General features: G+C 47.2%; 1 protein-coding gene across 2 annotated transcripts; it reads left to right on the top strand.

The window, feature by feature from the left end:
- The first annotated feature begins 24,349 nt into the window (after positions 1-24,349).
- On the top strand, positions 24,350-51,102 carry Rxrg (retinoid X receptor gamma). 2 transcript variants are annotated; one of them, XM_059280482.1, is made up of 9 exons: positions 24,350-24,589; positions 34,392-34,536; positions 36,969-37,148; positions 40,565-40,725; positions 40,837-40,966; positions 42,524-42,656; positions 44,066-44,157; positions 45,419-45,524; positions 50,617-51,102. In XM_059280482.1, exons 1-9 carry the CDS (start codon positions 24,371-24,373, stop codon positions 50,762-50,764), a joined length of 1,314 nt encoding a protein of 437 aa, XP_059136465.1. In that variant the 5' UTR covers positions 24,350-24,370; the 3' UTR covers positions 50,765-51,102. The 2 variants fall into 2 exon arrangements, with proteins under 2 accessions (XP_059136465.1, XP_059136463.1); XM_059280480.1 differs by lacking the exon at positions 24,350-24,589 and adding an exon at positions 27,769-27,995.
- The last annotated feature ends 20,641 nt before the right edge of the window (positions 51,103-71,743 follow it).

Below are 71,743 nucleotides of genomic sequence, written 5' to 3'. Positions count from 1 at the left end.
CACATATATGTACAGAAACACTCAAACACACATACACACACACACACACACACACACACACCTACACACACATACACACACACACACCTAATAATAATAATCCTCACCATCACCTTACCACCATACATGCTACAGTTATTTAGCAATCTCTAATGCAAAATGGTAGATTCTTTGGTAATGTAAATATGAGATTGTCCGTGTGTGCAAGAAGACTACAGTTTAACAACTAATTATGGTTCAAGTGTAAAGTTAGAGCTGTAAGACATTTAGCTTTTTTTTTTAAAGCAGCAGAAACATTAAGTACTTTAAGGGAAGATCTGACAGAGGAACCGGCCTTTAATGAGTCAGATTTTGACAGTAGCAGGAGTAAGATGGGACCATGCCAGGTTGGGGTCACAGTGCTGACAAATCGTAGGTTAGAACCTACTAAGTCTACCCACTCAGTGGGTACAACCAACCACATCTCTGGATCAGCAGGAGCTTCTTGGGTTCTTCAGGTCCCCCACTATGCATTGGATAGGCAAAAAGGATCTTAGTGATTTCCCAGGAGTATCCAGAATGATCTTTGCCATTTCTGCTGATAGGTTCTTCTGAGTAGTTCTCAAAACTCCGCTCAGTAGAGTCCCCTGGGTTCTTGAACAGCTCCAAAACCCAGGCCTTCACCCCATACCAACCATATCATCTCTGGTAGTGCACATATGCACTAGGGTGAGTCCAATGTAAGACAAGTGCCAATAACATCTTTATATGGGGACAACTCAGTCAGCTCATTTTACTGGTGACGGGGACAATTGGCTGTAGTACAAACTAATAGCTGGTTTCTAAGCCACTAAAGACACTGTAGCTATAATTCTCACCCTGGACATATTTAGGCCATTTGCATCTTTTATGATAACTGAGATAGTTCTTCTAACTTAAAGCTAATCAACACTGTGCTGTAGGTGCTTAGTATCTGTCTTCTGATGGTCTCAATTACTGGGACTGCTGTGCTGTAATACTGTCTTTAGAAGCCTATAATTCCAGGACAATGAAACCTGGGCTCTAAAATCCAGCGGAGGGCTGGTGAAAAGGCTCAGTTGGGAAAGTTCTTACAGTGAAAGGAGGAGGACCTGAGTTCGGATCCTCAGCTCCGAGGTAAAAAGCTGGGTGAGGTGGTGCATTGGTTTGTACTGCTCACACTGGAAGAGTGCAGACAGGTGGATTGCTAGAGCTTGCTGCCCAGCCAGCAGAGACAAATTGGTGAGCTTTGTGTTCAGTGAGAGACTCTATCTCTAAAAATAAAGGTGCAAAGAGATAAAGATACAAGCTATCGATGACTGGCCCCCCATGAGCATGCACAAGCATATATGTGCTAACAAACATGTACATGTCCATTAAAAAAAATTGAACTGTGGACTCTGGGCGCAGCCACACTCAGTTCCTCATGCTCAGCATCCTGGAGTTGACATCAGGAGATCTTGCTGTACTCAGCATATGGTTCCATTTATCATATAGCTACTAGGTTTCTGCTATATGTAAGATTCTGTCGTGGGGGTTTAGGGAGCTGCAGAAATAACTTAGACTTAGGTGCCAGTCATCTAGGGTTTACCATTCATTAAGGGTTTTCAGAGACATTTATGATAACACAAGGAGAAGCATGTCGATGCAACGGTGGTGCCAGACACAGCTATGGCAGTCTAGAAGGGGGAGGGAGGGAGAGAGGGAGGGAAAGAGGGAAGGCGGGAGGGAGGGGGGACTCACAGGACCACCTAAAGGACTCGTGTGAAGTTTTTGAACAGAGAGCAAAACTGGGGGACTGCTCTGAACTGAGGAGCAGAAGGAACACATGCATGAGGGATTAGGGGGTGTCATGGGGAAATGGCAATTCATCCATCTGACCAGCAGTGGAGAGAGACAAAGGCAGGGAAAGAGATTCTGCACAGCATCCAACATGGGGTGGTCCATCCAGCCCAGAACCACGGGTGAGACAGCCGGAAAATGGAGCTCTAGAATGCTGGCCATTCAACATGAGGGAAAGAATATGTTAGCCCCAGCCCCTGGATCCTGTGTGTTCACTCCCCCCTCGGTCATCAGACCTGCTGTTCTCTCTGCCTAGCACACTCCTCCCCACCTTCCTGCTCTTTGTTCTGTTGAATCCTACCGATTGTTCCGATCTGACATAGTTTCCTTTGCCTCAGAAGTTTGCTATGACCTTTCAATTTAGAGTCTTCTGCTAGAGTCACTCATCTCATCCAATTTGTTTTCCTTCCTAGCACTTATCATGGTTTATAATGATACACATGCCTGCATGGGTTTGTACTGCTAACACTGGAGGAGTGGAGACAGGTGGATTGCTATTTGTTTAATATGTATCTCCTCCATCAAACTGCTTAAGCTCCAGGATGACAGGGACTACATCTATCTTTTCTATTCATATATCTTTCCTGATCATTGGAGGCCAATGAGTGTTGAATGAGTAATGAAAAAGAGCTAAAACAGTATGTAGGAACCTCCACTTTTGGACCACACGTGTGTAATAGAAACATACTGTGATGGTTCACACTGATGGTCGGCTTGGCAGAATCTAGAATAACCCAAGAGACTAACCTCTGGGCATTTCTGTGGGAGACAATCTCCACTAGATTAATTCAGATAAGAGACAGAACTTGACAGTGAGTGGTACCATTCTATGGACTGGGTTTCTGAATTGACTAAAAGACAGAAAGTGAGCTGAGCACTAGGCATTGATCACCTTCTGCCCCCTGACTGTGGCTGCAATGACTAGCAGGGCAAACTCCTGCCTCCAGGACTTTCCACCATGTTGGAACTACACCCTTGAATTGTAAGCCTAAGTAAACTACTTTCCCCTGAAATCCCCTCTGCCAGGGTATTTAATCACAGCACCAGGAAACTCAGAATGTATCAGTGGTGAGAGGAAGACCATGGTCTGGAAGGGTCACTCTGGCTAGGAGTCAGAGTTGGGGATATGGATTTAAAAAGAAAAAAAAAAGATTTACTTAGTTTTATTTTATGTTGATGGGTGTTTTATCTGCATGAATGTTTTTGCACCTTGTGTGTTTAGTGGCCTAAGAGGCCAGAAAAGGCATCAGATCCTCTGGAACTGGGGTTACAGACAGTTGTGAGCTGTCATGTGGGTCTAGGAACTCAACCTGGGTTTCCTGCAAGAGCAACAAATATCCTTAACCCTTAGCCATCTCTCCAGCCCCAGGAACCTGATGTCATATCCACTCTGTGATGAGACCACATTCAAAATGTGTGTGTGTGTGTGTGTGTGTGTGTGTGTGTGTGTGTAATATATATATTTGAGCAATTGTCTTTTCTTCTCTCATTTCACAAACTTGATATCAATTTGTTCATTTATAAAATTGAGAAAATAAAGCTCATTGTACTGAATTCTAGTACTTTGGGGACACAAATTGGAATTTAGTATACTGTTATATAGGTAGAGTTCTAGAAAATATAAAAACACCAACCTATCACATCAGTATGAAATCAGCACATCTGGTTTCTGTACCTAATGTTGATTGGTAATCATCAAGTGAATGACTTTAGGTTTTCTTTTTTTTTTTTTTTTGGTTTTTCGAGACAGGGTTTCTCTGTGTAGCTTTGCGCCTTTCCTGGAACTCACTTGGTAGCCCAGGCTGGCCTCGAACTCACAGAGATCCGCCTGGCTCTGCCTCTCAAGTGCTGGGACTAAAGATGTGCGCCACCACCGCCCGGCGACTTTAGGTTTTCATCTGTGTTTGCTGCAGAGTATTATTTTAGCTCACCATCGGTCAAAAGAAAAACAAAACTACCCGGAGATAAAGCTGTACCCTTTGATTATCAGGCTTTGAAATATAAGATTTGTTGACTGAGTTCTCGTTTAATGTTATAGTGCAAATACATGTCCTCATTTAATCAAACGCTCTACTCAGAGCTCGTCAATACAAGTTCAATGCATCATTTAAAAGGACATCTAACCTTGGCAAGAATTAAGCTCAGAATTTTTAAGGAATAAATTAGCTAGTTCCTCACCAGACAAGGAGCCTTTGGTCATTCATTTAACATCATGATAAGAATCCACTGACACATGGAAACACTGGGCTGCTGAGGTCCATGTAGCTCTCTGGGGGAGGGCTTGTGTTAGACTACTGGACAGTCAGGATGCTGTTATGACATCACTAATGGTCTTACCCCAAACCACACTTCTTTTAACTTTGCAGGAAGTTTTAGGTGCATGGTAAGCCTCTTGGAAGGGATCACAGGGGAAGAGCGTTTATGTATTAGTGGTACACTGGGTCTATTGCAACATGGCAACCACTTTTTGATGCAGCGTATTTATTGGGTATCTCTGAGCATTTATGTCGGAATCACTCACAAAATCCACTGTTACTGTCTTTGCAGAGTTAACAGTTAGGCAGTGAACACAAGGCACTCAGCTCCACTGTGCTGGGTGTGGTGAGCTCACACCTCAGAAATGTCACCTGAACGCCAGTTTTGTCAGACATGGGCTGGGGGGAGATTGTCCTATAAAGGTGTGAGACTGAGCTGGAACTTGAGTGATGGGTAAGAATTTGGCAGATGGGAAAAACTAAATGAAAATGAATAATGAACCCTACTGAAGGACCCCACCAAAAAAAAGGGATAGGAATGAGAAACACACACACACACACACACACACACACACACACACACACACACTAAAGCTTTAATTCTTGGAATTTACTTTACAGTATAAAAACGAACACATGCCCAGTTCTTATCATACGTGATCCACAAAACAAAAAACAAGTTCAGAGGCTTCAATGAGATGGACAACTTGTGTATTTTTTTTCTCCTGGAGTCCAGCTTGCCCCAGGCCAGAAAGGACCAAAGTGGCAGAGCTGTATGGACCCAGTGCTTTGTGACAACTGTTCCTTAGCATTCCCCTCTACCTACAGTTCAAAGGTTCTGCTGAGATACAATGGTGAGGCCTCCGTGCTGGGTTAAGAAACATGCTTATTCTGGGGATAAAGAAATAGTTTAGTGGTTAAAAGCACTGGCTGCTCTTCCAGAGAACCTGGATTCAATCCCCAGCACCCACATGGTGGTTCACAACCATCTGTATCTCCAGTTCCATGGGGTGCTATGTCCTCTTCTGATCTCTACAGGTACTAGACACATGGCACACAGACATAACATGCAATAAAAACGCCCACACACATAAAATAATAAAAATATTTTTAAAAGGAACTTGCTCATTCTGTGAGGAAAAGAAGTTGAAAAGATACCTAACAGTGGCAAGAGAAGTAAACCACCAACAGATCGTTTCGACATTAACGCTGGGCTAGGCTCTCGAGGGAGCATTTTAAAGGATGGTTTCTGAGTGTCTGAATACTTAAAAGAGTCCTTGCAAGCATGGAATCATCCAACAGCCAATTGAGACAACATGTTTCCTTTCTGACAGGCGTATCATAGAAAACGTGGTTTGTTCTTGATTGAGACACTTGCTTCAGACACCACGGCGGAGAAGACAGACAATTGGGAACAGGTGGCAGTTGGACTGCATTCCTGTTTCTCGTTGAAGGGGATAGCTAGCGGGTGGAGCTTATTTAAGGAAAGTGAACTAAAGTGCCTCACCGAGATTGTCATGCCATCTTCATGGCCATCATCAGATTAGCTTGTACATGTGGAACATGCATCATGCCTCTGTCATAGTTTAAGTGGTGGGCACTTGTGGGTTCGCTGAATATTCACAGCCCAGGGAGATTCAGTAATTGACAGATATCACCGGGCTGTAGCAATAGAGTTGGGGTTTGCAGCAAGACTGGCCTCAGACTTGGCACCAAGGGATGGATTTTCTAGTGGTATAAGATGCTATCTTTGATATATATTCCTTTCAACATTTGGATTAATGGGTTGGATAAGACATGGGAGGCCATCTGTTGCCTTTTCAGAAGTCATGAAATGGGGATATGTATAAGAGAGACACTGGCTAACAGAAACATGTTCCAAAATAGCTGGAATGAGGAAGGCATGCCCTAAAGTTTTTCATTTTAGAGGAGCACAGGTCAACAATGCAAGTAGGCCCCCAAACCAATCATCCAGGACTTGGGTGAGGGATGCACATAAAGGTGAGCATGGCATGAGTGGGGAGTTTTTTTTTTTATCAAGTTAGTTCTTTGCGAATTAACATGCAGAGCCCAGATGCCGGCCCATGTGAGCAAGTGGGCCTCCTGGGAGCTGCACTGCACTGCTTACATCAGCCCACCCTGGATTAACGCTTTGAGACCCAGTGTCCGTCCTCACTGTCCCACTGTGACCCTCCTACTTGACTCCTGTCGCTCGGGTCCCCTTGAGAGCCTCCTCTTCCATCTTCCCGATTTTGTCCTTGCCTCTGGCATGTTTTTCTTAGTTTTCATTTTGGTTTATTCTAGAGTTCAAATGTTGATTTTTGTCCCACAGTACTTTGGTTTGATTTACCTCTCTGGCTATGTATGTCCTGTGCAGTATCAGGAGAAACCTTCATCCTTTGTGAAACCCCTCAGTTCTCATCCTATGACAATGGCCCTTGGGGAGTGCTCACAGCGTGCCCATCACTTGAAGAACAATGTGGCCCATACTAGAGTATTCATGCAAGTCTGGTCAACACCGTTCTCTTCCTTGAGGGTGTTTATAGAAACAATATTATTAGAAACAAGGTGTGTGTGTGTGTGTGTGTGTGTGTGTGTGTGTGTGTGTGTGTGATTGGTTGGTTGGTTGATGTATGTCTGTATGCAAGTGTGTATGCCCATGCATGCAAATGCAAAGGTCAGGAAAGGATGTCTTCTATCACTTTCTACTCTGTTCTTTTGAGACAAGGTCTTTCTCCAAACCCAAAGCTCACCATTTCTTCTTCAACTAGGCTGGTGGCTAGCCAGTCCCATCAATCAATCTTCCTGGCTCCACCCCCTCCCCAGTGTTGGGGTTATAGATGCACATGGCCACATTCAGCTTTGTTCAATGGGCACTGGGGATCTGCACTCAGATCCTCAAACATGCACATCAAGCATTCTTACTCACGGAACCATCTCCCCAGCCCCCTGGATGTTTTGAATAGTCATGAACTCTTAGTGATACATGGTCTGTCTGGAAGAACCAGAGACATCTAGACAAGAGTGTGTTTGGCATGGTAGAGCTTTGTCAGAACTTCCAGATGATTCAGTGACAAACCCCATAGTCTTCTCTTCTGTGGCTTCAAAGAGTAGCTGAGATCCTGAGTGCAGAAGCAGTAGGGAGAAGTAGGGTGGTGAATGCTCTCTGGAGATGAAATGAGATGGTAGTGAGTTCCCCAACACTGAAGATATTCAAATATAGGCTGAGCAGTGCTTTCTATACATCAGACCCAAATACCAAAGGGACTTAGACTTCTATCCATCTATTCAAGGGACTCTGTGTCAGTGAGGAAGCAGGGATGACCCTTGAGCAGATGCCACAATGATGGTGCTCAAGGTGAAGGTATCCCCCCGCCGTGAACCATCAGTGTGAATACCACTTTGTGGAGGCAACATCCCCTTCCTACCTGTAGGAAGCGTCCTACCTGTAGGCTTCCTTGTGAATTAGCTCTGGTCTTGCCTGCTGGGTCAGGCTTCCATTGTTAGGGCATGGACCACTGTGGCTGGCCACCCAAGCAGGAGGGGCCCAGCCCAAGTCTAAAGGCTGCTCTATTTGAGTTTTTCGTCTTCGGGCATCTAGTCTCATGCTTTTCTAATTTTGTGCTTATGAAAGGGCTCTGTTCTCTCTTGGCCCCCACCCCCGCCCCCTTTCACAGATCAAATAACAAATGCACTGGACAGAGAGGAGCCAGAGTGAGAAAATGCATTTTAATAAAACCCCATTGATTTTTTTGTGGGTGCGAGTCAAGGAAAAAGGCACCTAAAGAGTCTTCTATCGCCTGCCACCTCCCCCTCTCTCCTGACCTACTAGGGCACTCACACATCGATTGGTTCCCAGCTAATAGATTGTGCCACCCGGTAGGGACCTCTGGGGACTAGCGGGGGAGCTGGAAGAGTCGCTCACAGCAGCCCAACCCAGAGTTAATCAAACTAGCAACAGGATCTCAGGCGCGGTGGTGGTGGCGGCGGCGGCGGCGGCGGCGGCGGCGGCGGCAGCAGCAGCAGCAGCAGCAGCAGCAGGGACCGCGGCGGCGGCAAGAGGCAAGAAGAGTAGCAGCGGCGGCAGCATTATGCGTGATTACTGACAGGCACCAGCTGCCGCCGCCGCCACAGCCTCTCAACACTATGTGGACTCTCGGATCTAGAGGCAGATTCCTGACTAATCCCAGAGGGCTGGCCCAGCCTGCGCTCCCCCGGCTGCTAGCAAGCGATGGCCACTCTTGTTAGCCCAAGTTGAAGGAAGCCGGGCTGTGCCTGGGAGCGGGGAGAGGCTGTACACTCTTCAGAAGCGCGGCAGAGGAATGAACTGAGCAGCCAACATGTATGGAAATTATTCCCACTTCATGAAGTTTCCCACCGGCTTTGGTGGTAAGGACCTCACGGGGGCTTCACCGTGTGAGTGGGAACCTGTCGGGGAGAGGCAGGGAGGAAACAGGATAACGTAGCTTGGAATTGGAAGGCGGGCATGTATGTTCATATGCATGTGCAGCGCGTGTACCGCGTGTTTCGTGGGTGCTTATCCGTGCAGAAGAGAGAATGGTCCCAAGGTGAAGGCGTGTTTGCATATCAGAAAGAAGGGCCTGGGGTATTCCGAGAGTCTAAACCAGCGGGTTGGAGAGGGTCTGAAACAAAGATAAAGAGCTCGCTGCAACCCCACATGTCCTGTGGGTGTGAAAAGTGAAACAGTGAGGGAAATTGCTAAGATGTACCTTTTATTTAATTTGTAATGAGAGGGAAAAAGTGGTGTAAAAGGTTTTGCTTGGGCAAAAAGTGCTGGAAACACTTTACAACACGGGCAAGGTTGTTTTTACTTAAAAGCTGATCTCTTTACAATTGGATTTTCAAAAAGGAAACATACCCCTTTAATTTGCCACCCTGCTCTCCTCCCTGCGTTCCCCCCTTTTGATTTGCTAATAACCTCCTCTCTCCTCCCCTGCTGCTGCCCCCAATTCCACAGCAAGGGTTGCTGTCATCATTTCCGCTCTGGGGGTCGGGATCTAGGGCAGGGGGTAGGGAAGGCCAGGCTCTGAGACTGAACCTGCAAACTGAGGCTGTAAGTAGCCACGGCCAGGCAGGGTAGTCACTCACACCCCAGGAGGCTGAGTTCATGGGCTGCCTGCCCAGGCACATCTGTCCTGAGGACCCCCTCCCTCCAGAGACAGGAGTAGTCCGGACACCCAACCATGTGTAAATGCAACCAGCCAGTCAACCCAACTGACTTCTCATGTGTCTGGTTGGTGGCATGGAGTTCATATTCCTGGGAACCAAAGTCAGAGGCTCTACTCTATGGATTCTGGCAGGCCTGGAAAAGCAGACAGATTTGCAAGGTCTTAAGAAGTGAAGTCCCTGCTCTCTTGACCTCCTCTATGAACAAGAGCCAATTTTTCCAAAGGCCTGGGAAGAAAGTTTGTCACTTTACTAGACTGTATCCTCTGTGAGGCATTGTGACACGCGACTGTCCCTTGTTGGGAGGCTTTGGGTGAGGGGTGTCTCATTCCTTCAGAGTGCATCCAGCGACTGTACGACTGTACGAGCCAATCAGGGGCCAGGCACCTGGAGACTGAATGTAAATGACACACTACCCTTTGCACTGAGGGAGGCTCCTTAGATAGACACAGTAACGCTGTACTGTGTACAGTGGCCGAAGTATTAGAAGACTGGGCCCGGGGACAAGGGAACGTGGGAATGGGCCCATGGTAAGGGCCCGGGCGCAAGGGAACATGGGAATGGGCCCATGGAAAGGGCCCGGGAGCAAGGGAACGTGGGAATGGGCCCATGGAAAGGGCCCGGGAGCAAGGGAACGTGGGAATGGGCCCATGGTAAAGCTCGAGTTATTTGGGCCAGTTTGATGGCTGAGCGTGGTGGCCAATAACATGACCTGACATGAGGCTTCCAGGTTGTCGTTGAGCCCTTCTCCACTCCCATCTCAGAGCCCTTTGGGGCTGAGAAGAGCTTACCCCTTGCACATGAGCTTGGTTGTTTGGGGGGCATGTTTATCTTCAGCCTGATTCTTTAGACCCTCAGGATCTGCGGGATGATGGCTTTAAAAACAGAAGAAGAAAGAGCGACTAGTCTAAGATTCCTTGGGGGCTGATTGCTGGAACTGTAAAATGGTTGCAACTCAAGGACCTGAGAGAGTCGAGGGTGTCACATTTGGATAGATACCAAGCTGAGGCCTAGAAGAAGGCCGAGATTAGTCCAAGGGGATGAAGGGTAGAGTCTCAAAGTGCTTCCAGAAACATCTCTAACTCAAACTTATAGTAGAATTGCTTTCACCTGATGTAACAACCAGAAACACACACACACACACACACACACACACACACACACACAGGAGAGAGAGAGAGAGAGAGAGACAGACAGACAGACAGAATGAGATTGTTGACTTTGGTCCTTAATTTTTCATCATTTATTTGTGTGATCTCAGGCAAGCTACTGAACCTCTCTAGACCTTCTCCTCTTCAATCTCTAAAGTGGGATTTGTAATCTCATTCTTAGAGTTTTGTTTTGAGAATTACATGAGATAGCTAACACATGAAAAAAAAGTATAGTCTGTACATTTGGTACCAGATACAAATTAATATTTCCATCCCTCCCATTTTGCTCAGAAGCCAACATGCAAATCAATTTAAAATACCAGATATTACTGTAGAAGAATGAATTGGGGATCTGGAAAAAAATGTACAACTAAATCTGCGAAAACCCACACATTTTGCTGGCTTCAACGTTAATAAATGTGGAGGCTGCAGTATTTAGTGTAATTGTTATATCAGATCTGATATAACACGGGGAATGGTTGTTTGAATGCTTGCTTCTAATGACGCTTTTTGTTGTCATCCCTAAGGAAGGAATGACTTACTTCGCTTGGTTCTGTGGATATTTTCCATTTCGTTTGCATGAGCCAGTTAAGAGGAGGTCTACGCTCAGAGCCAAAGGAGTCTGGCCCCTTCTGTACTAAGAGCCTGCTATGCAGGAGGGGGATCCGACTGCAGGCCGGGAACCCTGGGGACATCACCTGCAGCCACCATGCCTCTGACTCCCTAAGGACAGTGCGGGATGACTCCTGCCTGTGCACATATTAGCAAATGGAGCCACAGAAGGTTCCGGGGTCCTGTAAGAATCTCTAGGGCAGCAGCAATATCAGTGTTGGAGAGTAACACTCATGTCTGGCCCATGCTTATGATGTGGCTGAAGGCCAGTGCCCACAGGGACCTGCAAAGTGCCCACTCTCGGGCTTGGACTCTGCCCTGGATGGTAGGAGAATGGTTTTCTCCTTCTTGGCTAAGTCTTGGGTTTGCCAACTGAACAGGAAAAGATTTGTTATCCCAGTATACTTCCCATTGAAGATTCAAGACAAAGCTTGTGATACCCCCATCTAATTGTGCGGTAATCCCAGGGAAGAGAAGAGAAGGGGCAGAGGGTGCCAGGGGACAGCTGTCAGTGTGAGTGCTCTGCTGTGGCCAACCCAGCAGCCAGCAGGCTCGCTGACACTGGCTGCTCTTCTATTTTTTTTTTTTTTTTTTTTAGAGAAGAGTAACTGAAGGCTTTGGGAGCTAAAGGACCCTCACAACTAGAAATGGTACAGCTGGCCCTTAAAGCCAGGAAGTCAGGCTGCAGGTGCATGCTCTGCAGAGTGGCCGGCGCACAGCTTTTGAAGCTGGCACACTTACTTTGCAAGGATGGGGCAGCAGTCCACCTCGCTCCAGCCTGGAAAATCGGGCTCATCACAGTGGCCTGGCCCTTGAGAAATAAACTGCAGAATAGCTTATGACCAACAGTGACCTCTGGGCCATCAACTGGTGGCTTCTTAGGGACTTCCTGATTTTTAAGAGTCCTGCCCACCTGACCTGGCTTTGGCATAGAAACTGCCCCCTTTCAACTTGAGAATAGCCACAGAGGAGAGTCATGTTGGCAGCGTTTGTATATGTATGTATACACACATGTGTGTATTTTCCAGAACATATTTTTCCCTCCGCCGATGTGTGGGTGGTTAATTGAATGCTACCATGGGCATAAGTGGTTAGGGTTTATGTAGGAAGAAATAACTGTTTATGAGATGCAGGAAGGAATATATTTAGGATAAACTATTTTCTGAAACATTTACAATATTAAAAAGAAGTAGATTGATCAATAGCAACCAAGAGAAGAAACTATACAAAGAGAAATCTTTCGCTTCCCCCAAGGTATATAGCATCTGAGTCTGCTGAGAGCTGGGCCTTTAGCCCTGGGTGTTTGATGTCAAGGCTACTGAAGGAAGCTGCTGTTTTCCTTTCTGGTACGAAAGTGCATGACACCGAGTTCAGGAAATGCAAGACATTTCTTTTTTTAGAATTCCTGGGCTTGGGTGGCTCTCATGAGTTGGATCCAATCCTCACTCAGTCGTCCTCACAAGAGTGGAAGTAATAGTCAGCATTTACTAGGCACTTACTGTGTGCCAAGCACTCCCTGGGGCACTACATGTATGTATATGTTAGTGTTCTCTGGGATCCTTGGAGGTAAGATACTACTATCATTTTTTCCCGTTTTGCAGACAGGAAAGCAGAAGCCTAGAGAGCTTGAGCAAACTGTCCAAGGTCATCCTGCCAGTAAGGAGCAGGGTCCAGGCAGGATCGGAGTCCAGGTGACTCAAGCCAGGGCTGCGGAGCTTAACCTTACACTGTGTGGCCACGCCCAGGGCCAGAGGGAGGGTGGAGTAGGAGGTAGGAAGGAGTCCCAGAAATGAAATGGGTGAGTTACTTGTAAGAACAACTTACATCCCTATTTTTTATTGTTTAGAACTTAGGGTTCCTAGCGCTTACTTTTTCTCTTTTGAATCATTGTAGCTAAAGAATAAAATATCTTCGGGAGGAGGCAGGTGACAAGACAAAGGTTAATCTTTTTATTTCCCCCTAGGTGGATCACATTTGATTTTAATAGGTGCTGGAGTTTCCCATTCCGGGGCCGGGCTTGGCCGGACGTAAGCAGCGTACACTTTTGCAGGCCACGCTGCATCTGTGAGAGGTGCTCATGTAAACCCTTGCAGTGAGAGACAGCTCCAGATGTGGCTGTGCTCCAGCAGGGCTGCCGGTCCCTAGGGGATTTCTCGGGAGAAGTTTTCTTACCATTTCTGATGGTTCTTTCTGATAGTTGTGATTCCCAACACCCTGGCTTTAAAACACATTTCTTCTGGTTTCTCTGTCATGGACGGACGCTGAGTTCTCACAGTCAGACAGCATCCCTTAGGTCATCTGTCCAGTGATTGACTGTTGGAGATACTTAGGAAAGCGCATGTAGCTTGGCCAGGGTATAGAGATGGATGTCACCTTCACACTCGTTGTCGAAGTTCCATTGGAGCAACCCTGAGTGGGCAGGAAGAGGAACAGGAGCATGCAGCTCAGCGATGGGGTCCTCCCCTTCCCTGCTGTCTACTTTGAGTGGGTAAACATTGACCTACAGTTGTAAGGGTTTAGATTTTTTTTTTTGAGCATGGAAAATTATAAATACTCTATAGAAGTCTGTTCCCCTTTTCTACACAACATTTGAAGGCTGACATTAAATGTGACCGGAATTCTGTATGTACATGTACCCTCCCACCCCCACCTTCCTTATAAGAGGAATGTCTGTCTCTTTTTTTTTTCTTTTAAGGAATTTTTTTTATTCATTTTACATATCAATCACAGATCCCCCTCTCCTCTCTCCTCCTGCCCCTCCAGTCTTCCTCCTCAACCTACCCCCCCATTCCCTCTTCCAACAAGGCAAGTTCTCCCATGAGGAGTCAGCAGAGCCTGGTAGATTCAGTTGAGGCAAGTCAATCCCCCCCCCCCCCAATGCTTCATCAAGGCTGTGTGAAGTGTCCCACATCATAGGTAGTGGGTTCCAAAAGGCCAGCTCATGCACCAGGGATGGGTCCTGATCCTACTGCCAGGGGCCCCTTAAGCAGGTCCAGCTATACAACTGTTTCGATTATGCAGAGGGCCTAGTCCAGTCCCATGCAGTCTCCACAGCTGTTGGTCTAAAGTTTATGAGTTCCCACTAGTTTGGTTTGGTTGTCTCTGTAGGTTTCCCCACCATGATCTTGATGCCCCTCATTCATAAAATCCCTCTTCTCTCTCTTTGACTGGACTCCTGGAGCTCGGCCTGGTGCTTGGCTGTGGATCTCTGCATGTGCTTCCATCAGTTACTGGATGAAGGCTCTATGATGACAGTCAGGGTGCTCACTGGGGATGTCTGTCTTAAAGTATCAGACTGTGCACTGGGACATGCTGAAGTAAACATGACCTGGATTTGGTTCCTGGAAAAGCACAGGTTTCAGACAGTCACAGGTTAGCATGTCATTCCAGGGCGGGTGCTCAGGAGGCTGCCATGATCGGGGACCTCCTACCCCTGCTCTTCCAGAGCCCTTTGCACCAGGGCAGGGACCTTGCTCACTCCTGACTCCTGTTTTCTCACCTGTGAATTAAAGAGCCTCCTGGTGCCCTTGTCAGCTGCTGTGTCTAGAAGAGGGCAGGGGGTGTGCGCAGTAAGGGTTTCCAGGTTCAAGGTCAACTCAAGCTCCTGTTAGGATTTCAGAATTGATATTTGAACTCTAAAAATGGAAAAGGCTGTGATCTTTAAATCAAAAGAACATTTACGAGAAGTTAGAAGACTGGCAAGGAAAGTGCTTAATAAATATTTTAGGCTGTTTGCTTGAGTTTCATTTCTGGGACTCAAGACCTTTGTCTCTCTTTTCCATCTTACTAGTCATGAGTGTGAATGGGAAGCAGCCTCATGGAGGGCTTGGGGGCCAAGAGTACCTGTGTTTTCTCAGCTCCAGCAATGAAGAGAGCAGAGCAGAAGTCAGAGAGCAGCGAAGTAGTTCCCTGGACTGATGAGAGGATGCTTGCTCATTCATTCATTTATTCATTCATTCATTCATTCATTCAACTTAAGGGCTAAAAACCTGGTGTGTGTAGGACCTGTCCCCTGTTGGCCTCTTGGAGTATACGCCCAGGCTCCAAATCCTTGAAAACATTTGAGGCTCCATTGTTTCTGGAAATTTCCCTTAGGCTGAGTTTAAGTGTATAAATCTGAAAAATTCAGGTATTTAGAACCCAAGAACAGATGAAGCCGGGGGTAACATTGTATAGAAATATATTTCCTGTAATGTAAGATGACTGCAGTCTTTGGAGAAGGCTATCCTTATTCAGAGGCTGGGAGAACCTGAACAACCCAGAGATATAAAGGCCATGGGTTAAAGAGCTGTGGTAGGGAGAACTAATGTTCAGAGACCTCAGCGATGAAAAGTTATTCGGTGGCACCCTCAGCACCTGCCTCAAACTCCCATTGGTACACGGTTAGAAGGGTTCATTGAATACATGGTACCAGCATATGGACCTGGCTTGTGGGATAGACAGTTTTTTTTTGTCAGTGGGATCCCCTGGTACATCTCATTTGTTAGAGGGCAACACCATACCCGTCTGGACCAACCAGGCTTACTTATATTTGGTCCTGGGTAGGAAAGTAGTGTGTGAGTAAAACTATCCAAAGAGAGGCAGACTAACACGGTGTGAGGTTAGACCCCAACTCTAAGGTATACACAGCACTGACTGCAGTAATTCACAACAAGCCCTCTTGAAAGAGCCACGGTGTCATCAGGAACCTCTGTTTGCTGATCTGCCTAATGGGGATAAGTCTCACCTCACAAACAGCCCTGCACCAGACTGTAGCTGGAAAGAAATGGACAGTGGCCTCAAGGGGGAATGGTTTCATCTCAAAGGTTTGTCGTGGAGCCTGGCACATAGCACTCAAAAATGGTCTTGGAAAAAGCCAAAAGTTGCTATGGAAATAGCAGCACAGATTCACCAAGAACCCCACGATGATAGGCATCCTTTAGTGGGCACGATATGCTTGGTTTGAGGATCAGAAGACCTGGGGCTTTGCCTGGCGTGTCCCTGAGCAGATCCATCTCTGAGCTCATTTCCCCTTTAATAAACCAAGGTAGTTCTTGAAATCTTGTAAGTCTGATTCCTAATCAAAAGCAATATAGTCTTATTAATTTATGACATAATAAACTAAGAAAGATGATAGGGCACTGGGGAGGATGGCCCAGTGGGTAAAAGCACTTTCTGAATGAGTGTGAGGATGTGAGTTGGAATCCTCAGAGGCCACTTGAACACAGAGAGTCTCTACCTGGAGGAGGAGCCAGGAGAGGGAGGCGGAGCCAAGAGAGGGAGGCGGAGCCAGGAGGGGAAGCCCTGGGGTGAGCCAGCCTAGCAAAACTAACTTAACCACCATCACCACCACGAAAGAGAGCGTGTCTCACGCAAGGTGAAGTGGAAGACTAACACTTGAGGTTGTCGTCTGACCTCCACACACATGTGCCTTGGCACACTCGTGTCTGCATTCATACACGAGAATCTGTATACATTCACAAGTAATAAACATTAGAAAAAAACTAATCATGGTATGAACTAGTTTGTATTTGCTGATTTACAAAAAAATAAAGGTTTGCTAAGCAAATAAGCTGGTAAGAGAAGCACTGAGCCTATTTAGGATACATCTGTTTTCAAGCAATTTAAAAAGCATAGTCGGAATGTCATTAGCATATTAACGGGGTGTTAATTACAAAAGAGTCTTTTAAAGCAGGTTTTATAGAATCCCACTTAGTAACCATTAGCTTACGGTACTTGAAACACAAACTATTCACGTGTGTTACTTAGAAGTAATAAAATTGTAATTTAAAAGTAATCTGCCAACTTGTCAGGAATTTAAACTGATTTTCCTCTCAATTGATCCAAATGAGTGAGGTTTTGCTATAATTATATATAATGCTGGTAATAATGAGGCTGATTATCAATCTTTCCCTGCTTTTCACCACTCCATCATCACAGATTTTAGGGTGGGAGTGGAGGGAGTCGGGAGGAATGGGGAACGGGGAGGGGGAAGTGGAGGAAAAAGAAAAGACAAAAAAAAAAAAAAAGCACCCCCCCCCCCCCCCGCCCCTTTGAAGCCCTGGAAGACGCCACCACACAGCCTCTTCCTGAACTGTGCGAGTCTAGCAGAGCTCCCTCAGTGGCTGGGAAAGGCTGGGCAGCCGGTCCCAGCCCCGCAGCAGCCGGTACCAGCCCTGCAGCAGATCACCACCAGTGCATCATTTTGGCCTCCCCCTTACTTCCCTCTCAGTGGCTGTGGACATGCACAGACTGAGCAACCCCAGAGGCAGAAGCAGGGTCATTTCTCCATGTTTTCCATTCTGGACAAGTTCTTGTTTCTTCTTTCTTAAAAAAAAAATCCAGGAAAGGCTTTGGCTGCAGAGGAGGCTCCCTCTCTGGGCTTGCTTCTAGGTGGGTTCCCCATCTGGGGAGTCTTGTTTCTACTACATTGTTTTCCACACCTGTTAAGACATTCAGCTCTGTTCCAGTTTAATGGGTATAAAAAAAATACCTTTCCATCCAGCCCAGATATTGATGTGAAAGTGCTTTGGAAAATGCCAATAATGATTCAAGTATGGAAGGGATATCTTAGCAAATCCTAGTGCAGGATGGCTCTCTATGGAAGGTGGTGCGAGGCAGGAGTCCTGCAGAAGGGAACCATATATGGCTGGGGTTTGGACTATGAAGAGCTGGACTCCGGACTAGGAGGTCCTGTTGGAAGGACTCAGAGTCAGGATCCTGAGAGAGGCAAAGAGCCGAATCAAGAAGAAAGAGTCGGGAAGGACCATCTCAGGAAACTGCCAGGAGCTACTGTTGTACAACTGGAGGGGCTGGGATTAGAGTCGAGCGCTGGTGCCTTCCATGGTCTCAGTGCCTTGCTCCCTTATGTAAGCTGTTTGATCCCAGTCTCCCAGGTTTCACATCCGCACAAGCAGGGACAATAAGAGTGCCAGCCTCCAAAGTATATGACACACGTGCATGAGAGTATCACAAATGAACCCCATCGATTCATATAATGAATATGTGCTAACAATTTTTTTTTTTTTTTGGTTTTTCGAGACAAGGTTTCTCTGTGTAGCTTTGCGCCTTTCCTGGAACTCACTTGGTAGCCCAGGCTGGCCTCGAACTCACAGAGATCCGCCTGGCTCTGCCTCCCGAGTGCTGGGATTAAAGGCGTGCGCCACCACCACCCGGCAATTTTTTTTTTAAAGTACCAGCCTCCAAGGGTTGTTGGCGTGAGGTGAGTTAATATATGTAAAGTGTTGTGAACTCTGTCTGGCTCATGGCAGTCCCTCAGTACTATTAGCTATTATTTTTATTCAGGAGAGGAGACAACACAAAAAGTGTCAGTTAAAGCCCTTCCTATGGCAGTCCCCTGCCGAACTGGCTCAGCAGCCTGCCAGTGTGTTCAGAGCCAAGTAGGGAAAGGATGTGTAAGTTTTCCTTAAACAAAGAACAAGCCAGGCACTGACTATTGTGATTGTCAGCTTAGGCACAGCGTCTTTCTACGGGATGAAAGGAGGGAGACTCGGGTGTGGGATGGTCCCCACCGTGGGAGAAACCAGAGTGGGACAGGGCCCCAGGATGCTCCCCCTCGCCCCAGCTTATTGTGGAGACTCCGGTTCTGAGAAACTGTCCCCTTCCCCATGGGTGGGCATTAGCCATTATCAATGGCTTGTGACAAGTCTCCTCGCCCTCCTGAAGAGGGTTGCCAGCGGGAAAACAAACTCTCCACCCTGGCACAGCAGCAAAGGGGTGGACCCGCCAGGCCGTTTGCTCCCTTGTCTGGCCAGTCAGAAAGACTACAGGCTTGACATTTCACTTTCATTGGCGGAGGATTGGTTGCTAAGCAACTCCTTACCTTGGTAAGAATTCTGTACATCTCAGTACTTCTCAACAAGTATCTGTCTCTTTCTCTTCTTCTCTCTATTTTCTGTTCCTCCCACCCCCCTCTTGTATACACACACACTTCATTTGTTGTTTAGAGGTTCCACAGGTTTTGGTTTTGATAACTGTCAGGAACATTGTTTCTTATGCAAATAACTTCTGTTGCTGTATTCTACATCTAGTTATATATAACAGTGAACAAATGCTCCACTGGTCAAGAATTAGCCAACAAATGCCATTCTGAGCATAGAGCTAGGAACCGTGGTGATTGTTTAGAGCAGGGGTGTTTAACTTTCTGACATGGTGGCGTGATGTCATGGTCTACAAATGTGCTGGTTCACATTCACCCTTAGTCCAGGTGCATGTGGCCCATGCTAGCTGGACAAGCAAAGAGGTGACTGACCACTGGTCACCAGGAATTCTGAAGGGAAGTCATACAAGGGGACCTGTGTGCCGGACTGGATGTGGGGACCTAAGGATGGCACTGGGGTAGCTGGGGTGACAGAGGAGCACTTTGGGCTGTTTGTGAACCAATCGTTTAGAAAATCCAATGTTTAAAACCCCGGTGTGCCTGTGTAGGTGTTTCTAGCTGAACCCTTACCTGAGCATTCACTATTCACTTGAATTGGACCAATCCACATTTCAGTGCTAGATCCTGAACCCAAGGCCTTATGCACTGCAGACAAGTGCTGCCACTGAGCCACACCCCCACAGTCCTTTGATCTTTCCCAGACTAGTCTTCTGTGACTCTCACATACAGTCCCTTCCCCACACTCCCTACAGAGTAGCAAGCTTTCCCACGGCTGCCACTGGGCCGGGGATCTCAGGCCTTCGCTGAGGCAGGCATGGTTGTCTCAGTCCACACAGTTCCACAGAGAAGTTCAACAGGACTTGGGTTGTAAGAAGAGGGAGAGACCCAGGAGCAGGCACACATGGAGGACACAGCAAGGAGGGTACCTGCAAACCAGGCGAGCAGACTCAACACCACAACAGCATACAGATGCTGGACTTGCCGTGCTCAGAACTCTGATGAAGTAAGTTTTGGTTGCTTAAGAAAATGGAAGTCTACAATGGCTGAAAAAGTGGAGCCCAGAGGTCACCCTCAAGCATTTCTCCATGTCCGAGCTTGTGTCTCCTCCTCTTTAGGATTATACCTGAGGCCACAGTGCTATAACACACTTCGGAAAGCAATAGTGTTCTTTCTGTATTCTACATATTCTTGCCACGGTTTGGGTTCCTGACGATACTCAGCATTTCAAACTATACTTGCCAGACAGCCTGAAGGCCTAACGAAGTCCAGCTGGCGATGGCAGGGCCCCCTCAGCCAGTGGCTAACCACAGACCATTCCAGACCACCATCGCCTGTCCTTCCTCTCCAATGCCTGAAGGCTGTGCTCTGGGCATCACTCACAGAACAGAGCTAGCTGGAAGGATCGTAGAGGCTACCAAGTACGAGTTCCCTGCTGGGAGAAATGAGGCCCATGAAAAGAAAACACTTTTCCTTGGCCTATTGTCAGGAAAGAAGGGGGCCTCCTTAGGAATTTCCAACAGATAAGTCATTTTATAAAAAAAAAAAAAGCTACTGATTCAAGAAAGAAAATGAACCCAGTAAAATAGTTCAAGGGCATTTTCTAGGTCTCTGGGCAGTTGGCATATTGCAAATGATAGAAGTTCAAGGTGCAGGACCAGGGAGTCAGCAAGGTAGACAGATTGCAGAGACAGGGTCCTCATTCAAAGTGAACCCAAGCAATCAGCTGTTCATCCCTGCTGCTATAACAAGGTACTTCAGTCTGGCTAATTCATAAATAATGACTTTTTTACTTATGATTCCTGAGACTTCAAAGTCCAAGATCAAAGCCTTGACAGACTCAGTGTCTAGTGAGGGCTGGTTTTCCCACTCCGATCGTGATGCACTCCGTGAATTCTGATCCTCTGGTGATGGAAAAGAGATGGAAAGGAGACAAATGCTGTTTCCTCACATGAAGACGAGATCTTGGAAGGCTTCATAGCATTCTGAAGCTTCTTTCAGAAGGGCATTGATCCATTCATGAGGGTGCATCCTGAGGCGCTCTTCACCTCCTCAAACCTGGGGTTTGAGTTCCAAATGAGTTTTGGAGGGACATATCCAACCCACAGAAGAGTTCAATATCTTTGCTCAAAGCAAAACTGCCATTTCTAAGAATTACTAGGTCATTGTGAGGGACAGAGTTCCAAAAAACATTTGTGCAAGATGCATTTGTCTCTTTGAGTTTGATTTTATTTTGGAAAATCTGGTTGTGACTTGTCTACCCCTTCTGGGTTCACTGACGCATCAGAAGTGAGCCACATTAATGGTTTTTGAAAGTAAAAATTATATTTATTTATTTGCTTGCGTGAGAGTGAGTGAGTGTGTGTGTGTGTGTGTGTGTGTGTGTGTGTGTGTTTATCTGTTGTATACATGTGGCATGGCATGTGGGAGATCAGAGCATGACCTACGGAGTTAGTTCTCTCCTACTATGTGAGTCCTGGACAAGATCCTCAGGTCATCAGATTTGGCAGCAGGTGCCCTTACCCACTGAGCCATCTTGCTGGCCCTGCACACCTCTAAGACAATAACTGGGCATGCGCACTATTTCATCCTCTCTCAACAAAGGACACCTCCCACCACTGCAGTTCATAGTCAAATCGCCTTCGTTTTCACTAGTGGCAGTAACAGTAGGCTTTGATTTTCAAATTGTTTGCATGTTACCATCTCAGTTATCTATGAAACAACTTATACAGTCTCTAGTATCTATTTCTATGTTGCTGTGCAGGCTAAACAATCCATTCCTCCTTTCCTGCATCTCTCCCTCCCTTCTTCCTCTTCTTCTTCTTCCTCCTCTTCTTCTTCTTCTTCTTCTTCTTCTTCTTCTTCTTCTTCTTCTTCTTCTTCTTCTTCTTCTTCTTCTTCTCCTTCTTTTTCTTCTGCTTTTTTTGAGACAGGGTTTCTCTGTGTAGCTCTGACTGTCCTGGAACTTGCTTTGTACACACCAGGCTAGCCTGGGACTCAGCTGACTGCTTCTGCCTCTCAAGTACTAGGATTAAAGGTCTTCATCACCACATCTGGCTATTTTTTTTTTTTCCTCTTTTTGGGAAGGAGTCAATGTTCTTTAAAAATCATTTGATGCTGATTTTCACAGTTTTATAGGGAGAATATACTTTGTATTTGGCATATTTTTCCTTGACTCATTCCCATGACAGTGAACCTAGAAGGAAGCAGCTTGAAGGATGAGGGTTTATTTTGGCTCAGGGTTCAAGGGATGCAGTCCATCATGGCAGGGGAGGTGTTGTAGCAGGACTAGCCTCTGTCTGTGGTGTGGGGCTGTTTGGTCATATCCAAGCAGATCAGGAAGCAGAGAAGGAGGAAGGCCAGCACCCACCTGCCATTGTCCTTTGCCCCCTTTTATTCAGTTCAGAGCCCCCATCCATAGGGTTATGATGCCTTCATTCAGGGTGGGTTTTCCCTCCTCAGTTAAACCTATCTGGAAACAGACTTGCCCAGGTGTGTCTCCTAGGTGATTCTAAATCCAGTCAGGTCGACAATGAAGATTAGCCATTACACTCGGTATTTCTAGAAAATCAATTTATTGCTTTAAAAAAAATTTGAATAATTCCCTTCAGAATGATAACTTTAGATAAAAGTGGGACATTGGGCCCAGGTGTGAGTGAGTGTGGGGTCTTGAGATTGTTCTCTTCAAGAAACAATTGTTTCCTCTTTAATTTTTTTGCCTTGATTGATTGAGGTGGGTGTGTGTGTGTCTAGATGCATGAATACACACGCCACAGTGCATGTATGGGAGTCAGAGGGCAGCTTGTGGGAGCCAGTTCTCTCCTTCCACTATGTGGGTTCCAGGGTTGGAACTTCAGTCTCTAGACCTGGCGGTTGGTGCCCTTACCCACTGAGCCATCTTGCCAGCCCTGGAGTAACTCCTTTCCTTAGGCAAACATTAACTGAGGAAGAGGACGAGCCAAGAGAAACTCTAGACAGACACGTTTAAGACCAATTCCACAGTTAATTTCTGATAACCCCCTGTTCAACCCCAGAACTTTGAGGGAGAACGTTGTTCCTTACCTCCTAACATTAGCACTTACTGCTCAGGATTCTACCTCGGACAGACTGTGATTCACAGGAGGCGTTTGGAATTGGGCGGCTTCTCCTGCAGGCCATACTCACTCACCACTCAGTTTTCCTTCAGTATCCCTGTACACAACAAGGTGCCAGGGCTGAACTAAGGGCAGCAATTTTGCACATTTCTTGCATCTGGCCTTTCATATCTGTCAGGGACAAGGACAGAATCTCTAATTAGTGGAAAAATATAGACCCCTCCCCATAAGAAAGGGAACTAGATCATCTTACAGTCAGGTTACCTAGCAACAGGACATTGAGTCAGAGCCCTTGACCCTTTCACCCTGTAAACATCCTGTTAGCTTGCCCCACTCTATGCAGATAATAGCTTCCTTCTCCCCCTACCCTGCAGGAACTATATAAACCCTCCTGGAGAAAAATAAAGTGGCACCTTGATCAGAATCTTGCCTTGGTGTATTTCCTTTGTGTCTCCTGTCCCTATCATTCCGTCCTTAGGGTGGTCAAGAACCCGTTGAAGCCCTGCTGGCCGGGGCACATATCAGCTGCGCAGGGACCCAGGGCCACAGTTTCGGTGGTGGTGGGGTGCCCAAGTTTTCTAGACTGTTTTGCAGAGACTGGGTTTGTAATCCTGCTGGAGAGAGTGGTTCATGGTGGGCTCTCAAGGTGATGGGAGAACACCCATCCATCTCTTTCATCTTGTGTTAGTTACTAGCTACAGGAAACATGGGTTCTACTGAGCTGAGAAAAATAGTTAATGCTGATCACCCGGCCACTGCTCCCATGCCCTCAGAACCTCTTCCACAGGCACTCACGGCATGACACCCTATCCCCGGAGGTGGGAGTGCTGTCTACAAGGCCATGCGCACTGGTCTGGCTGTGCTTACTGGGCTCTGGTACCCACAAAGCCACTTCAGTCATTCCAGTTTGCATCTGGGGGAGTGGGTGAACTTGAGGTAGGGGATCTTGGTAAAGCTTGGGCACCTGCTCACTCTGTTCCTCACATGGGCATTGGCTTACCCTTCCTGACTGACTGGCCCGGGACACAGTCACAGAGGCCTGGGGACTTGTGAGCCATGCATTTGTTGTATTTGCTGTGCACCCCGTTCAGGCTCTGATGGATGCAGGGAGAAACTCAGAGAACTAAGGCATCAGTGACTCCCTCTTCTAGGCCAAGCTCTCTCCTCCATGCACTTTGCTTGCCTGAGCCACTAGCATTTGTAGGAGTGACCAAGAAGAGGGGAAGGATCCAGGAAACAAAATCAGGGGTGGGCTAGGCCCCTGTCTCCACAGGAGTCCTGTCTTTGCTTCCCTAACTCGTCATGACCTATGCTTTTCCTTCCCCAGGCTCGCCTGGCCACACTGGCTCCACCTCCATGAGCCCATCAGCAGCCTTGCCCACAGGGAAGCCCATGGACAGCCACCCCAGCTACACGGACACCCCAGTGAGTGCCCCACGGACACTGAGTGCTGTGGGAACCCCTCTCAATGCCCTCGGTTCCCCGTACCGAGTCATCACTTCGGCCATGGGTCCACCCTCAGGAGCATTGGCAGCCCCTCCAGGAATCAACCTGGTGGCCCCACCCAGCTCTCAGGTAGGTGTTCTTTCTCTCCAAGGTTCGTTTAGCCATCTTCAAGCCCTGAGGCTGCTCCTAGGGGAGACCACAGACCAGACCAAGAGCTTGAGCTGGAGCCATAGGCAGGCGCTCACTGTGAGGTTTTTGGAGCAATTGGATTACCTCTGTAGACTGCTCTCCTTCAGGACCTCACTGTCTGTGCCTTCAGTCTGAGAAGGCCTGTGGACCTGACAGCAAAACTTGTGGTCCATGAGATTGTGGCCGGCCACAAGGGCACTTCTCTCGTGGGCTTCCTGGATGTGATTTCATCATCTCTCTGGGGTGTTTATAGACCCCTTTCATTTTTCTTATTTCATCATGAGTGTCTAGAGCAGTGGTTCTCAACCTATGGGTTGCGACCCCTTGGAGGGCCCCGTATCACATATCCTACATATTAGATATTTACATTATGATTCATAACAGCAGCAATAACAATAACTTCATGGTTGGAAGTCACCACAACATGAGGAACTGTATTAAAAGGACACAGCCTTAGGAAGGTTGAAAACCTCTGATCTAGGGGGTTGGAGAAATGGTTCCGCCTATAAAATGCTTGCCATGCAGGCATGAGGAACTAAGTTCGGATCCCCAACCCCCACAATAAAAGCAGGGCACAGCATGCGCCTGTGATCCTAGTTCTGAGAAGGTGGAGACAGGGGGATCCATGAGGGCTTCCTGGCCACTCATGTCAACCTCTGGCCTCAATACACATGTGTATCTACACACATGCATACTTATGTACACACACAGGAATGAGTACCCAGACAATGAAATACCATATGCTTTGCTGAAGGGGATATAGAAATGATCAGGACAAGTCTTTGCTAAGCATTTTCAACTGAAAGGGGAAATAGGCAGGCACAGTGCATAGACAAATCTAGAACTAGGTATACATACGTCCATATTGTGCCTGAGACTAAGGGGAGTCAAGGAGAAAATATAACCTGAATTCTGGGTGTCTCCTGATGCAGTGGAGAAAAGGTGTATGCACAGCAGACCTGGATCACCGCTCTGTGGAGCTCCCAGGATGGCCAGCAGGCTTTCCCCTCTTGGAGTGGTTGGCCACTGCTGTAATAATGCTGTATAAAAATATAATCCCCAGGCTGGGGTGCTCAGTGACTAAGAGCACTTACTGCTCTTGCAGAGGACTTGGGTTTGGTTCCCAGTGCCCTTATGGCGGCTCACAATTGCCTGTAACTCCCCATTCAGGGGATTTAATGCCCTCCTCTGGCCTCTGCCGACACTTCACAGATGGAAGAACAAACATACATGCAGGCAGAACACACATACACATAAAATAAAAATTAATAAAATTCTTTAAAGAAAAGAAATCCCTAAGTCATCAAAGCTTACAAAAGCAAGTATTTACCTTCCACTAAAGATGCCCATGCTTCATATGGGCCTAACATGCTAGCAGGACTTTGTCCTTTGTGCCTTAAGCTAAAGGATCAACAGGTAATTGAGAAACAGTTCTTCATGGTCTGTCCACAAAAGTGCTGTCTTAGTTTCTTTTCCTGTTACTGTGATAAAATTCCCTGACAGAAGCAACTTAAGGGAGAAGGGGTTTGTTCTGGCTCATCATTCTGGGTGACAGTCCAAAACTGTGGGGAGGTGAGACTGCTGGTGACATTACAGCCATCGTCGAGAATCTGAGAACGGCATTGCCTTCAAGCTAGTGCTGGGCTTGCTTTCTCCACTATTACACAGTCCAGTAACCATGTAATAGTGCCATGCCTAGGGGACAGTGCCACCCACAGTGGGCAGGTCTTCTCACCTCAACACCGTCAAGATGATCCCCCATAGACATCATGGCCAAAGAACACCATAAAGATGATTTTTTCTGTGGTGGAGGGGGAAACAGGCTGTGCCTATTCTGGTAGGAATTACTGCAAGGGCAAAGCACAAAGGATATGGAGCATTTTGGAAGTGAAGATTTAGGAACAATAATCCCATTTACTATACCTTCCCTTCTCTCCGTGTACAGCCGGCACTCCCCACTGTAGCAGGAATCCTAACTGATCTTAATAATAAAAACCCAGAGTCAGATATCAGGGTGAAAACTGAAAGACCAGAGAAACCGAGCAGCCAGCCACTGGAGAGACTTCTCACCTCTACTGAATCCTCAGCCTGAAAGGGACAAGCTCCTGTTTCCACCTCACCTTATCACTTCCTCTCTCCGCCCAGCCATATCACTTCCTGTTTCCTGCTCCCAGGTGCTGGGATTACAGGTGTGTGCCACCACTGCCTGGCCTCCAGTGGCTAGCTCCGCACTCCAGGCAAGCTTTATTTGTGAGAGCACAAACAAAATATCACCATACCACACCCCCTCCTTCTGCATACTTGCGGGACAGGGGGCAGCACTGGTAGTCTTTATGATGTTCAGCTTGTCTGTATAAACATTATTATGAATATTTCTATGACAGTGTTTTTGATGAGGCTGACATTTATAGGTTACTCCTGGGTAGAATGAATAATCCAATGTACCTACCCTGCTTTGGACAGTTATCATCCAATCACCTGAAGGTCAAATTAGATAAAAAGTTCTTTCCTGGCCCAAAACACAAGGTAGATAGCTACTGAGGACTACTACCTGAGGTTGACTTCTGGTCTCCACAGACAGGAACACACACACACACACACACACACACACACACACACACAATTAGTAAGTTCATGAATAAATGCGTACACAGTAAAAACTGTGAAGACCTACAGTGCATGAGTGCTCTTTGATTCCACCCTGTTTGGAGGTATGAAAGTGCAGTAAATGTAGCTGCACATTCAAAACAAACAAAAACCTAAGGAATAAACAAGACAGTTAAAAATAACAATCATCGTACCTGTGAAGACATATAAACCAGGGTAAGTCGGGAGAGTGGCAGGACCTGTGGGTAGGAGGCAGGCAGCCACTGTCTCTCTGAGGTTGCACTTAGTAATCACAGTGAAGACTTCTGACTAAGCCAAACCTGGCCAATAAATTCATCTTCAGAGCCGTGTGTCAGGGCCGCTATTCCTGGACCCTATGCCTGTACAGAGGGATCGGGGTTGAAAGGTCAGCTGAACGCTTTGGTCCTGGCCAACTGGGCTGTGTGCAGAGGCTGGGCCAAGTTTGGCTCTGGCAGCTATATTAAGCTTGCCAAGAGCTGGTGAAGCGGCCTCAGACAGCAAGCAGCTCTCTGGGCATGGGCTCCGGAACCACACGCAGCAGCAGCAGCAGCAGAACTTTGCCCAGTTAACCAGGTGACACACGGCAAAAGGTCTTGGTGCTAGCCACGGAGACGTAGACTCTGAGGCCTTGGGTAGGGATTGTTCCTACATCCCGCCTTCTCTGCTCAGCCCTGGGTCTGTGGGAGCTCGCCCCTGAAGCATGCTCTTTCCGTGACCTGTGAGTACAACTCCGGAGTGTTGGGGGGAGGAAGTGCTTGGTGCGGGAAAGCAGACGGGGTCTCCCGCTCTGCTCAGTTGTTATTCTTTTTGAACTCGTCTGAGTGCGCTCTGGGTTTTAGATCTTGAGGACCAAGGAGAACTGGGCTGGCATGGACTGGAAAGGACCGTGTGACCTTTCCCAAACCACTTTAGCTCTTCTCTGTTTGAGTTTCATTTTCTCTACTGTGGGGCACAAATGCTTGCCCTGATTTTCCTAAGGGGATTTTAATGAATGTCAAAGGAGATCGGGAATTGAAAAATGCTTCTTGAGTTCTGTAATGCCCTGGGGCAGCCAGAGGGTACTATTATTGTTGTTGTTATTATTATTCCTACGTGATATATATTCTACAAACTGATCCTTGATTCAGGTACTCTGTTGCTGAAAGGCTCTAGAGAAGTTTGTTCCAACCAGTATTCACAGAACCATGCCCAATTTGAGGCACTAGAGATTATTTATATATATATACATATATACATAAACGTACACACACAATTTATATACATGACTGAATCACACGTGTATATATGTTATATATACATATATATGAATTATATATACATACATATATGTGAATCATATACACATGAATTATATACACATATATGTTACATATGAATTATACACACACAAATTATATATGCATATGCATATAGATGTGAATTTTATATATGTATAGCTATATGATTCAGTCTCTTTTGGGAGCGTCTTAGGAGAGGGAACAATTTTCAAATACCAGATCTAGATCCGAGAGGGCATCTGAACACTTTTCATGTAGTCATCTAGGCTACAGATTTCATTGTGTGTGTGTTCACGTGCGTGCTCATGTGTGTGTGCAAAGTGCTGTATATTTGTCAGTCTAATTCTGTTGGACAGACTCTGAAAAGGTTCTACAAATATTTGGCCTCTCTCTCCTCTCTTTCCCCTGTTGACACCTACTGCCTGACCTGGATGCTATCCCTATTGATTTTTTTTTTTGGCTTGCTAATTTATTGACAATTGAGTTCTTACCCTCTCAAATGTTTGCATTTTTATAGCAAATATTTTCATAAAACTGCAAATATTATAGTTGGAATAGGTCTAAAGATTATCCAATCTGATGATAAAGAGAAACCAAACTATAAAGTCTTCAAACAAAATTGTATTTGGAAGTTGAATACACATATCATCAATTAAAAAAAGACTTGGTTATCTGGGCATGGTGGTACTCACCTGTAATACCAGTGCTTGGGAGGCAGAGGCAGGAGGATTATTTCAGAGCTAGCCTGCGATCCAGAGTGAGACTCTGTCTCAAGAAACAAATCAGTTTTGGTTAAAGCATGTTCAGAAGATAGGTAGCCTCAACTTTTTCATATCTAGGACACACACACACACACACACACACACACACACACACACACACCCATCATTTGAAAAGCACTGATCTAGTCCAGAGATGAGGAAAACAAATTCTGCTGAGTGATAGGACCTGGTCAAGATCCATAGTGAGGAAGAGTAAGGGCAGACCAGAATCCGGGTGCTGGGCCAGACCCATTACAAGATTAGAGGTGGGGTCTGCACCCTGGAGTAGGAACCGAACCCTGAGTCTGGCCTGGGTGGAATAATTGAGGCTGAAGGCGGCTCAGAAATGGCTCCAGATGTGTCTGGGAGGCATGGACCACTCGCCGAATCTGCAAGGAGAAGATGAGCCAGTGTGTGCCTGTCCCATTCTGAGGACACAGCCAGCCTGCGTGCAGTGGCTGGTCAGACCGCCTGCTGAATTTCAGCTCTAAAGTGCCTGTTTCAGCAGAGCCGCCTCTAATGGAATGAGACAGCGAAGGTTCAGGGACTTTGGGGCCAGGCAGCTAATAGGTCTGTATTGACAACAGCTGCCTTCCATTCCCTGCCCCGTTGTCTCAACCCACACAAACCCCAAGCCGGTCAGTCAGAGGGGTGGATGGAGGCGAGAACATCAACTCACTTGTCCTGACCACTTAGTCCCACCGCCATTGGTTCATTGGTTATTATTATTCCTACGTGATATATATTCTACAAACTGATCCTTGATTCAGGTACTCTGTTGCTGAAAGGCTCTAGAGAAGTTTGTTCCAACCAGTATTCACAGAACCATGCCCAATTTGAGGCACTAGAGATTATTTATATATATACATATATATACATATACCAATGGCGGTGGGAGAGAGAGGGGCTGCTGACTTGGAATGGGGAGAGAATATGTAGAACAGCTCCACTCCTTCATCGGTTCCCGGTCCAGGAGGGTGGGGCAGGAAACAGCAAGAGCAGGTGAGGACTCGGTGTCTCCTGCCAGCCCCAGCCAAGTACACAGTAGTGAAGAACGATGACCTGGGACCCAGGAGCCCAGGCACCGAGCTCCAGGTATTAGACCTAGTGAGGCACTAAGTATGTCTTTTCCCATCCTTCCTCAGTCTGCTGCACCCCATGCTTCACCAACACTGAGTCTGAGAGCCGTAATTTCTCTGCCCAAAATTCCTAGCAGCCCCTATTTGCCATCCTCCTAGCCGGGCCATTGAGTCTCCAAGGCTCTGCCTCTGCCCACCTCTCAATCTTATCTACCATCCCTGTCTACCCCATGGGCACAGTTACCCCACAGGTTCTTGGGTTTCCCTTCAGGCCTTCACTCAAAGTCTTTGCCCGTCATCGGCCCACCTACCTCCTACCAATTTGGGGGCAGGTTTTTATCCCAAATGCTGCCACCTCCAGAAAGTCTTCCCTGATCTCACAGAGTGTAATCTTTCCTTCCTATCCTATCTCACCCAATTTCACTCGGCAATTCCTGGAGGCAGTGCCTGCATCTTCTTGCTTGCAGAACCTCTGAACCAAAGGAAAATCCACAGCAAGGCTGTTGTCTTCCTATGAGAAATAGGGGGCTGTGGAGGTGGCTCAGTGGGTAAGGGCACAGGATGGACAAGCATGAGGATCTGAGTTCAAATCCCCAGGACCCACATGAAAACTAGGTATGGTGTGGGATGGAGAAAGAAAGATTGCTGGGGCTTGCTTGCCACCAGCCAAGCTCCAGGCGGAGCAAGAGACCCTGTCTCAAGAGAATAAAGGTGAATAATAGGACAGGATTCTTGGCATCTTTCTCTGGCACACATACACATACACACGCACACGCACACACACACACACACACACACACACACACAGGTATACACATCTCAAGAGTTCACATATGTATACCTTCTCATCCCTACACGGAATGAAAATAGGAAGACCTCTTTGGGTTGTTGTGAGGACTTTCAGTAGTAGTGAGCATTGATCTAGCTTCCCAGAGATGGTCATGTGCACTTATTACACTTCTGTGGTCACTGCAGGATGCAGCTGCAGAGCCAGAGGATGAGGTGGGAGGCAGAGGGATGGTGGTGTCTTCTTGAGAGGATGATCCTTATTCTTAGGATTTTTCTTGTCAGCCTGAGGATTTGAGGACAGAGCTGTGATCAGCTATAAGGCTCACTCTTTGGGCTCATCTGATGTAATAGCTTCCATTTTATGCATCCAAGTGTTGATTGATCTGCTCTTGAGGCAGTTAGGAAAAGCTGTCATCATTCATACGATGCCAGTAATTTTTTTTTAAATTTTATTTATTTTTATTTTATGTGCATTGGTGTTTGTGGCTGCATTCCTGCTGAGCCACTCCTGGCCTGGCTCCAGAGAGTAGCACCTAGCCCTAAATCCATCCTTTGTCTAACCAATACCCTTTGTTTCTCTTATGTGAATCTTGTGAATCTTGTCTGAGAGTCTCCCAAGGATCAAAGGCCTATGCAAAGCTTGGTTCAGGAAACCCGGAAAACCGTAGTACCTGGGAAATGGAGGAATTTGCACTTGGCATTTCATCTTCAGGAGCTCCTTCCAGGTTGCTTTGAAGATATGGAAATTAACTGGCTAAACTGTAAATAGAGAGAAAATAAAAATGCCCTGGGCAAAGGAAAGTGCTTCAGTCCTTAGAGGCTGGACCCCCTGCAGCCATGAAAGGCTAGATTCATTCTTAAGGTGCTTCTGAGTCTTCTTTCCATGGATCTGCATGAACCCACACACCTGTGCTGCAACAATCCTTGACAGGTGTTTTGTCTGCATATGTGTTTGTATGAGGGTGTCGGATCCCCTGGAACTGGAGCTGCAGACAATTGTGAGCTGCCCATTTGGGTGGTAGGAATTGAACCCGGGTCCTCTGGAAGAGCAGCCAGTGCTCATAACAACTGAGCCATCTCTCCAGTCCTCCACCTTCTTTTTTTTTTTTAGAGGCAGAATTTCTCTGTGCAGCCCTGGCTGTCCCAGAAATTTTTCTGTAGACCAGGCTGGCCTCCAACTCACAGAGATCCGCCTGCCTCTGCCTCTCAAGTGCTGGGATTAAAGGCGTGTTCCACCACTGCCCTATGCCAGTGATTCTTACCTGTAAAGGTATATCAGTGTCATAAGTATTGTGATAGGAGTCCTACTGCAAGATCAGTCCTTAGACCCGCCACGTGAGAACCTCCAGGCACCGGCTGTGGGCATCATTTTCTCTTGAAGTTCCCAGGTGTAGAACTTGTCTATACTATGCAGAAGCAGGATGAGATATTGGGTGTGGGCTCCAGAGAGCCTGGATTAACCTCACATAAAAAGTGGAAAGGAATTCTTTCTTCCATCATGCATTTTCATCCATTATACAAATTAATGAAATATTCACAGCCTTTAACCCAGAGCCTCTGTCTGTCTCCCATGCTCAATATTTACTTAGCGTATTGAAAGGCTAGTGATTGTAAGAGGAACCTAACTTGACGCTATTATAGGCTACATTTTATTGGTCTCTCTTCCTACACCAAAGTCTCAGAATAGGAGAGAAATCCTACCTCTGCTTCAGTTTGGACTTAGAGCTACATGGTTAGACAACATAATTAAAAGTGCGTGAAGATCATAGGAAGTCAGTGTTAACCCTCAGATATTTTCCTGATGGTTCTAGCAGATGCACAAGTACAGACTCACACCACCTCCCTTTCTTTCAAGTTGCTTGTGCATTGTGTGTGTGTGTGTGTGTGTGTGTGTGTGTGTGTGTGTGTGTATGTATGTGTTTCAAGACGCACATGCATGTGAGCTTGCCTATGGAGGTCAGGGGACAACTTCAGTTCTTTATGTACCATTCACATCTGTCTGTCCGTCCTTGCGTTCTTCTTTCTTCCTCCTCCTGCTCCTCCCCCTCCTCCTCCTTCCCTTCTTTTGAGGCTGGTCATTCACTGGGCTGGAACCTGTTGCTTTGTCTAGACTGGCCATCTAGAGAGTCTTAGGGATCCACTTGTCTCCTCTTCCAAGCACTGGGATTCTGGGCACATGCCACTACATTTTGGCTTAAAAAAAGAAGAAGAAGATTCTATAGCTTTTCTTCAGGCCCCACACTTGCACAGGAAGTCCTTCACTGACAGAGCTGTCTCTCCAGTCCCTCTTATACGGGTTCTTAACTGTGCATATTCTGACTCCTCAAGGATACCAAACATTTTTGAGGACCAAGAGACAGACCTTCTAGGTTTTGTGTCTCCCTTTGCCCAGCTGAGAATGCTGCTGTGTATCCCTGACTGGATGACTGCCTCAGATTTATTCAACTTGTTTTCTCTGGTGACCTCAAACACTGAGCTTCAACTACTTGGACACCTGAAGGGCATCAGGATAAGTGGGGAGGAAATGTTCACTTTTGACAAGGGATGGGGACTAGGAAAGTCAAGCTGACCTACTCAGACATCCATATATACAGCTCCATGCTGTGGAAGGTGGCGGGGGGGGGGGGGCTTACTAGGCATTGCAGAGACAAAGCATTAGGGCTAGCATCTTCAGTGAGCTCATAGAGACTCATAGAGATGAGCCACGCACCTGCCCTTCTCTTCCATTTTTTCACGAACCCCTAAATATGCACGTTTATTTGCCTTTGTGTCTCAGAGCCCCGAGGAATGGCCAGCGATTGACTAACGAATGGATTTGCGTTTTGGGGTAGGGGGAGAGAAGTTTGACTTTTAGAGTCTGCATGTCTTGCCCTAGGGCTATAGCTCCTCCTGGTGCACTGCTGAATCTGCTGTCAGCAGTTGATAAAAAATTTACAATTTCACCTCTGACGTTGTCCTGTGTGTGCAGTACCATTTAGCTTAAGTAAAACACACGAGTAAAAGGAAGAAACACAAACAGCTTCACAGGGGTGTGTTGTGGTGCTCCGGTTATGTTTTAGCTTCCGTCTTGTGCACTTGTCCCATGGCTTTGCATTCAGGTCACAGAGGAGCAGTTGGGAAACTCTGTACTTGGAAGTTAATTCTTGACGTGGAGCTAATCTTGAGATCAGGCTTACCCTGCCTTTGTTTTTGTTTGTATCTCTTGCAGCTAAATGTGGTCAACAGTGTCAGCAGCTCTGAGGACGTCAAGCCCTTACCAGGTCTGCCTGGGATTGGAAACATGAACTACCCATCCACCAGTCCCGGTTCTCTGGTGAAACACATCTGTGCCATCTGTGGGGACAGATCCTCAGGTATGGATGGGTCCCATGAGACAGAGTTCCAGAGAAGGGGTCCCTCTGCTCCATGTGTATACTGCACCCAGTGAAATGAAAAGACCCTTGATAGTGGTCCAGCTGGAGGCCTCGCCTATAGATTTTGCTCATGGGATTCAAAGCCTGCAGTCTTGATGATTCTAAAATACATTTTCTATGTGAAGGATCAGCTTCAGTGGAAATGTTTCGGCGACTCCTCTCTGGAGCAGCACAATTGCATACATGTCTGGGATTGAGGCCTTAAGTGACAATCCAATGTCCCATACTAGATTTTCTTTAATTTTTAAAAAATTATTTCTTGTGATCATAAAGTGTCCCAAATACATAATTATAAAACCAATAGAAAATTGGAAGAACCATAAAAGTACAAAGAGAAAGTAAAAATTTTTTTCGTAGTATCCCCATGAAAGAGAAACTCTTTAATATTTGAGCATATTTCGTTTTATCCTTTCACAACATGCTAGATTTTTTTAAGCATGCTTTTATGGGCATAAATGTGTTTCCATTGGCTCGTTCTCTTCCAGTTTACCAAAACTGCTTCTTTTCCTTCCTCTCCGTTCTTCCTGCTCCGACTTCTCCCTCCATCAGTTTTTAACACATTTGAGTCTGAGAAGGAGAATGGCAAGTTTACTAGGTGTCTGTTGTAATAGCAGCACTCAATGTTGAGGCAGGGGGATCATGAGTTTGAAGTGAGCCTGAGTTACATAGTGAGACCCTGTGTCCCAATGAATTAAAACAATGAGAAGACAGAGCATGTTCTTTCTATAGCAGACCACGAAGGCTGACTCAATGTTTCTCCTGCCTTTCATCAAGGCTACAGGGGCCTCAGACTTCTTCACCTTCATGGCCAACAGTTACTTGCTTTTACGACTCATTTTCAAATGATGAAGACATGGCTGCTGCCGTGACAGAATGTCAGTCACAGCCTGACAAAGCTTGTTCTTTGTTTTGGTTGTTTTAATGGAAGGTGGTTGGTCCCTTCCTGTGTATATAGTAAAGCCATGGGATGACTACCACACTATGGTCAAATTAGGGTCCTGCTTCTCAAAGTCAAATATTTCAGAGCTGAAAGTACTAAGTTATCTGGGGCCAAGATGAAGGCCATGTTTATCATTACTGTGAATTCCAAAAGTGAGTGTAGCCAGCTAGTTTGGTACAACCCTCAGGCAGGCTGTCTCTAGCTACCACTTCAAAGGGTGGTCTCCACTGACAGGTAAGCCCTGGGGTGTGTGAAGTTACATTTGCGAGTTCTCAGGGACTTCACATCAACGGAAATAAAACAGAATTAGATAATTGGGTCTGTGGCGACAAGGAACCACATTTTGCATTCTAGAATCAGACCTAAAAGTGTTTTAAACAATCTGCTTCGTTACATTTTTAAGTTCTGAGACTCCAGCCACGTGACCATAGCTGCCTAGTGTACAGCACAGAGACCTCCCTTAGAGCAGTGGTTCTCAACCTTCCTAGTGCTGTGACCCTTTAATGTGACCCTCACGCTGTGATGACCCCCAACCATAAAATGATTTCATTGCTACTTCATAACTGTAATTTTGCTGTTGTTAGAATCATAATGTAAATATCTGATATGCAGGATATCTGATAGCCTCAGTATAAGAGTCCTGTGGCCTCAAAGGCGTTGTGACCCACGGTTTAAAAACCACTGCCTTTGAACAAGCGCTGTGACTGACTCATGGTACCTGTATGGAGACAGGTGTGGCAGGCAGCTCCCTTGACACAAATTAGCCATTCTTGCCAGAGATAACTATAGGTCCCAGAGACAGTGAAGCATACAACCAATTATTCTAGATGAAGCAAAATTACTGTCTATCGGAACTGTATGCCCTGCTCAAGATTGAGTATAACGTTATGCTGTAAAGATTTTATAGCATTTTTTTTTTTTTTTTTTTTGCAGTAACAGGCAGTAGCTCAGGATTGTTCATAGTTTATGGTACAAGACGTTAAGTTTCTTAGTGGGTTTCCTGAGACCCTGGGCTTCGGTTTTGAGAACTGTTAGTTAAACCAAGGTTCTTCTCTTGCTGAACAATACATAGCAATTAAACATCCTTTTATTTGTTATGTACACTAAAATATTGAGATGAGGTGGGGTGTTTCCTTATCCAAATCCAAGAGTTGCTCCGATAAAATAAATGTCAATAAAATCTGAGGTCAGGAATTTTTGAAGGCTGCTGTCTGGAGTTGGAGATACAGAGGGAAGACACACAAAAAAGGGGTTTTTATTCTTCCTTTGGATCCCGTGGTACAGCTTGCATTCGTTGGGAGTCCTTGTTTGTGCTTAGGAGATATAGCTGTTTCCTTGTTGGGGGTGGGGGGGGGCTTAGTCATGGGCTTCTTTGTGGTGGGAAACCTGAACAGATACAAGAACAGTCTACGGAATGCTCTCTTGTCACCAGGAAAGCATTACGGTGTGTACAGCTGCGAGGGCTGTAAAGGCTTCTTCAAAAGAACCATAAGGAAAGACCTCATCTACACCTGTCGCGACAACAAAGATTGCCTCATCGACAAGCGCCAGCGCAACCGCTGCCAGTACTGTCGCTACCAGAAGTGCCTGGTCATGGGCATGAAGAGGGAAGGTGAGGTGCCCCGCCGCTCCCCTCTACCCAAGGAGAGCAGGTTGCATGCTGAGAGAGCTCTGAAGACAGACGCATGCGCAAGAGCCGGGCTGCCCTGGACACGGTGGGAGGGAGAGTTTTGATGCGGCGCTTAAGACGAGCCTGGGTGCCACAACTTCTCAAGGCTTACCTCCAGAGCTCAGAGGGCAAGAGACATCTCTCCCTCTGTCATCTCTCTTCTCTGGGAGCCCAAGGGCGGGTGGGTCTCAGAGGTGCGAGAGGCCTTGTTCTCTGTGGCCCCGAGGGAGCATCTGACTGACCTTCAAGGGGGAGCTGGTTTCATGCTGTAGTCTTAGTCTCACTCGAGGGGAAGCTGCAGGTTGGTTGAGGCCCTCTAGCATTAATAACCGTGGCCTGCTATAAATCCTGTCATGTTGGCATAGTCCTCTGTCTTTGTGGATTATTGGCGTTTACAGGTCTGGCAGACTGGCCTTCTCAGTCCGGGAGAGTGTCACCGGGCATTTCGGTGGTTCCATTTTTTAATTTATTGTTTGAGTTAGTGGGCTATCCTTGTGACAGAGAGTAACAAATCTGAAAGTGCTTTTTTCCTTGTTGGTGGTTCTTGCTTTAAAAGATCGAAAGTCATCCTGCTAAGTAACACAAATAAATTGAAGTCGGCGGTTAATTAACTAGAGGGCTTTGTGCAGGTACCTGGTGTTCCTGGGGAATCTTAGCGGCTGTGCAGGAAGGATGTCCTTGCAGGTAGAATGTCTCACTGCGTGGGTTCCTTCAACACCTCTTGTTGTGGGATTGAGGAAGTCTGCCAGGAAGAATCAATGAAGGAACAGGTCCTTGAGCCCGTGCTTAGAGGAAATGACAGGATAAGGGTACGTTTCAGAATCGTCCAATCAACAGGAATCAGCTCACAGATGAGGAAAAGACCCTGAGAGCCAAATGGCATCCCAAGCGGCCTCCCTACTTCCTTAGGTGAGACACCAGTGTGAACAAGATGGCCAAGTCAAGCCATCCCCCCACCCACACATCCAGATCTCACTAAGAAAAAGGAATAAAATCCTTGCTATGGCTTCTAGGCTGTATATGGTATACACACCCTTTAGCTTAGCCTGTCTTAGTGCCCTGGAGGCAGTGTGGAAGGCCTTTAAGTGGGCTCTGGAGGCAGCTAGCCTGGATCCCTATGCTGGTGCCACCGCTTCCTAGCTTTTGACTTCAGACAAGTTGTCTAGTCTCTCTGTGGTTCATAGTACCCCAGAGAGTTATTGGAAGGGGTTAAGTGAGATATAATAATCTATGTAAAGTATTGAGTATAAAATATAGCTTCTGACTTGGAAAGTGCTCCATTAATATTGGCTGCTGGAGAACCTGAAAATAACCAATAACTATTTACCACGTGGACGGATGAAGCCTGAAAAGCTGGAGTCTGGGACTGTTTTAGATCAGCTAGTGTCCTGGATATATTGGGATGTATGTTGTAGCGGGAGCTGAGGCTATCTGCCGTGTAGAATAGCTTCCAATAGCGATATGTTGCTTCAATTACAGCATTGAGGTTTACAGTACTAATAGGAGGAGAGAGTAGCCAGTTCTTACTCAATTAGTGGCAAATTGGAATTGAACCTAGTTTCCTGAAGCCAAGGATTTCTTTGAAGCTTCAGGGTTATTTTCCTCAAGTGTTATAAGTCTGTTAGAAGAGATGATTGATGATCACAGAAAGAACTCGACTCAGTTTGCTTCTGTTTTTAAAAATCAGGACAAACGGAAATGTATTAATTTCCTAAAGATAAGCGCAAGAGCATTCAGCTGAGTGAAAACCATGCACTGTAGTTCCCACGGTTGTCACTGAACAAAGACTGACAGAGTGAACTGAAAAAGAACGAGAGAGTGAGGGAAACAGAGAGAGGGAAACAGAGAGAGGAAGGGGCCAGGTAGGAGAAATGGGGGCGAGACACAAGCCCACGGGGCAGGAAGACAAAGGAAAAGGGGTAATAAATATTCTGTGGAAACTTTTACTGTTGTTTTGATAATCCCCACAAATCTGTCTCAGTAATTCACTGCAATTTCAGCCCCAGGGACGGGGAAACCAAGGCTTGGGAGGAGGCTGAGTGATAAATCTGAGAGCATCTTCATGCACGTGGCAGGGATACACTTGGAAAAGATTTCTTTGGCTCCGAGCTATGTGTTTGCTCTTCTCTCGCTTTTCCTCCTCTCTGTTCTGTGTCAGTTTCCTCTTCCCACTTCCTTGTTTTCTTATCTCTTCCCTTTCTCCCTTTTCTCCTTCCTTTCCATACTCTCTCCAATTCTCTGGGCCACATAACACTGCTACCTGGTGGGGATTATTAGTGGTGTTGTTGGGCCTCTTCTCAGGCCTTGAGAAATCAGTCTCATCATTCACAAGAGAGACTCAGCGTGTAGCATCCCAGCTCCAGCCCTTCAGACAGCCTCCGTGGCTGGTTATATCCTCAGAGGATAAGGGCTCCATGGCCTACGAGCTGGGAGCAGTGAGGGAGGGAGAGACCTGGAGGAGAGGCTACTTGTGAAGGTATTTAACCAAGTCAGATTAGAATTTGCTTCTGTGGGGGATGCAAACTATCCTCCAATGTTGAATTCTGCTCATTGCTGCTGGGACCAAACTGGAAACAGCAGCCTTGTAATAGAAAGGAACCCAACAGAAACTCTTCACCTTGAGGGGGTAGTGTAGGGAGGGTGTGGGGTCTGCCTTGCATCCCGATGTGTGGACCAAGGGTTCTGAGAGATAGAGTGAACTTGGATGAAAATCCCAAGTTTGGGGAATGCAGAAGTAACTCCAGCCTACCCCTTTGCCCATGCGCCCTCCCCCACCCATGAAATCAGTGCACATTCTGAAATGTCTTCTAGGTGACATCCCTCCACCCCTTCACTTACTAAATCCCCACAGCTGGCTCCCTGAAGATCTTCCCTGACAAGTCGGATCAGGTGATGTTGTGTTCAAGCTGGTGCACAGGGGGCCTACCTAATGGGACGTGAATGCCAGGGCTGATGCACAGGATCTGACAAGGGCAGATTTGGCAGTAATGGGCTCGCTCCTTAACCGTTGCGTGCTCACAGCTTACCAGGGGCAGCAGAATAGGAAGGGTGATGGACACAACGGGGAAGGCAGGGAGATGGTAGCTCCTTCAAAGAAGGGTGGAACCGGAGCTTAGTGAAGCTAAAACAGCACGATTGAGAGGGTCTTTGCAGTGCTTTGGGAACAATACCACTAAAGACCTGTCTTTGCCCCGACAAGCGAACAGCTTTGCTGTCTTGGTTCCATCTGTCAGCATTCCAATGTCCCTGGTTCAATACCATGATGACTCTCGTTGTATACAGGAGAAACTTGAGGTAGGTAACTGTCCCACACTCATCCTCGGCACTCGGTAACCTCTGTTGGTCTCGCCACATGCCAGCTGTGCAAGAAGAAAGGCAGAGGAGCCGGGAGCGAGCCGAGAGTGAGGCCGAGTGTGCCAGCAGTGGCCACGAAGACATGCCCGTGGAGAGGATTCTAGAAGCCGAACTTGCTGTGGAACCAAAGACAGAATCCTACGGTGACATGAACATGGAGAACTCGGTACGCCGCTGTCTTAGCTCTCCACCCAGCTTCCGTTTCCTGGCTGGGGCTGGAGGTCATAGAGGGGTATTTAGAGTCCCAGGACCTCATAGAAAATTGTTCCCTTTTCAGACAAATGACCCTGTTACCAACATATGCCATGCTGCCGACAAGCAACTGTTCACCCTTGTTGAGTGGGCCAAACGCATCCCCCACTTCTCAGACCTCAGTTTAGAGGACCAGGTCATTCTGCTCCGGGCAGGTAAGACATCGGGGTTCCTCTTGTCCTGAGACAATCATTCTGGGCTACTATTTTGAAATGACCCATGGGACCCTAAAAGAAGCAACTTACAATTGCTATGTTTTCCTTGAACTCACTGTGTAGACCAGGCTGGACTCACAGAGATCCGCCTACCTCTGGCTCCCAAGCACTGAGATTCAAGGTGTGTGTCACCATGCCTGGCCTTCATTTTATGCCCTGTACAGACTTGTAAATTGAAATGGTCCTCCTGTAGGATTTTCATTCCCAACTGAAATCTCGTTCATGGATGAGTAGGGCTTTCCCCCCATGCAAACGTTTCTGTAGTTTTATAATTTACATTTAACTTCAGAGACTCACAAATACCTTTATTGAGGATAATTTGAAGCAGTATCTTACAACTATAAGAATGGCAAATGAAGCTTTTCCTATTTCACAGGTGAAGTAAGAGGAGCAGATATTTGGGGGGCTGGGGAGATGGCGTGGTGGGGGGAAAGTGCTTGCTGTACAAGCGTAAGGAACTGAGACAGGATCCCCAACACATGTGTGAACAGAAAAGCTGCATGAGGTTGTGTGTGCATGTCACCCAAGCTCTAGGGGTTAGGAGTGGCATGGAGAGGGGAGGATTTTGAGGGCTTTGCTGTCTAGTCAGCTTAGCTGAAAATCAGCAATCTGCAGGTTCACCAAAGGGCCCTGTGTCCTGAGAATAAGGGAGAAGAGCGATAGAGTGGGAACGCTAAGTGTCCTCCTCTGGCCTCCACACCTGCACACACACATGTGTGCGCGCATGTACATACACACACACACACACACACACACACACAAACACACAGAGAGAGCGAGAGAGCGAGAGCGAGAGCAAGAGAGAGAGAGAGAGAGAGAGAGAGAAGAAGAAGCTAGAAATTTCTTATGCCTGTATTACCTGGTGTTCAAGGTTTCCTCCGTTTTAAGATTCTTCGTGCTACAATCTTGCTGCCCATAGCTGAGACACTGCAGTCGGTTGACATCTGCCTAAGCTCCTCTTTGTCACGGAGCCATCAGGGAGATTTCACGAGGACTGGCCGAGCATTGGGAACCAGTCCACTCACTCATCCCTGTTAGACGCTGAGCCGTCACTGAGTGGCCCCTGAGAGCTACATACTGTGCCGTTGCTATAGGTGACACCAGAGAAACACAACTTAGGTTGTCAAGTCCTGGGGCAGAGACGAGGAGGTACAGTCACTGTATCTGTCATTCAGCCAACAGTGACGACCGTCCGGGAAAGCTTTAATTCATATTTGCTGGCAGCGGGCGACAGAAAGAGTCCCTGTTCTCAAGCTGTCACTCTAATGTGCATCTAAGAAGCCTGCAGGGGTTTGTGCCGAGCCACGAGGTCAGGAAACTCTAGCCCTGTCCTTTCTTCTGTCACTAATGACACGTGTCACCTTGGGCTACGTCTTAACCCCCCAGGATGTTCAGTTCTGCTCTCGTTCTGAGGGAGAATAATCCGTGCGTTGCTGGCTGTTGAGGAAGCAGGAATGTGGTCGCTTTCCCCACAACGTCTCCTCTCTCCGCTTGCAGGGTGGAATGAACTGCTGATCGCCTCCTTCTCCCACCGCTCGGTTTCTGTCCAAGATGGCATCCTGCTGGCCACAGGCCTCCATGTCCACAGGAGCAGTGCTCACAGTGCCGGTGTTGGCTCCATCTTTGACAGGTGGTGATTCCCTTCCGCTTCCAGGATTTGCACACGGCGTATATATGCACATTGTGTATACACACATTTTTCTCTCTTCTCTTCTTCCCTCCTCTCCCTCCGTAGAATGCAGATGTACAATAGACAGTTCATAGAGGTGCCTATGACCATATCAAAACCATTTCTTTTTTGTACCGAGACAGTGTCTCATTCTATAGCTCGGCCTAGGCTCAAGCCCGTGATAATCCTCCTGCCTCAGTCTCCCAAATGCTGGGATTGTAGGTGTGAGCCCAGTTTCCACAGACTATTGAGTAGGTGAAAATGTAAATCTGGAGATTGAGAGAGGGGTTTTGATAAAGGTGATTACAATAAAATAAAGCCAGTCAGAGGCCAGCATCATTGCCTGGCAGATGGAAGGGCCTCCTAGCCTCATGCTTTCAACTTGGGTGGACCATTGACGTCAGCTAGTAAGCCATAGGTGGAGAAGGAGAATAGCATATCCCAGGGACCGGGGTGGAGAAGGGGTCTAAGGATGCATCTTCAAGAGGCCTAGTATGTTGGGCTAATGCTTTTTTTTTTTTTTTTCTGAACTCTTTCTCTCTGGATCCCAGATTTCTAGGCTACAGCAGAAACAAGCCCAGTCAGAAAGTGACATCATGACAGAGACTCTCTCCCTTAAATGTACTAAAGTACATTTAAAAAAATAAAGTAAATAATAATATAAATATAGTATAAAGTATATGTAATATAAAGTGAACAATAAATAAATAAAGTAATATGTAGATTGGTGACTTGGAGCTAAAAGAGTAGTCTTCTGGTAAAGAGGAAGAGAAAGCTAAAGATGCTCTATTGAGTTCCAGGACCCAGGGCCCCTCCCTCCCCCATAAGTGTTCACTTTGGGAGACATACATGCTCCCCTTAGACATACATACATACCTCTTCCCTGTCCTTTTCCATGATGTGCTCAAGCACTCTCATAGTTCCTGGAAATGCCTCCTTGTTGACTTGGGCTGCCTTCGTGGGTTCTTCTACATGCACAGTGCCCTGAGATGGCTTTTCCCACTGTATTTCTCATTTCCACCTCCTTTGAGATGCCTTTCTGTTCCCTGCTGAGATGCCTTTCTGTTCCCTGCTGGGATGCCTTTCTGCTCCCTGCTGGGAGGTCACCCTTCCTCCCTGGTGAGCTCTTGAACTCAGGAGGCAGTCAGCTATTCACTGGACTTTGCCATGTAGCTGGTAGTTCCCGCATCAGTTTCTCCATCCCCACTGTACATCCCTTAGGATGAGGGGCTTCATCGTCTTCATCCCTGAACCCTAACACCTTCAGCAGTGTCTAGAAACTGCAAGTAGTGGTGGGATTCGTTTTGCTGATCCTTGGCCTGGAACTCATGCTTCTTCTCTCCTTCTCTGCCCTTGCTTCCTGCGAACAGAGTCCTCACAGAGCTGGTTTCCAAGATGAAAGACATGCAGATGGATAAGTCGGAGCTCGGGTGCCTGCGAGCCATTGTGCTCTTCAATCCAGGTATGGGGATTGCCCCTCTTTCCAGGTTAACCTTCGGAACTCTGACGTTGTTGCCCAACCCCCATACCGCCCAGCTCAGCTGAAACAGAGCAGCTGGAGCCCAGAACCCATCAGAGTATAGAGTCTTCTCTTTATCACCTTTGCTCTCCAGAGCCACCCTGAAAGTATTTTACCTGGGCGTGGAGTTTCATTAGGTATGTGTGTGGAGGGTGGGGCAGCTGGACAAGGTGAGAAGTGACAGTGGTCACTGTGACAGAGAAGGAGGAGGTAAAACGTGGTCCGATTCTGGGTACATCTCTAGATAAAGTCGCTGGGATCTAGCGGTGAATTAGAGGTAGAGTGTGGAAGAAAGACAGACGTCAAATGTCTCAGGGGTGTTTCATTCCCCAGAACAATTGCAGAAATGGAATTCTCATTCATCTGACACGGGTAAAACCCCAGGGGAAGCAAGTTCTAAGGGTGAGTGGGTTGAAACCAGGAGTTGTCTTTGGACAATGAACTTAGAGACAGACAGTAGACGTCCAAGAGAGTGGACTTCACGGAAGAAGCCAGGACCAAAGATATTTATATACATAGATATAAGTAGGCAAGAGTTGCCTACCTCTTATTGAAGTGGGAGGAAGCCACAAACCTGATGAGAGATCAGTTGTGAGCAAAGATGGTGGAGAAGAGGGCTGAGGACTGAGACTCTCACGAGCTGGCAGAAGACCAAACTGTCAAAGGAGCCTACTGTGTGGTCAGCGGGAAGGGAGTGGCATCTTGGGGTCCAGGTGCAAGGTACTTTAAGAGGAGGAAGTGACCAACATCATCGAATGCTGCTGTGCACCTCCAAGGCAGTGTGATGTGACATGCGTGCACCCTTTAGCTCCAGGATTAGGGTAGCTCTGACACAGGCCATGGGTAGGTTTAGTTTTCATACCCATGTCACCACTCAGCCATGCTCGACATGGAACAAGCTTCCAGTAAAGGTGTGAATAGCACTTTTCCAGAAAGGCCTGGACAAAATTAAACTCTCCTTAAGTCTGCAGAGGGTCCATTTCACCATTAACAGTTGAAAATACTTAAAATGGAGAGTTTATGAGGGGGATTATGCACAAAAAGGACACAGGTGATCTGCTTACTTCCCAGCTGTCACCGGAACTGAGTTAGTTCCATGTGTCTCTCCTAACGCTGGGGGAGGTGGCCAGTATGACGGGGATGCTGTCTGGAGGAGTGTCCTGTAGAGGCATTAACCAGAAATTAAATCCGTTGCCCTCTGCAGATGCCAAGGGTTTGTCCAACCCCTCTGAGGTAGAGACTCTTCGAGAGAAGGTTTATGCTACGCTCGAGGCCTACACCAAGCAGAAGTATCCGGAACAACCAGGCAGGTGAGACAGTGAGGAGAGAATGTCAGTGTGAACCACAGTGCAACTCCTTCATATCCTCGTTGATGGAGCCCTGCCCGTGCCCCAGGGACTCTGCAGACCTACTGTCCTTACACCAGCACAGTAAGAGAAAGCCTCGGGTGAGGGTAAGGTCTGTCCAGATCACCCTTCACCCCCGAGCATCAGTGAGTAAAGCAATGGCTGTAGATGGAACATGGGAAGTTCCAGAAGTGAATTAATGACCTTTTGGTAGTCTTTTTTACAATGGATTGCTATGATGGCTGTGATTTGTTACTGTTGTTCGTCTCTTACTGTGTCTGATTTATAAGTTTAATTTTTTCATTGGTACAGGTACACATGCATACATTTTTTTTTCTGTATCTCTCTATGCATAGGTTTGGTCGTATCTTCAGTTTCAGGAATGCACACAGGCTGTTGGGACAGGTCTTCCCCAGATGGGGAGGGGGACTAGCGTGCATATTTTTAAATGTTAGATGAATGGGGAAACGAACAGCTTGATATGGGAGTGTGGTCTCCATTCTACCCAGTAACAGACGCAGAAAGGACACATCACTTAATCGAGTTCTCGAAGCTGGTCACTGGTGGAGGTGAGATATGAACCCAAGTCTCTGTAAAGTGACAGCATCTCTCTCACAGTCTCTGCCCTGTGGACTCTCATGCAGTCCACAAAGGACAGGCTCTGAGAGCTGCTGGTCCCCAGGCATCCACCTGTGTGGCCTTGTCATACCATCTATAACATTATCATTTGGTCTAAACAAACCTTTTCAAAAGTTTCCTGCAAAGCATGGTAAGCAAAGAGTTTCCCCTTTCTGCAAACTAAAATGAGAAACTGTGATCCTTGTATCTCAAAAACAAACGGAACAGAAGACTGCATAAGACATATTAGTTTTGTCTTTAGGATTCATTGTATACCTCCCCCCCCCAACACACACTAGTGACTTATTCCTCTGTGAAGTCAAATTTCCATTTATCCCGCATCATACACAGACATCTACCAAATGTTCAGCAGAGAATAAAGTGTTTTGTCAGAGGTTGTGAAGAAATCAAGTGGGCGGTTTTCAGCCCTTAGGTCAATTCATAATCAGGCTACTGTATTATTAGAAATTAAATAGTGATAACAGACCCATCAAAGCCAGTAATTCAGCCCAGTGGAAGTTCTTTCTCACCCCTCAATCTAGGTGGACACCCAGTATTCAGAAGCAGCTCTTCCCTGCCAACACTCAAAGACCTCGACTTATTCCTCCTTGTGGCTCCATGCCAGAGCCATATAGGTGATGGAGCAGGAAAGGCAGAGAGGAGAGAGGAGCTGTGTGGATGAGACACAGATCCTAGACACAGTCCTCTGCTGTCTTACTTCTATTGGCTAAAACTTAGTCCTGTGATCTAGCCAACTGTGGAACGTCAAGAAAGAGAGAGCCAGGGGAGCTCAGTGGCCACTTGGTAGCCTGTTCTTCACCAGCCACTGGAGAGATCAAAAGGACCCTGCCCTGGAGAGGTTCAAAGGGACCTGGCTCTGCTTCTGACATCTATGAGCCCTGGGCAAGCCTCGTTAACAGGAAGCTCTGAGCAGGATGTTTTCTACCGAAGCTTCCAGCCCCCAGATACCATTAGACCTGCTGTCCTCAATGCTGCCCTCTTTCCGGAACTAACTCTGGGTCCTATTATTAATCATTAGGAATAAAAGCACATCCCAGAATAACCTGACTCTCTTTCCTCCCAATTACAACAGCAGCGTCTGCTTTATTAGAAGAAATAGTTGTTAGAATTGGGTAACCAATTTTTATGGTAACTATTTCGGATATGCTTTGTTCCGGTGTCCGTGTGGTCCCTGTGTGCACACATAGGCTGTATCTACAGATGTGGGACTGTGTCTTTTGTCGCACTGTGTTCCTCCTTTCTGCCATTCTAGGGATTTTTATCAGATGATTGAAAGAAAAAAAATTCATTTCCCATAGTTTTGTCATATTGCAATGTGCCCATATTTTCAGGTGCTTAGTCATTGCCCTGTGGCTGGCATCTAAGTTGTTTCTAAATATCACTTTAACATTTTAGAACTGCTGTTTTTCCTGCAGGAGACTGTCAAGGGCCTGGCTACCTCTAGGCCAGTGGTTTTCAACCTTTCTAATGCTGTGACCCTTTAATATAGTTCCTCACGTTGTGGTGACCTCCAACCGTAAAATTATTTTGTTGCTACTTCATAGCTGCAATTTTACTACTGTTACAAATCATAATGCAAATATTGGATCTGCGGGGGTCACGGCCCACAGGGTGAGAACCCTTGTTCTAGCTGCTGAAGGAGGAGCCAACTCTCAACTGGGAGTTCATGAAGTGGGTAGAGGCTGTGTCCCCTGTGTGTCCTGGTTTGTCCAGCATACCTTGAACAAGGGGTGATATCTCTGTCTGAGCTCACAGGAGGTGGCTCGGCAGGTGCATGAGGGGAGTGCATGAGGGGAGTCACTTGGCTTGTTAGGCAGGTAACTAACTTGAGGTAGGCTGGTCACCTCTGACTTGCGTGCTGGCACCTCCTCGCCAGGGCACTTGTCACAGTGGTGGAGTGCTGCCACCTTGTGGATAGGATTAAGCAGTGCACATCATGAGGCCCAAGGTCTGTGAGAAAGTTGGAAGCAGAAATCGAAGCAGGGTGCAGAACTCACACTCATCTTGCACACACGACAAGCACCTTCAAAGGCTGCCTTGCTGCTGACACATGAGCCAGCAATGCAGTGACAGTGTCTGTTGGTGCATGGGTTCATTCCATTAGCCCCGGCCTTAGTTCCCAGCCCCAGCCCCGACAGCATAGGTAGCCACTTGGAGAACACTGACAGCCTTACAGGGTGCCAGGATTAATCTCAGTCTAGCCTTGCATTTGAAAGGCTAGCTCTTTGCCAGGACGGCTGGGTAGGAGGGCAGCCTCCCCCTTGATGCACTGTCCCTTTGCTGCAGGGGACCCAGGCGTTTTATCAACAAGAGCTCTGAAGTTTGTGTCAACAGTGGCATAGGTCTTGAATTTTCCCTGATGTTTTCAGATGGTGCCAATTTGTTTTTCTTATATTGATACTTACATTGATTGTTTTTGTCTTACTTGGGTGTATGTCCCTATAGGTGTGTTTGTGTATCCAGATGTGCATACATGTGCATGTAGAGGCCAGAAGTCGATCTCAGATGTCAGTCCCTATGTGCTGGCCATCTTTTTTTTTTTTTTTTTTTTTTTGAAACAGGGTCTTTCACAGGTCTGAAACTCACTGATTATGCGGGGCAGCTGCCCACTGAGCCTGAGGGACACTCCTGTCTCTTCTTCCTCCTCCTCCTCCTCCTCCTCCTCCTCCTCCTCCTCCTTCTCCTCCTCCTCAGAGCTGTGATGACAAACTCACACCACAATGTTTGGCTTTTCTTTAATGTGAGTACTGGGTATCGAACTCAGGTCCTCGAGCTTATATGGCGAATGGCTTACTGATGGAACTATTTCCTCAGCTGTATTTTTAAATGTCATGTGACATGAATATAGAAGTGTGCACTCTTCCAAGGAACACAGGAATTCCAATTCAAAACTTTTCCTTGAAATGACAAATTCAAGTCCCACAGGGAAACGGAAGGCCGTTCAAATCAGGGGACCAAATGGACTGCACAGATGCCACACACACTCTTCCCATGCCACTCCCTCCCTTCCCTGGACTCACCGTGAATAGCCCATTATAGAAAGTATGGGCAAATGTTAAAGTGTGTGTGTGTGAGAGAGAGTAAAGATGTTTGTACACACACACACACACACACACACACACACACACACACACATGAGATTGTGCACGTACGGCAGCCTGGGTGTACATATGCAATCATGTGTGCGTGCATGTGTATGCATGTAAGTGTACATGTGTAAGTGAGGATGTACGTGCAAGCCCATGTGGCTTTCTTATTGCTGTGATAAAATACTCTGAGAAAAGCAACTTAGGGGAAAAGGATTTCCCTTGGCTTGCAGTTCCTGAGAGTTACCGTCTATCACAGTGGAGAAGACAAGGTGGGTGGCAGAGAAGCCTGGTGGCAGGAGCAGGGGGCAGCTGGTCATACTGTACCACGCTCAGGAAGCAGAGAGAAAACCTGAAATGGAACCAGCCTATCACGCCCCCCCTCCCCCCCACCCCATGACTCATTTCATCTAGTTTCATCTAGTGAGGCTCCACATCCTAAAAGTTCCACAACTTTCCAAACAATTGCTGCCAGCTGGGGACCAGCAGGTGAAATACACGAGCCTGTGGGAGACGCTTCAACCCCCAGTGGCGGGAGGGGATGGTGGACGTGAGAGTTGTGTGCACGTGTGAGGGTGGTGGGGATAGCACATCCGTGGGTCTCGAGTGCGTGAGGATGTGTGGCCAGTGTGTGCGAGTGTGTGTATGTTTTCTCCCCAAACAGACTGGCTCCTCAGAGGCTGATTAATTCTCTCCCTCCCTCCTCCCAACCTAGCGAGAAGCTCAGAGGAGGAAGCTGGCCATATACATTAGCAGCAACTGGTTAATTGAAAGCGAAAACTTGGTTTTGGGAAGCAGACTGAGGTCACGCAGCCTAAGTGACCAGCTAGACTGTGAGGAAAAGCGAGGTCTCCTGAGAGCAGGGCTGTGGCTGTGGTCATGCAGGTCCTCACGTGTGTTCGTGTAGGGGTGGCAGCTGTCCCAGGAACAGCACACCTCATGTGTCCTGCTCTGTTGCAAGGGCTCACACTAATCTTGGAGGACCCTGAGGAATGCAGGGAAGTGGCTGGCAAGGTAGGCGACGACATCCATATAGTTCCGTGATCTGTGTGGAGCTGAGGGCTGTTCTGGAACATGTCCTGGAACTCAAGGCTGCCAACGTGCTGTGGGATCCCGGTTCTTCTTTTGACATGAACCAGCCCTCTAGCTGATTTCTGAAGTTCTTAGAAGCCCCCTGGGTTGCAATCCTCCAACTCCTTCATCTCTGCTTCTAGGCTTTTCTATGGCAGCTTGGCGGAGACCCGTCAGACAGTCTCTACCACCACCACCACCACCACTAGGCACCTCTTCTTGCCATTCCCTAGTCACAATGCCCCTTGGCTTCCCTGCAGGTTTGCCAAGCTGCTGCTGCGCCTCCCAGCTCTGCGCTCCATTGGCTTGAAATGCCTGGAGCACCTCTTCTTCTTCAAGCTCATTGGGGACACCCCCATTGACACCTTCCTCATGGAGATGTTGGAGACCCCACTGCAGATCACCTGAACCTGCTCAGCTGCAGCTTTCCCACCCAGGCTGACCTCTGGGCTGATGTGTGTGGAACCCTACCCTGCACACTGTTCCTCGCCTCCCATTCTGACCTCCCTTTTCTGTCCCCAAAATGTGATGCTTGTAATAAAGACAACCTTTCTACACAGGAGACTTTTCTAGGTGGAGTTTTGTATGGATGTTAAAGGTGACCCTTCTTTGCTATCTAAGGGGCTGTGGTCTTTCTGGAAGTTCTTGGGAAGAGTAACCAAGCCTCTGTACATACAATTGGTTTAAATTATTTTTTCACTTGCCATGGAAAGCAAACAAATGGAAAAGAAAATAATAAATATGATATTGGCACTGCTTGGACTGTGTGGTGTGTTATTGTGTGGCGGGGAAGTTCTCTGGGATGTGGAGGATGGGGGCCAGGATATTGGCTAGCACTGGCCTCTGTGGTCCAGGGCTGGAGTTAGGAGCTGAGTTGGGCTGGAGGCACAGCTGGCTGGGAAGTTGCTGCTGGGAAGAAGGAGAAGGCATCTTTTACAGACAGCTTGCCTCCCCTCTTCCCCTCTTCCTGCTCCTCTTTTTTGACCCTTCCCAAGTCTGTATTCACGGATATGGAAAAGGAAATGGGGACTCTCTGGTGAGGAGAGCTAGGGTTTTATTCCTGGCCCCTATGATGGGGGAGGGCAAAAAAGGGGTCTATCCCCAAGCCGAATGAGAGAACACAAAGACTCACTCAATGAGCACCTGCCTATGCAGGAGGAGGCTGGGGTCTGACCTTCTGGGCTGGCTACCCACTAAGCAGCAGGAGCGCAGACCCCTATGGACACAGCAGGCAGCAAGAAATGCTTGAGAGGGGTTGGACTATCTAAACATAGAGACGGATGCCATTCTTGAGGCCTTCAAAGGCAGGGCTCCATCTTGAATTTGCCCTTGGGGTTGGGTAAGAGGGACATATTGCACATGTCACTCATCTATGTTGAGCAAGTACTGTCTAACCTCTGTGCGATGCAGAGGTCTTTGGGGGCTTCCTGAACAAATTGTCACCTGCTCATGCACTTAAACCTGTTTCTTGTCATCCCTATTGTGATGGTTGACTTCAGTTGCCAACTTGACACCACCCAGAGTCACCAGAGTCTCAGTAGAGATTGTCTAGATCAGGTTGACCTGTGGGCACATCCGTGGGTGAGATTGTCTTGATTGTGCTAATTGATGTGGGAAGAACCAGCCCACTGTGGGTGGCGCCATTCCCTGGAGTTGGGTCCTGAAATGTGTAAGTGTAGAGAAGGTGAGCTGAATAGTAGACATGCATGCATTTATTCTCTCTGCTCTTGACTGCATGTGTCTGGCTGCTTCAAGTTCCTGTTGTGACTTCCCCACAATGAGGGACTGCAACCTAAATTGTAGCCAAATAAACCTTTCTCCTTCAAGTTTCTCCTCTCAGAGAGCATTTTATCACAACAGCAGGAAATGAATGTAGCTCACTTCCTCAAACACTCAATTCTCCAGTGGACAGAGGAAAGAAAGAGCCAAAAAAGAAAGGATGCATGCAATGGAGTGGGAAAAGATCAGTAGAATGGGCCACCAATTGGGATGGGACTGGGCACGTCAGTGAACAATATGAGCTATTTTGAGCATCATCCTGGGTACTGACAATAGGCGAGGAGAGGGGATGTAATAGAGCTTGTCTGAAGGGTAAAGTAGAAAAAAATAAAATAAAATCTTTTCCAATTCAGTCAATGTGTAGGAGGCACAACTTACAGAAAGAATTAGAAAGAACAGAATTGTAAAACATGCAGGCTTTTTTTCTTCAAGGGGAGAAAGTGACTTCACACTGAAGGCTAGTGTGGATGTTGTCTAACAACCTGGTGATCCTTTGATATTCTATGGAGCCAGCCTTCACGTGAATCCACCCAAATCCTGAGCATTGTTTAGGTCCTAATCCTGAGCTTTGTCTCTCAGTGACTAGAACCCATCCTTATGAAAGGTCTCATGTACTTTGCATTCTCAATTAATGGAACCCATCTTTATGCGTATTACAAATCCTTGCTCCTAGGCCCTTACCCTGAGCACTGTTTCTTTGTAAATAAGGACCCATTCTTATGGTGAAGGTCACAGGTGCTCAGCTAAAGAGATGCACTTTGCAAGGGAGTTTCTATGTAGCCCAGTCTAAAGCATTGTGATAATTGTCATGTGGAAACCTTTCCCCAAAGTTTTACTGTGTTTAAATATGTAAGGACAATTAACCGCTTGGCCAGACGCTGGAAGTTTTTGACCCAGCACCTGCTAAAGTGGTGCTGACCTGAGATCAGTTCTTCACCTTGCATGGATCATATCCTTGCCAGCTGTGACATTTGCAGGGACCCCCAACAGTCCGTGTGCTTTGGATGCCTCACCATGCTCCAGTTGCTCCAGTAAATACCAGGCAGCCACCATCTTGACTTGGCCACCTTAGGGTATCTTCCACACCTTTCACCTCAACATCATCCCCACTGCCCACTTGAGGGAGCCCAGATGGCCTGCCTGAAGTCTTCTATCCAAAACATCAGCACAATGACTTAGCTTTGCCTCTGATATGAGGCCAAAGGCAGTCAAAATGTCCATGGATATCTCTCTTCTCCTCCTCCTCCTCTTTTTTTTTTTCCAAGACAGGGTTTGTCTGTGTAGCCCTGGCTGTCCTGAAATTCACTAAGTAGACTATGATAGGGAAAAAAAAAAAAATCCCCCGATAATGAGTAACTCTACCGATGCAGTAAACCAGATCAGGCCGAATTAATAAGTCCAGGTTTAACCTGAGCAGAACAAAGCAACTTCCAGATGACTCTCAGGAAGGCAGGAAAGAGAGAGAGCACCTGGCAGGTCCTGCGACCAGGTCTTAAATAGCCTGCAGGGTTAGTCTTGAGCAGCCCCGGGGGAGGGGCTGACCCTTGGTGGGCTTTCTGAGGGGCGGGGTCTGGAGTGGGAGGAGTGAGATCTGGAAAGTGGAATCCCCCCCCCCCCAGCTAGAGATCCCCAACAGACCAGGTTGGCTTTGATCTCAGAGATCCACCTGCCTCTGCCTCCTGAGAATTAAAGGCAGGTGCCACCAATGCCCCGCTAATTTTCTTCTTTTTTCAGCACACTCATTCCAGCCAGGCTAGCCTTCCACCAATCAGCTGCTGCCCATGTTTTTGCCTTTCTTCCCTGTCTGGCATGACTCTTTCTAGTGACTCCTATTCCAGCCCTGTTTGTCCTTTGAGGCCAGCTGTCACCACATCTGTATGCAACCATTCCTGATCTCTCTACCTCTGTAGTTTCACACATTATTTTGTGTCTCCATTTGAGCACACTTCATACTGTGTATTGTGTATTAACTACTTATATATTCTGTTTACTTGTAAACTTGAGTAGAGATCATGTCTGATTGAACTGTGTTTCTTCAATGGCTGGAGCCGAGCATCCAGTTCAAAGTCAGCATTCAATAATTTTTCCCCCACAGTTGGTACCTCTGGTTTCATTCTTAATAGAAGGCATTCCCCTGCAAATGGAGCAGCCACATTACCAGGCCAGGAGGTAGAGAACTAGACTGTTTGCAGTCAAGTTACTATTCAGGAGCATGGTGGGCTGTGACCGAATAAATTCAGGCAGGTTCTTTGCCTTAGGAAAATTCATACACGAGACAGAAAACATTAAGATCAAAGCTAATGAAAAATTACCTATCTAGGTCTGAAATGAGATGGCTTGGTGGAAGAAGTGGTTGTTGCACAAACATGAAGACCTGATTTTACTTACCCAGCACCCACACAGAAGCCTGGCATGGCAGCAGTGTACATCTGTGTACATCAGTGTACACCCCAGCATGGTGAGGGGTATACCAGTGGATTGTGGAAAGCAGATGAAGTCCTGACTGAATGTATATTGTTGACATGAGCCCAGCCATGTTAAGGACCCCAATATCTCAGACCTGTGGGAACTGGCAAAGCCTTCCCCAGGTCAGGTTCAGGGAGCTGGCCAAGCCTTCCTCTGGTTCCAGTGTAAATGATGACAGCGTATGTAGAAATGGTCAACCAAGCTTTCTCTCCAGTATTAACGCAGCCCAAGACTGCTCCCCTACAGCAACTTCCTGCCAAGATTATCTAAACATGCCTCCTTGTTCAGCTGGATACGATGAACCCACCTTCATACTCAACTGTATACAAACCAGCTCCTTGATTCAGATGTATAAAATAAACATGTTGAATTTCTGGGGTGCTCTGTTGCTAATTCTCCACCAGAGCAAGGATGGCCCACTGGACCCCAGCTTTTTTGTAGGTTCATCTGTGTGCCTGTCCTTTCTTCATTCTCTCATAGCCTTAGTTAGATAAATCCATGCAGAGTGTGGCAGCGGATGCCAGGGGCTCACAGGCTAGCCAGCGTAGCTCCAGGTTCAGTAAGAGACCCTTTCTCGTGTGTGTGTGTGTGTGTGTGTGTGTGTGTGTGTGTGTGTGACGATGAGAGAAACAGAGAGAGAGGTACACAGAGTCAGAGAGAGAGTGAGAGTGAGAGAGAGAGAGAGAGAGAGAGACAGGGACAAAGACAGAGATAGACAGAAACAGAGAGAGAGGGGGAGGAGAGAGAGAGATAGAGAGAGAGAAAGAGAGAATAGAAAAAGGTAAATTGGGATAGAGGAAGATACCTCTCTGGCTTTCACACATCACACATGGACAAGTGTACCCACATATACTCATTCACATACCACACACACACACACAAACACACACACACACACACATAGACAGACACACACATACACACCACCCCCAACCCCTAAAAGAAAGAATGATTTATCTAGCACTTAAGTTTACAACCCACATAAAAACCTGGGATCGTAATATATATATATATATGCACTTATGAGACATCTATTCATTCTAAATGTGAAGAAACAAAAGTTCCTGAGGTCAGTTCAGTGTTGGTTCCAGGGCACACACATGGACCTCAGGATGAGGGGCGTGGACCTGAGGGCGAGGGGCGTGGACCTCAGGATGAGGGGCGTGGACCTCAGGGTGAGGGGCGTGGCTACTCCCACCGCACATGCTGATCTTCCAGATCTCTATTCTACAACTGAGAAGGATCTGCGGATCGAGGCCCTAGTAGACGCAAGGAGCACATATAACATGAAAAAGAAGGGCGCTTCTTAAATAAATGTGGAACTTGGACAAACCAACAGTTGGCCAACATATTCAGAACGTTCCGCTTAAGGGTATTTCCTTTGGTTAGTTCTCTTTTAGACGTTTGTCTTTAAAACCGGTTAAGAGGCCACTGAAGAAAAGTGATCTCATGATACTACACTAAAAACTCATCAAATAACTACAATAACCCCACGTGACCCAGATTCTCCTAGCATCCCCACCTACCCAGCCGCCACTGGCACCGCCCTGGCTCTTTCATATTCCCAGTTTCTTTCCTAGAGTATTTAATACATTTGGAATTGAGTGGGACTTGACTGTTTCCAAACATCAAATCTTTTTTCTGAGTGATCATGCCCCCACCACTGTGCTTCTAACAGCCGGCTCGGCTTCTGGAGGGTCCTCCCTCACGCTGACCTAAAGTTTTAGGCTCTAATGTCGTCCCACTTGGAGAAAGAGTCAGGCCTGTTATAGGATTAATTTAGGGCGTCGCTGGAAGGGGCGTCGCTGGGGAGTGGAAGGGAAGCTTAAATTCTTCCCTTTTCCCTAAGGTGCCCAGGGAAAGCCGATCAGGGGTAAAGGGCCTCTGCCAGCTTGAGAAGAGACCTTCCCCTCACTCCCCTCACCCCCAACACTTCTCCAGCCAGAGGAGAGCCGCTCTGACCCTCCTGGAAAACTCCATGGAAATGTCTTCCGTGGCAATTTAGGAGCACACAGCCATCTCTGACCATAGACCACAGAGGAACTGGCCCTGGGCCCAGAATCCCCACGAGGGAAGCTCCTTGGGCTGTGCAGCTGCGGCTCAGCCAGGAGCTCGCCCACCCCCAGCTGGATGCTGCGGCATGGTGACGGTTAGGCACGGGCGCCCTCTGCTGCTAGCTCTTGGTATTAGTCGTGCTTGTCTGGGAAAGCGTCTTCCAGAGCCTGGGTGAGCCTCCAACCCTGGCCAGAAGTTCCTGAAACCTGTGTTATTCAGTGGAATATTTTTTCAAACTCTGCGGAAATGGGCCCCAAAGCGGAGCCAAGGCGAGAGCATGGAGACGCCCGCGGAGCGGGCACAGGAATACAAGTGCAGGTTGGGAGAGAGTGAGCCCTTCCTGGGCAGTTGACGGGGACGCAGACTATACCTGCCCAGCCACCCGTGCTTTGTACTGGCTCTCCAAGACTGGATCCCACTCTGACAGAAGTGTCTCCATTGTCACTGACAGTCAAAGCTGTTCCCAGAGCAGGGGACTTGGGAGTAGCTGAATTAATTTTCAAGGGGAATCAGGTTTTCTTTAGCTCCCACCCCCCTTTAACCGAAGCCACCAGAGTACAAAAGTATCATCGGAGCCAGCACTTCCCACTTCTGAGGAGCCAAACGCAGAAATTCCAAGGAAGCTGGAGTCGTTTACAGCACACCTAACAGGTAGCAAAGGTCAGAGAGTTCTGGCGGGGAGAGCAGAGGCCGGCGGAAGGGCCTCTGCTGAAAATAGGCAGCCCACGATGGCACCTTAACAGGTCCTGGATGTCACAAGGCTTCAGAGCCCTGTGCTGGATGATAGAAGATTCTGATCAAATCACCCCTAAAACATCCTTAGCTTGGTGAATCAATAACGTCTGCCAGAGATCAACTGAGTTTGTGTTCCATGATCTGACGGGGAAGCAAGGGACCACTCCCAGCCCTGGGACACTGGTTCTGGAGAAAGCAGAAAGATCCCTTTTCTTAGCAGAGACTCTGAAGGATCAAACACACAGATTAAATAAGATTATCGAACACATGTTATGGGTTCAATGCTTTTAAATGGCACAACTCTGAAGGTGCCACCTAGAGCTAGGGAGTTGGCCCAATCAGTAAAATATTTGCTTTGGGAACATGGGGACCTGAGCTTGATTCCCAGAACCCATGTAAAAGTAAAATCAGGATGTGGTGGTCTGCACTTATATTCCCAGTACTGAGGGAGCCGAGGCAGATCCTGGAGAGTCCCTGGCCAGTCGGCCTTCCGGCCTCCATGTGCATCACAGTGCTGGCTAACCCCAGGAGAAAAGAACTGAATTCATCCCTCTAATTCACTGGTTTTCAACCAGCAGTTGTGACTGTTTGGGTGGGAGCTCCACCTCAACCCCTGGCACCCTGGCATCCCTATACCAAGAGTCTGGAATGTTCTGGTGGGAGATCCACCTCAACTCCCCTCTCCCATCTCTTTCCCCAAACCTGCCCCCCTCAAAGCCTGCCAAACACAGCTCCTCCCCAAGAGAGGCTCAAGACCACTCCCACAAGGTATATAAGCTGCATCCCCGAAAACAGGCACGTGGTTCTTCCGGTCTCTCCTCCTGGTCTCCTCTCTGAGGGGCCAAGGAGAACCACCTGGGAATACTTTACCCATTAAACTTGGGCTTTTCCTGATTTGGTCTGATTTGGATTGCTGTGTTGGCAGAGAGGCCTATCAGGATAAAAAAAACAAAACAAAACAAAACAAAAAAACCTATCAGCAACCCCTTTTGGGGGTCACATATCACATATTCTGCATATCAGATATTTACATTATGATTCATAACAGTAGCAAAATTATAGTTATGAAATTGCAATGAAATAACTTTATGGTTGGGGTCAGCACAACACGAGGGTCTGTATCAAAGGGTCTCAGCATCAGGAAGGTTGAGAGCCACTGTTGACGGCACAGAACACTCAAGGCACCTCTTCTCTTTCTTCCTCACCTGCTGTTTCATATTTAAATCCCCTTAAGGCATTCACTTTTTTTTCTTGTAAGTCTTTGAAAATGTACTTTACACATGTTTATCTCTATATACGACATGCGTAGAAATCACTTTCTACAACTTCGTGATTTTAAATCTGTCTACAGTTTGTCATCTGCCTGGAGTGAGGTTTTGTTTGACTCAGTTCTGTGCTTTGAGTTCCATCAATGGTGCTGTATGTGGCGCTAGCTGATTGTTTTATGCTTGCATAGTACATTTAGGTGGCCCGCAGTGCCTTGCCTTTGCAGACATTCTTGCTGGTAACTTCCTTTCCTGTACGGGTTTCCTTTGGGACACACAGGAAGAAGCGGGCCTTGCCTACAGCTACAGATTCTCACAATCATCACCTCACTGTCCTTCAAACATCTCTCCCTCTCTGTGGGTGGTGGTTTGAGAATGATGTAGGTGAAAAGGGCCGAGGGAAAAAACACCCTGACCCTGACTTGACCCCAGGACGGGGTGGGGGGCTTGAAATCGCACCAATCCCTGAGCTTGCCCCTGAATCAGACTGTAGAATCCCACCAATTCCTGATCTTGTCCCAGAATCAGACCACAAAAATCCCAAGCCACCCTGGAAAGCTCCACCCTCCACCCCACCTGCCAAGAACCCCTATATAAACTCTGTACCTTGTTCAGGGTGGTGCTGCTTCTCACCCTAGAGGAAGCCACCCTCTATGGTGATATTTTATTTGTATTAAAATGTTATTTGTATGTTAATAAATAAAGTTGCCCCAGGGGTCAGAGCTATTAGCAAGCCATAGGAAAGCAGGGCAGTGGTGGCGTATACTTGTAATCCCAGCACTTGGTATGCAGAGCTGGGTAAGTCTCTGTGTGTTCAGGGATACAGCCATTATTGGACACACATGCCTTTAATCTCAATACCAAGCAAGGAAAACCTGGAGGCCTATACAGACAGGCCGTGACGAGGCGGTCATGTGGTTGGGTTTACAACCAATGAGAAGGCAGAACAGGAACACTATATAAAGACATTAACACAGGGGTAGTGAGTTCGGAGAGGTAGGACCACTGCAGGAGGAAGGGTAAGGTTTTAGCTCTTAGCTCTGACCTCTTGGCTTTCTTCTTTGCATTGGTTCTGTGTTTCTTATTTAATAAGAAGGTTGGTTACATCTACAACCCTCCTGGATTCTTCCTTCCCAATAAATCTCTTGAGAGAGGTTTGCAGTGTGGTGTGACATTTTTGCCCAGCTGTAACAACTTTTGCTGGAACCAGAGCAGAGAGGAGTGGAGCAGAACTATAACACTCTCCCTGGGGAAACTTTCCCTTAGAAGAGCAGAGCTGTAACATTTCTCCACAGTAGAGCAGAGCTGTAACAACTTCGCTGGGGAAACCCTCCCCTGCTAGGCAGAGTTGTTACATTGGGGGAACCTTTCCCTGGAGCACGGCTGTAAGCAGGGCTGTAAGCTGCTATGCTTACAGTGACTTTGTGGTATTCTTAGGCTCCCCGACTCCAGGATAACTTTCCACCTGTGCTACAATGTTAACAGACGGCCCCTATGGGTTCATATATTTACATGCTTAGTCCCAAGTTGATGAACTGTTTGTGAAGGGTTTGGAGGGGTGGCCTTGTTGGAAGAGCTGTGTTATTGGGAGTGAGCTTTGAGAGGGTATCCATGTCAGGTCTGAGGATGTAAAGCTCTCAGCTACTTCTCCAGTACCGTGCCTGTCTGTGTGCCACCATGCTGCCAGCCATGATGATCATGGACTCACCCTCTGAAACTAAGCCCCAATTAAACGTCTTTCTTTATAAGAGTTGCAGTGGTCACGGAGTCTTTTCACAGCAATAGAACAGTGACTAAGACAGTGTGTTACATATGTGTACACACATCTGCATCTCCAGGTCTCATTTATACACAACCTTCTTAGCACTGAATGTAATTCAAACACCTAGTCTTGTCAGTGTGCTGCATATAAAATTGTGTCTCTGATGTGTCTTTCCATGAGTTCTAGAAGCATTGAATTCCTTTTGGCTCCTTGCCACCATTGCCATTTCTTCTTGGTTGCTGAAAGGATTAAAGAATTACACATGGCCTGGAACTGGGCATTGCTCTTTTTTTTCTTCTTCTCGTGTACCCATGTTGTATGTGGTGTACATGCCTGCATAGGCCAAAGGACAACCTCCGGTATCATTCCTCAGGCATAGTGTTTTTTTTTTTTTTTTTTGACAGGATTTCTTAAAAATAGGTTGGGCTGGCTGTCTAGCAAGTCACAGAAATCCATCTGCCTCCTAATCTCCAGAACTGGGATTATAAGTGGGTGCCACCAGGCCTGCCTTCTTTTTCATGGGTCCTAGCAACTGAACACAGGTCCTTCTGCTTGCCAGGCAAGCACCCTACTGATTGAGCTATCCAGCCATTATTTTCTTATCTGAGTAAGTACACAACATATATGTGAATCACTAAATATTCTCAATGACTACCCTCAATGGTCTCTGTGTTGACTTCCTGACTCCTACAGTGCTGGTTTTGGATATGGGGTTTTGGGGTTTGCCTGGGGCCCTTAGGACGGCTCTGCTCTCATGAGTAGGATTTTTGCCCTTAGGAAGGAGACTTCAGAGACCTCCCAGACCTAACCTAAAGCCACGTGAGAACCAGTGAGATGGGGCCTAGAAGCAGGAAGTAGCCTTGAAACCTTCACCAGGTACAGGGGCTGTCAAAGTGTCGCTCATGGCCCAGCCCAGTCTCCAAAACTACATGTCTTAGTTACTGTTCCGTTGCTGTGAAGAGACACCATGACCACGACAACTCTTATAAAAGAAGGCATTTAGCTAGGGGCTTGCTTACAGTTTTAGAGAGTTAGTTCATGGTCATTATGGTGGCAAGTAGATAGGCATGGGTGTGGAGAAGTAGCTGAGAGCTTTACACCTGATGCATAAGCAGCAGGCAGAGAGGGAGAGAGACACCGCCTGGTGACACATCTCTTCTCACAAGGCCACACCTCCTCCAACAAGGCCACTCCCCTAGTCCTACACCAGTTCACCAGCTGGGGACTAAGCATGTAGAGATAAGAGCCTACTGGGGGTATTCTCATTCAACTCACACGCCGTGGGAATGAAATGGCGGTTGTTCACTCGGCCCTCTACTCTGTGCCACTTTAAGTCTTTGCCACGCTCGGCCATAAATGAGATGTCTTTGTCAAGCCCCTCCCCTCAAGGCAGAGGAGGAAGCAAAAAGTCTGTAAGAGCCCGAGATGATAGATGACTCCAAGGAAGCATCGTCTTCCAGACACTGGAGCGACACACTCACGAACTCAGGCTGTACCTCCCAAAGCAACAGATGCTGCATTAGCTTTTCCCAGTCCAATACCATCCACCGGCTGGAGCTCGGTCTTCTGTTTTGATTCGGTCAGATCTACTCACTTCTCACTTTGTGGTTTGTGATTGTGAAGTCTTAGAGAGAAGTCATATAATGTCCCAATGTCCCGTAATCATTTTCTCATCAATCCAACAATAGACTCATGAGCCTTGGTAATGGGAGTTCTAAGAGACAGCTGAGGCTGGAGATCAGGACAGGCCTTCACGCCCATTTCTGTCTGGACTTAGACATGCCCAGGGTCTGAGGCAGGCTGACCTGATGGCAAGGCCTCCCTGGTGAAGAATCCAGAGGATAGGTGCTCCCATGATGCTCCCAAGGTGTGTTGTGGTGTTCCTGTGGCAGGCGGGACCTTGGCAAGGATCTATCCTGTGGGTACCAGAAACCTCAGCTTATTAACCTGGAGCACGCACATGTCCCCACAGCATACCTGACCTTCACTCATCGGCTGGTCACAGGAGTGGATGGTCCCTTTCCCCATACCACCAACCAGACGAATCATCTCTCTTCTACAAGGTAGAAGACTGGACAGAGATGCCAGAGGGCTTCTCCAAGTGCTTCTCACTCCTTTGGAAGATCAGAGTCCATCAACTTTATACTCACATGGGAGTGTGAGAGTAGGAAGAATGTAACAATTATTTTCATTAACTTATCTCAGTAGCTTCATATCAGAGTTGACAAGAACATAGTTCAGAGAGGTTGAGACATTTTCCTATGGTCATGCAACAAGTAATGCAATGAAATTTCATAACCAGCCTCTACAGTTCTGCTTAACACAAGTTCCTCACTCACACCCCTCACCCTTAAAACCTAAAGACCAACCCATGTTCTCTCTCCTTCAACCTAAAGACTCCCAACATGCTGGGTCTTCAGTGGCTACGGTTCGCTACTTACCCTACTGAGCTGTCAGCTAAGGTCCTAGAAACCCAGAGAACAGAGGACTTCAAAGCTGCCAGCAAGTGAGAGGTGGAGACTCTGTGCTTTCTCAGCATGCCCTGATTTTCTGCTTCAGAGTGGAACACTTTGAGCTGGTGTTTGGTGAAGAGCTGTGCGGGACGGCAGAGACGCATCCCTAAGGGCTCAAGCCAAAAAGGGAACGCACTGCCTTATAAAACCACCAAGTTGAAAGCCGGGTCCACGCCGGAGTGAGCACCCTTAGTTTTACCACTTCTTGGGTCCGCTTTGTCTCTGTTGGAAACAGTCCTGCCAACTACTGTGAGCCTTGACATCGTGGGGCCAGTCACCGTCACCGGAAGAGAGGAGAGGTGCCCGAGTTCCGGCAGGAACCCACTGGCAGCGATCACAGCTCAAGTTGCTTGGAATTAGATCCCAGCTACACCTGTGGGGAGGGAACACTTAATCCCAAGGCTGAGGTGGGGAGAGACTGGTTTCCTGAAAGTGAATCAGAAGTGTGGTCACCAGTACAGACAGGAACGATCTGGAAGACAAAGAGCCAAGATGGCTGGCACAGTTGACAATGCTGCTGTACCTCTTACCTACACCGAGACTAGTGTTCTGTATGCACCCCCCCCCCTTTTATCCCCTAAACCCGTCTGGGAGGTGGGGACTGTCACTATTCCCATTTCAATGGTGCGGACATCGGAGTTCAAAAACGTTATTTAACTCAGTTAGCTATTCAGGGTCTCGTAGCTAGTCATAGGCAAACCCCACAGTCAAACTTGGAAATGCCTCTTGGTACTCACTGACTTTTAACCACAGCACACTGTTACAGATATGAAGACTAGTGCTGGAAGGGAACTTTATTCCAATGTGAGTCCCTCCGCCCCCTCTGACATCTCAGGACCACTACCATTGCCTCTGGCTTAGTTCTTGAACCCACTGTTTCCACACTCAGCACTGATACTTTCTTCTCCGGATGAAGCTGACCACCCACATGGGTGGGTGTGTGTGTGTGTGGAGGGGGCAGACACAATAAGGGGGCGTCTATTTTGGGGTGTCCACAGACAGAGATGCATCTTATTTGTTTTTCAGCCGAAGAAGGATATTCTCCCCCAAGCTGCTTGATTTCAAGCTGGCTCAACCACTTTTGTTCAAACTTTCCAAGCAATTTCATCCCTGGGGTGGAAACAGAGCATGGAATGATTTGGAGCAAAAGGACAATTTTTGGACAATTATAAGTGAGTGAAAACAGGAGGCTATAATGGAAGTTGTCTCTCAACCCTTAACTTCTAGCATTTTGTAACCAAAAATTCTGTCTCTCAGGTTTTGGTGGTGGGAACACAACGCTAAGCAGCTGTCTGGAACGGCTTCTAGAAGTTCAATAATTAGAAACAGCTACGCTGACTCAGGAGCCCATCCGTTGCATTGTAGAGCATTGCTGTACACAAGAGAAAAATAGGAGGAAAAGGCTGGAAACGTGCAAAGACAAAACCCAACAAAATATGTCAGATGTGTTTTTAAAGCGACTGCATTTCTCTTCCCAAACCTGCATTGTCTAATGTCTAATATTAATAATTCTTGTGTGAGGAAGGAGCTGGAAGAAAAGTCAAACGCTCTATAATAAATGGCGAGCAGGCCCGATCTGCTATTGGGTAGTACACAGTCAATAGAAGGAGACAGTGTGGCTTAGGACTCAGTCAGGTGACACCATTAGGAAGTTCGTTTTGTCTGGAAAAAACAAAAAAAAGAAAAGAAAAAACATGTTTTGAAACTTGGTGCAAAAGGAAATCTGTCATCTTCCAATTTCCTCAAACAGACTTAAGAGCTGGAAAATACCCAGCTATTGCCCAGGCCTTAGACACGGGCTTCCTGGAGACAGATACCAAGCTTTTTGGGTGTCCCTGTCTACTCAGTGGTTTCTCGGGGCTTTTGTCTTTGGTCTTACAATGGATGAGATAACATGGACCATATGGAGAGGCTGTGTTCGCACATATGGAGAGCGTGGGATTTTGGAGGCAAAGAGGCTGCTGGGATACGGCAGAAGCAAGAAGAGAGGGCAAAGGTGGAAATAGGATTTCTCACAGCATGGAAAGGGGCTGGACTTGGGGAAGAGAGGAAATCTCCACTCGTCCGAATGCATCCATCCACCAAGGCAGCCCAGGACATCACAGTGTGTCCAGGGCAGATAAAGCCAGATGGTGGGTGGGAGCCAGACTCTTGGTTTTTATTCCACCCTTGGAAGTAGTCTGGTGGTGGACCTGGCTGGGACATGGCTTTCTGTCTGGCATGTGAGTCTCCTCTTACGTCCCATGAGGGGCTAAAACTCCCTTTCAGATGAGGGATAAGGAACAGAGCCTGAGACTGTCTCAGATTTTGAACAAATCTTCAATACATGCTCTGGGCACTAAGGAGCTTTGTGCCTCTCAAAAGAGGAGGAGGTGATAAAATGCAAGAGCTGAGGATAAAGACTGTCACCTACACATTGGATACCCAGTACCCTGGGGAAGGTGACACTCACAATGGCATAGAGCTAGCAAACAGGGCTTCTTTTTATACCTCTCCTCTGTACCTGGAGTGCACCAAAGCACCCAAGCATTAACAGAGAAAGCCAGAGAGTGAGCCCCCTCCACCCTCCAACTCCCCTCCCCTGCCCCTGTCCTGGGGCTCAGCATGAGGTGGGCTTTGTAGGAAAGCCTAGAAACTCAACAGTTACCAAGCATTTACTGCGCATGCAAAACAGATATTACTCTGAGAGTCTATGCTGAGTCACAGGTCAATGGACACATGAATTATGACTCTATTTCTGCAAAAAAAATAATAACTGCTGGGGTATTTACATACATCCATAAACACCTAGGAAAGTATATGAGGATATACATTATTAGTGATGGTTGTCTCTGTGAGGGCAGTAGAATTCAGGCTGGTGCTCTAAAGTACTTTCACTTGTTACTTATCTGTCTTTTAAATTTTTAATCCAAGACTTATTTACTTATTTTACGTGTCTCGTCGGCATGTCTGTACACTCTGTGTGTGCCTGGTGCCCTCAGAGGCCAGAAGTGAGCACTGGATTCCTTGGAACTGGAGTTATGAGTGGTTGTGAACAGCCATGTGGGTGCTGGGAACTGAACCTAGGTCCTTTGCAAGAGCAGGTGCTCTTAATTGATGAACCAGTTGTCCAGCATCTTCTCTTTGTCGTCTTAAAGTGATTGTGTCCTGTTGCTCCTAGGACCATGATGGACAAAATAACAGGAGGTTAAACTAAGCACAAGAGAAAATGATCCCATTCGGACACACAGTAAAACACACAACACACAAGGCTGTCAGTGTAACATGTAAGCTGCTAGGCAGGAAGCTTTCCTGTAAGTACAAGTGGACACAATAAAGCGTTAGTAAATAACTGCAGTGTAGTAAATACACAAACAGTGGCATGATCATAGAGCTGTATACACAGTGCCTTTATACAGCTGGCCATGCACGGGCTTGTTCACACCAGCACCTTCATAAATGTGTGAGAAATGCATTGTACTTCAACATTACCTGGCTATGATGTGGGCAGGGGGAATTTTTTTTAATTAAGAATTTTTTTATTCATTTTACATACCAATCAGATCCCCCTCTTTCCTCCTCCTGCTCCTCCAGCCTCCCCCCACAACCCACCCCCATTCCCTCCTACCAGCTGGTAAGGCCTCCCATGGGGAGTCAGCAGAGCCTGGTACATTCAGTAGAGGCAGGTCCAAGCCCCTCCCCTTACACCAAGGCTATGCAAGGTGTCCCACCATAGGATAGTGGGCTCCAAAAAGCCTGCTCATGTACCAGGGATGGATCCTGATCCTACTGCCAGGGAGCCCCTTAAGCAGATCAAGCCACACAACTGTCTCGCTTATGCAGAGGGCCTAGTCCAGTCCCATGGAGGCTCCACAGGTGTTGGTCTAAAGTTCATGAGTTCCCACTAGTTTGGTTTGGTTGTCTGTGTAGGTTTTCCCATCATGATCTTGATGCCCTTGCTCACAGAATTCCTCTTCTCTCTCTTCAACTGGATTCCTGGAGCTTGGTCTGGTGTTTGGCTGTGGATCTATGCATCTGCTTTCCATCAGTTACTGGAGAAAGGATCTATGTATTCACCAATCTGATTACTGGGGTAAGCCAGTTCAGGCACCCTCTCCACTATTGCTAGTAGTCTAAGCTGGGGTGGATTCCTTGTGGATTCCTGGGAACTTCCCTAGCACCCAGTTTCTCCTATCCCCATGATGTCTCCCTCTATCATGGTATCTCTTTCATTGCTCTCCTACTCTATCCCTGTTCCAGCTCGACCATCCCGTTCCCTTATGTTCTCATCCCCCATCCCCTACCCTCCATTGCCCCCCTCATCCCTAGTTTACTCATGGAGATCTCATCTATTTCCCCTTCCTAGGATGATCCATGCATCCCTCTTTGGGTCCTCCTTGTGAGCTAGCTTCTCTGGAGCTGCGGGTTGTAATCTGGTTATCCTTTGCTTTACAACTAGTATCCACTTATGAGTGAGTACATACCATGTTTGTCCTTCTGGATGATATTTTCTAGTTCCATCCATTTACCTGCAAATTTCATGATGTCATTGTTTTTTTACTGCTGAGTAGTACTCCGTTGTGTATATGTATCACATTTTCTTAATCCACTCTTCGGTTGAGGGGCATCTAGGTTGTTTCTAGGTTCTGGTTATTATGAATAATGCTGTTATGAACATAGTTGAGCATGTGTCCTTGTGGTATGATTGAGAATTCCTTGGGTATATGCCAAAGAGAGGTATAGCTGGGTCTTGTGGTAGATTGATTCCCAATTTTCTGAGAAACCGCCATACTGATTTCCAAAGTGGCTGAACAAGTTTGCATTCCCACCAACAGTGGAGGAGTGTTGGCAGTGGGAAATTTTCTACTCTGTTACAGTCTTATGTGACCCTCATTGTTGACTGAAGGGCCCACAGGCAACTTGTTATTATAGATATCCTTTTTTATTTCCTCCATTGCCCATGAGGATGAAGACTATTTTTGAGATATCAAATTCTCAGGGCTTCGGCTTTATTTATCGTTTTATGCTTTGGGTCTGGCACAGAGTACATGTCCAATAGATACATGTTGATTAATTGAGTGAACTAGTTCTCAAATAAAAACTTGGAAAATATCTGTGCTCCAATCGGAGTTCTTGAGTGTCTGGAGCAGTGATACATACCTACTGTATGAATGTAAATTGAAATGTTAATGAGTAAGATCTGCCCTAATATAATCCAGGCACTCACATTTTTTAAGCATATTATAAAACAAACTATGAGAAGACATAAAGAGACACAGTGAAGAGTAAAAGGATGAAGGGAAAGGCTACAGTTCCTGCGAGAGGTGATCATGGGAGGCTGTGTGGATGTGGGGCTCCACAAGACTGAACATCCTTGGTATCTTAGTTACTTTTTGATTGCTGTGAGAACATCCTCTGACAAACGCAACTTAAGGGAGAAAGGACTTATCCTGGCTTACAGTTCCTGAGGGATACAGTCCATCATGACACTTTCCCCAGGTGGTACCAATCCCTGTAGCTTCTGTAGCCTTCCCAAATGGTACCGTCAGCACAGGACCAAAGGTTCAAACACATGAGCCTGTGGAGAACATCTCAGTTTGGACCATAACGTCTGGCGTTGGGCATCAGGAGACAGACTGGAGGCTTCAAGGAATGGTCACACTGTGAGGGGGGCAGTGGCAGCCAGAGAACACACTGAGTAGCCTCAGGCCTTGCAGAGAAAGGTCACTGGCTTACCACTCCCCTGGATGTTCCTGTGTGGCTCAGAATCTTGTGATAACCAGGTGAGGCTTTGTCATTCCCCAGTTAAGCCACCCTGTGCTCATAGTAACAAAGTGGGCTTTCTGATGGCTTTAATTGGGTGGCTAATTTGCTACATATTTTATTAGACTCCTAGGAACTGGAATGCACATACCAACTGAAACAGCCCCACACCTCCTCTACTGTGAAGTCTGGCACGCGGGCTAGGCAAGGACCCAGCAGCCTGCCCACAGCCCACCAGCCGAGAGGCTACCCTGAGTTCTGCCAGGAGGCTTCTGGGAAAGATGGAGGTCTTTCTCTCAGTTCCTTTGTGTGGCTGCAGTTTCTCTTCTCATCAAGACTGTGGATAATGCTGTTGATGGCAGGGGAATGGATCCAAAGGACTGGGAGGTTGTCGAGTGAAGGTCTATAGAGAGAGAGCTAAGAAGAAGCCTTGACAGTGGGCTAGACAGGTATGTGGGAGCCAGGAGAATGTTGACTAGTGGGCATCATGGAGAGAAAGAACAGGGTCCAACACAGGAGTATAAGGACTCCTTGGGTGATGAGTCCCCCAGCCTGGAAGTGCAGCCTGCCTTGATGCCTAGGGAGGTCTTCTGCACAATGACTTTCCAGTTCCTCCAGCTCCTCATACTTAGGGAAGGAGATCTGGTTCTCATAGCATCGCTGGAGAGGAGGAAGAGTATGCCCCCCCAGAATCTATTGTTTCAGAGCCACACAGTCCTGGCAGAGGCTTCAGACACATTTCTCCTGGACTCCAGGAAGGAGCAGACCACCATGACAGTATGCACCAGACATGGAAGCAAGAGAAGGGTATCCTGTGATGTTGTAGCACATGGCACAGAACTCTGCCTCGGTATCAATTCTTTTCACTGGCTGAGTGCCTACCCTTGGCCCGCTGAATCAGAACCTCTGCAGGTGGGCAGGTCATGATCTCTTTAAAGCTCCCAAGGCGAAGCTAATGAGAAAGTAGCTCTCAACATTCCCAGTACTGCCTCCATATCTGGGAGGTAGGCCTGGAAAGGTGACTCACCAAGGTTGGTCTAGCCAGACTGGAACTCAGGTTTGGCAAGGTCTGGCCCGCTCTCACATTACCCTGTAGACACTAGGCTTAGCTGAGCAAGGCTGTACTGTCAACCCTCCTGACCTCATAGTCACACACATTTGATTCTTCCATAGCTTCCCAGCTCTACAGCAGGCCTGTTCTTTAGCCTTCTTTTCAGGGGAAAAGTAAAGTGCTTTATCTCTTTTCATCTTTCATGAAACCATCGTGCCTTAGATGCTGTGGACCACAACAGATCAAACTCCAAGCTGTGGTTTCAGAACAACGGCTGGCTGTGGGCTTTGCAGGAGTAGGAAACAGAAGAGTTGAATATCTTCCAGAGTGGACGATAACACAGTGGAGTGGGAAAGAGAATCTGATTTGGAACCTGGAATGTGAGCTTTGGAATCTGCTTTTGCATCTGAGCTGTGAACCCAGGCTATGTGTCTTCACCTGCAAGAGTAAGTTCCCAGCCGCAGTGGGGATCACAGGAGTGTGTGAATGAATGGGTGGTGCAGTCAGGGTAGGCTAGGTTTGCTGCTGTAACACACAAGCCCAGCAGTCTCAGTGCATAATGGAAGCCCCACAGTACATCATCAAGGATGGATTAGAAAGGAGGAGGGTAGGGGTCTGCTGACAGGACATTCTAAGGCTCAAGCTGCAGTCTCTACCACCATCTCAACACCAGGCTCCAGGTTTCCAGTGACAGGAAAGAAGAGACAATCACATCACATGCCAGCTCTAAAATGTGCCCCTCACCAAGATACCCGTTATCCCATGCACATTTCACTAGACATTCATAACTCCAAGAGACATATGCTCAGGGGAAGAAGAGGTCCAGAAATCACAGTATATGTGAAGACTTATCAAACAAGTGGCCAAAAGGGACATCCACATAGTCAAACCAGAGGACAGGTTTCGCTTCCCGAGTTACACGACTACCAAGACACACTTTCCGATTGTAGGGTCTCTTTTCCCTTTGGAGTCATTTGCCTTTCTAGATAAATGCTGAAAAAGAAACATTTTCGATGGGTTAAAAATGTCTGAGCAGACACAGTGACATTCCACATCAAAACCTCCCAGTCCGAGCATTGCTCCTTGGTCAGGGCTCATGACGCCTGTCATATTTCTAAGTGGCTTACGCTTGTCAGCAACAGTACTTCCCCTGTAAACAGTGGAATCCGAGGCATGACTTACAGAAGATATACGGTTCTTCAATACATGCCTGTGACTTGGGGGTGTACGTTTACCTCCTGGGTCTCCGTGGTGTCATTGGCAGAGAGTTTGTCTGTCAACCAACCTCCTTCTGAAGCATCTTCATTATTTTCACTGGGGGAGCCCTGGCTTTTGGGGGTATCCCAACTCTGCAGAAGCCATTAGACAGCAAGTCCACGGAAACTCTTACCCACTGTGATGAAGTCGAAGAGCTCAGTGGGAAGAGGGGAAGGCTTTGCCAGAGGACCTCTTCAGCTTACACCAAACGCTGCCTTAGGAATCAAAACGCATCCACCCAGGGAGAGGACTCCGCAGGTGAAGGCACTTGCTTCTAAGCCCGGTGACCTGAGTTAATCCCTGAGACCCACAGGGTAGTAGGAGAGAAGTGAAACCCGTGAGCTGCCCTTTGACCTCCGCTTGCACACTGTGGTGCACTCATGTGAGTACACACACACACACACACACACACTTTTTATGTAATTAGAAAATCATGCCCTGGAGCACTTCTAGTGACTACTTACACACATACTATATTCACCTGCGGTGTACAGGCTTTGGGATCAGGCAATAAAAGCACTCCTGCTTTCATGCACATTCTGGGGAAGGGAGAGAGTGATCAAAGGCACGCTATAGAAAGAGAATTCTGCTCTGGCTAGAGTGAATGGTGAGGAAAATAATGCAAGGTCGGGGAGGAGAGGATGCCTCGGGCTGCGGGAGGGGTGCTGTTTTCGATAGATGTTTCTGAAGAGGAGTCCACTCCCTAGAGGCATGAACGAAATAAGGTCAGCAGTGATAGGGCATGTAGGATACAGAGAGAGA

The sequence above is a fragment of the Peromyscus eremicus genome, chromosome 15 (genome assembly GCF_949786415.1).
Source record: "Peromyscus eremicus chromosome 15, PerEre_H2_v1, whole genome shotgun sequence".
Lineage (NCBI taxonomy): Eukaryota > Metazoa > Chordata > Mammalia > Rodentia > Cricetidae > Peromyscus > Peromyscus eremicus.
This window is presented reverse-complemented; position numbering and strand designations above follow the sequence as displayed.

What these genes read in the sequence shown, in the direction of transcription:
- Rxrg (XM_059280482.1), top strand. Translation starts at nt 24,371, where the DNA reads ATGAGCCCATCAGCAGCCTTGCCCACAGGGAAGCCCATGGACAGCCAC. An exon ending in ACATGAACATGGAGAACTCG is followed by an intron (nt 40,726 to 40,836) that starts GTACGCCGCTGT and finishes TTCCCTTTTCAG; the next exon opens with ACAAATGACCCTGTTACCAA. An exon ending in GGTCATTCTGCTCCGGGCAG is followed by an intron (nt 40,967 to 42,523) that starts GTAAGACATCGG and finishes CTCCGCTTGCAG; the next exon opens with GGTGGAATGAACTGCTGATC.